Source organism: Eutrema salsugineum, unplaced genomic scaffold, assembly GCF_000478725.1.
Source record: "Eutrema salsugineum unplaced genomic scaffold, Eutsalg1_0 scaffold_2, whole genome shotgun sequence".
Classification (NCBI taxonomy): Eukaryota; Viridiplantae; Streptophyta; class Magnoliopsida; order Brassicales; family Brassicaceae; genus Eutrema; species Eutrema salsugineum.
The window spans coordinates 17,733,899-17,805,987 of record NW_006256829.1 but is presented as its reverse complement, the minus strand read 5'-3'; the positions used below and the strand labels follow the sequence as shown (position 1 = coordinate 17,805,987).

Genomic DNA, 72,089 nt, shown 5'->3' with positions numbered 1-72,089 from the left:
AACACTTAACAAACCCTTCAAAAAGCTTCAAATAAAAAGAAAAATAAGATGAAAAACGAAATATGTACATGGATAAGCTTGGGGTGTCTCCCAAGAGCACTTTGTTTAACGTCGCTAAGTTTGACTTTTCATACCTTTTCAGGCTGATTCCGGTTCAAGTAGAGGAACTGAGGTAGCTCCCTCCCTTGTTTCTGATGCCAAGTAATGCTTTACCCTCTGGTCGTTTACCACAAAGCCTTGTCCATCTTTTCCTTTCAAAACCACGGCTCCATAGGGTCTTACTTCAAGAATCGTGAACGGACCGGACCACCTAGACCTCAGCTTCCCAGGGAACAGCTTGAGTCTTGAGTTAAACAACAGAACTTGGTCCCCTTCTTTGAACTCTCTCTTGTGTATCTTCTTGTCATGGAGCGCCTTGGTTCTTTCTTTGTAGATCTTAGAGCTCTCGAAAGCATCTAACCGGATCTCCTCAAGCTCATGAAGCTGTAAAACCCTCTTCTCTTGTGCGGTCTTGATGTCAAAGTTCAGAAGTTTCACTGCCCACAAGGCTTTGTATTCCAACTCAACCGGTAGATGACAGCTCTTCCCATAGAGCAAGTTAAACGGTGAGGTTCCAATGGGGGTTTTGTAGGCGGTTCTGTAAGCCCACAGAGCATCGTCAAGTTTCTTGCTCCAATCCTTCCTGGATGAGTTCACGGTCCTTTCCAAAATGGCCTTTATCTGACGGTTGGAAACCTCCACTTGGCCGCTGGTTTGCGGATGATAAGGGGTGGCCACCTTGTGCTTTACTCCGTGCTTCTTCAAAAGACTCTCAAGAGTCTTGTTGATGAAATGGCTTCCCCCATCACTAATGACTACTCTTGGTACTCCAAACTGTGGGAAGATGATACTCTTGAAGAGTTTTACCACCACTTTTGAATCGTTGGTCGGAGATGCAACCGCTTCAACCCATTTACTCACATAATCCATTGCTACAAGGATATATTGATTCCCATATGAGCTTACAAAGGGACCCATGAAGTCAATGCCCCAACAGTCGAAGACTTCTACTTCAAAGATTGGGTTTTGGGGCATTTCATTCCTTTTGGATATGTTTCCGTGCCTTTGACAAGCTTCACACCTCGAGACCACTTCCTGGGCGTCTTTGAACATGGTCGGCCACCAGAAACCGCTCTGTAGAACCTTGGCAACTGTCTTGAATGCACCTAAATGACCACCATACGATGAGCCGTGGCATTCTTGTAGCACTGGATGGATCTCTTCTTCGGCCAAGCATCGCCTATAGAGATGGTCCTTGTTAAGCACGTAAAGATACGGCTCATCCCAATGATACCTCATCACATCTCTAAAGAAATTCTTCCTCTGATAAGTATCAAGATCTGGTGGCTCTAATCTGCAAGACAAGTAGTTCACAAGATCCGCGAACCATGGAAGGCTTCTTTCCTTGATCGTATTGGCTTCCTCCACCTCTAAGTAAGACCGGACTAACTTGAGATGTTCCTCGGGTAAAGCATCATCTATAGGGACCTGTTCTTCAATCCTCAGCCTTGAGAGGTGATCTGCGGCTCCGTTTTCAATGCCCTTCTTATCAAGTATCTCCATGTCAAATTCTTGGAGCAATAAGACCCATCTCAAAAGCCTCGGCTTAGCGTCCTTCTTAGACATCAGGTACCTCAAGGCCGCGTGATCTGTGTAAACCGTGACCTTTGATCCCACTAGATAACTTCTGAATTTGTCAAATGCAAACACAATGGCAAGCATTTCCTTCTCGGTGGTGGCATACTTTTCTTGAGCCGAGTCCAAAGTGCGGCTGGCATAGTAGATCACATGGAGCCTCTTATCTTTTTTCTGTCCCAAGACAACTCCTACAGCATAATCAGATGCAACGGTCATCACTTCTAATGGTAAAAACCAATCAAGGGCTTGTACAATCGGTGCACTGATCAAAGCCTCCTTGATTCTCTTGAACGCTTCCTCGCATTCTTCATCAAAGTTGAAATCCACTTCTTTGCACAATAACCTGGTCAAAGGCCTGGCTATCTTGGAGAAATCCTTGATGAACCGTCTATAGAACCCAGCGGGCCAAGGAAGCTTCTTATTCCTTTCACAGAATTCGGGGCTTGTAAGTTCACCATCACCTCGATCTTGGCCTTATTCACCTCGATGCCTTTCTCTGATACCTTGTGTCCCAAGACAATGCCTTCTTGGACCATGAAATGACACTTTTCCCAGTTTAAGACAAGCCTATGCTCCTCACACCGCTTGAGAACCTGAGAAAGATTAGCAAGACATTCAGAGAAAGAGGAGCCGTATACGGAGAAGTCATCCATAAACACCTCAACTTTCTCTTCAATTAGATCAGAGAAAATGTGCATCATACATCTTTGAAAAGTGGCCGGTGCATTACACAAACCGAATGGCATTCTTCTATAAGCATAAGTGCCATAAGGGCAGGTGAATGTCGTTTTCTCTTGATCTCGGGGGTCTATAGGTATTTGAAAGAACCCTGAGTATCCATCGAGAAAACAAAAATAAGGATGATTAGCTAACCGTTCAAGCATTTGATCAATGAATGGTAAAGGAAAATGATCTTTTCTTGATGCAGAATTCAATTTCCTATAGTCAATGCACATGCGATGGCCGGTTATAGTTCTTTGGGCTATGAGTTCATCCTTATCGTTTTTCACCACCGTGATCCCACCTTTCTTGGGCACAACGTGTACAGGAGATACCCACCGAGAGTCAGAGATTGGATATATTATCCCTGCCTTAAGGAGCTTTAGTATCTCCTTCTTAACCACCTCTTTGAGGTTCGGGTTAAGTCGACGTTGGTGCTCAATAGAGGACATGGCTTGGTCCTCTAGGTGGATCCTGTGGGTACATATATCAGGAGAGATTCCTCTAATGTCAGCCAAGGAATACCCTATGGCTCTCCTGAATTTCCTTATTTCACTAAGTAATGCACGTTCCTCATGCTCAAGCAAGTTATCGTTTATGATCACAGGAAAAGTAGTGTTTAGACCTAAGAATGCATACCTGAGCCCTGTTGGTAGAGGCTTGAGCTCAACAGGGGGTGCGTCTGCCTCATTCCAATCGGCATCAAAGCTGCATTGGCCCGGAACAGCTTCCTCGGCCTTTGCTTCATTCTCGCGCGGTTTACCATCGGCCTCGGTATGAGTTGTCACGGCCATGATATCCCGAGGTGTCTCTTCTTTTCCCTTTGACTCCTCGCTTTCTAGAATGTCGAGGCTGCTCGTGTGGAGCTCCAAAAACCTCGCCTCAGCTCCAAGTTCCCTCGGTTGGTCCAAAAGACGCTTGTACACCTCGCTTTCCTCGTTCAAGTACCCGTGCTCGCTTTGTTCCCGCGTTAAAACCACTTGTAACGGATCCTCTGCGTTCAACTCTTCAAGGAGCTCATCAGCCAGCTCCTCCATTACCTCCACATAGAAAACCTGACCTCCAATGGTCGGTTTCTTCATCATTTCCTTCACGTTGAACTTCATAGTCTCGGAACCGATGTGTAGTTCAATCATTCCTCCTCTTACATCTATTATGGCTCCTGCGGTTGCTAAGAACGGTCGGCCCAAGATGATAGGGTCTAATGGTTCCTCGTCCATCTCAAGAACTATGAAGTCCGTGGGGATTTCTATCTCATTGATCCTCAAAGGTAGATCCTCAAGCAACCCCACCGGTAATCTAACCGATCTATCAGCTAATACAAGAGAGATCTTGGCTGGCTTGTAGCTTTTGTATCTCAATCTCTTGGCCACCGTGTAAGGCATTAAGCTCACAGAAGCTCCAAGGTCACATAAACAGTTTGAGAACTTCAGGTGACCTAAAGCACACGGCAAAGTGAAGCTGCCCGGATCGGATAGCTTCCTTGGTATAGATCTTCTTTGTATTATGGCACTGCACTCATGGCTCAGTATCACCATACCCTGGAGCTCCTTTGTCTTGTTGAGGATCGCGTCCTTTAGAAACTTCCCAAGTTGGGGTATAGCTAAGAAAGCATCTATAATGGGTAAGGTGAGTTGCGTGTTCTCCAAGTGTTTCTCAAAGACCGCCTTGGCCTTGTCTAGGATTTTCTTTTTGAAACGCCCTGGGAACGGTATCTTGGGTTGATAAGGTGGTGGTGGAACATAGGGTTTTTCAAGCTCGGTTGTCTTTTCCACCTCTTTTCCTTTGTCCTTGATCGGTTCCTTCTCTAAGACCGCTTCTTTACACGCATCGTCTGAGGCTGCCTCCCCCTCTAATTGCTCATTGGCCTCAATGAGCTTTGTCTTAGGCGTTGGAGTTTGTAATTCCTTACCACTCCTCAATGTGATGGCGCTCACATACTCTTTAGGGTTCGGCTCCGGTTTACCTGGTAAAGCCGGGCCTCTTGATGATGTAGAAGCTTGATTCTGCTTAAGCTCTCTGATATCTTGCTGCATTGTCGCGTGCTGGCTCTCAACCCTTTGCTGGCCCTGTAACAGTTGCTGTAGTATCCCACAGACGTCGTTCCCCATTTGATTCTGACTCGTTCCCTGAATCTGTTGTTGATTACCCATCGGCTGCGGATGGAACCCTGGTGGAAACTTGTGTTGCTGCGGTTGGTTGTTGAAGTTGTTACTCTGAGCCGCTTGATTCTGCTGAGTGTAGCCGTGCTGTTGCCCACTGAACTGTTGCTTGGGCTGGAAGGTATTCTGAAAAGGAGCCTTTTGAGCATAGCTTTGTTGTTGTTGTTGAGCAGGGTACACTTGGTCTTGAGGGTTAGCTACATTCGGGTTTCTGTATGAGAGGTTTGGGTTACTGTTGTAGTTGTTAAACCGCTGATACCTCTGCTGATTCCCTATGTAATTCAGCTCCTCTTGTGTTAGACCATCTTCATTAACATTGTCAAAACTTGGCCCTTGCTCATCAAACTCGCCTACAAAGTGTATTGGCTTTTGAGTCGCCATCAAAACCTTCTCAAGCTTACTCTGAAGCTCTCTTATATCCTTTTTCATGCGCTGTTCATCACTAGATCCCTCTGTACGGTTTGCTTTATCAAAGTCCTCTCCATACGTGTCATTGGACATGGCTAGGTTCTCAACTAGTTCCATTGCCGCAGTGATCTCTTTTCCAAGAAAATTTTCATTTGAAGCTGTATCGAGTTGGTTTCTGATCTTGGGGAGTGCACCTCGGTATAAAGTACTCAAGAGGGATGCCTCTGAGAAGCCGTGGTGTGGGCATTGATTAGTGTAGCTTCTAAACCGTTCCCAAGCTTCACTAAAGCTCTCGTTATTGTGCTGCGTGAAACTTGAGATCTGATTCCTGAGCTTAGCCGTGCGTGATGTGGAAAAGAACTTGGATAAGAACGCCAGTTTACACTGCTCCCAAACAGGTGATTCAGATGATGGTAATGAATGATAAAGGCAGAAGCTTTAGACAGGATATTTGACTCGGGTGCTTCCAAGTTAGACTAAGGGGCTAATGAATCATTTTATCAAGCGATTTCATTTGACTTTGAACTCAAGGCACGTTAATCTTCTCATGAAAGTATTAAACGTCTAAACTGATCCTCTTTCATACCAAAATCCCTTTTGAGAAGCACGAATCAGTCAGCAATAAGAATCGGTTCAAAAATGTCATTTAAGAGAACAAACTATCACTCTCGCGATGAAAGACTCTTAAACCCTTAACCGAGTGGTTCAGACATTTCTACAAACACTTCTGATGTGAGATATGTCTCAGATCTGAACCTCAAGTGATGTGCTTGGATCCAGCTTAGAGATCTCGTCGGTTAAGGAATGAAACATGCAAGACTAGACACCTAAACCCATTAATCCACCTTGAAAGCACCCTAATCTACCTATCTAAAGCCGCTTAAACGACTACTCACTGATCATAACGAGCTCACTAAGTCGTTTGCAAGACGTGTAGCTAGTCATGATAAGGAGTTTGATGTTGGATGATAAAAGAAATAAAGAAAGAACAAGATTCTGATGCAAAAACGAGATATCGGATTAGATTAATCAAGTTTCACAAAAGAGGCAAGTTCTTAGAGCTAAAAACAGATAAGAGATAAGATAACTAGGTTTTTAGTCTCAAAATGTATTTATAGCAAAGGGAAAGTGTCGCGGGTCAGCCCGGAACAAACCGGGTACTGAACCGCCTTCTTGGGTTGATGGGTGAGTGCCACGGTGTGTCGGAAAGTGAAGCCGAGGTCTTCATGCCGAGGCGTGCACGTGAGTCAGGATCCAGATGAAGATCTCGTGAAGAACACGTCAAGAACATGCATGAACCCTAGTCTTTGATCTATCCTCACGTGTATGTTCTTGAGCCATTCTGTTCTTGATTCTGGGTTCGTGACAAGGGACCTCGGGATAAAATGTCGAGGGGTCATGATGTCGAGGTGCTTGGGAGAACACAGTCCGGCATGCACGCCGAGGTCATTACACCGAGGTGTACTTTCAACACTTAGTCGTTTCCAGCTTCAGTTCTTACGTATGCATGCCTCGATCTAACCATGCCAAGGCTTTGGCAGGAGGTCTAGTCCAGAATACTTCCAAGATATGAGCCTCGACTTGAGTGACGCCAAGGTAAAGATACCGAGGCTTGTGAGAATACTTAGCGCGTATCGCAACTTTTTTAGGCTTGTATCGACCATGTCACCTTCCGGAAGCAGTAACTTTCAGCACACGACTCCAATTGCTCTGGGACCAGTTCCACAGTCAAGATGACTCAATAAGCTCGAACTTTGGTGAAGAAACCATCGGAGCTTGGGGAGTGGAAGGCTTCCTGGATTTAACATCTTTGCGCCGCATTGAAATCACCGGAAAATAGACTTATAGACCGATGTGAACTCCGGAGACCCTATCTTCCAAACCTTTGCTCCGAATTGAGCGATTCAAAAATGCTCTGAGAAGATCTTCCATGGATCTCGGAGTTTGGTGAAGACCGGGTAAGCTGGTTCGGTCTGGAGGGGCTCCGTCCGCCATGATCTTTGAAGTTCGCCGTTCAGTTCTCGGGTACGCGCAATACTGGTGAATGCTCCGGAAGCCATATCTTTCTCTCCACTTGTCCGAATTGGATGATTCCAACTGTTCTGGAATCTTTGCTTCATTATCTCCAACTTTGGTGAAGACCCCGCCAACTGATTCGGACCGGAAGGTTCCCCGGATTGCTGATCTCTGAATTGCGCGGGCAAGGACAACTTTTGGTCGTAAAAACCTTCCCGCGGTAAGAAAAATGGCCAAGGGCTGTGTACCGCGGTAAGCTTTTTGGTTGTAAAAATTCTTGCCTCGGTCAAAAACTTGTCCCGTGGTATTTTTGCACTCGATACTCGATTCTGGCCGATCGGTAAGGTTTTTGGCCAGTAATGAGCATCCGGTAAAAATTTTGGCCGAGGTTTCCGACCAGCCGGTACGAGATTTGGCCGAGAAATTCCTCCAAGCGGTTTTCACCATTTTTGACCCTTTTCTTCACCGTTTTCTTTTCTGTTCCTCTTCTTAGGCTCCAATTGGTCTCCAAAGCTCCTGATAAAGACTTCAAAACATGCAAAACTCTTTGGGACCTAATGCAAGCCCTAAGTCCTATTTTAACGCCTAAAGACTCAATTTACATGAGAAAACACATGATGAGGACTCTATAATGCAATCTAAATGATGTAAAATATAGACATATCACCTGCATTGCATTTCTTGTGAATACTAGATTATGTTTAGTTTAGGATCTTAACCAAAAACCCCAAAATATTTTATTGGTTTATGAGTTTGCTTACTTCCCAGTTTGTTGTTTCTTGCAGATTTGCAGATTGGACATCCTCCCTGTGGATCGACACCCTAAGTCCTACAACCTACATCTGTGCACTTGCAGACACTAGGGTTTTATAAATTTAAAACTTTTGGAGGACCAATGGGCTTATTAAAAAATAACCCTAGGCCCGCAAGCCCATCAAGTTTTTGGTGCCGTTGCCGGGGAGGATTTTAGTCTCTGAAGGTCTAAATCTGGGAGGTTGAAGCCGCAGAAGACTATATATATGTCAAGTTTCTGCCAAAGTAAACCAAATTCATAAACACCCTAACTTTTTCTTTTTCTGTTTATTCTTTCTTCTGTTTGCCCTAGTTTCAGAAAACTTTGAAGCATGGATCATTCAAGAAGAAACCCTAACCCCGAGCGAAGGTCCTGCGACCTGTGTGAAGCTCCCTGCGCATGTGAATCACTCTCCAGTCATGATTTTGATCCTCATCTTTGGAACCCTAATCCGAACCACCACCATGGAGACTCGCGACCTCCACACCATCGAGATGAGCCCTATTTGCCACACCTGGTGAACCGTCGACCATCTCATCCTCTTCCTCATCAGATTCTGCACCGAAACACCGAGGCTGATCGATTTAGGCTCCAACTAGATTGATTAGACACTGCACTGAATGAGTTTCTTGATCTACAAGCCATTGCTGAATCTAACCTTTGTGTGAAATTGGAATCAATGTCCTCTGATTTTAGCAGGAAGTTCGAATGTCTCTCTGACCGAATGAAGACTCTAGAAACACAAAAGCTCAAAGATGATGTAGTTCTAGAGAAGAGACTTAAAGACATCGAAGAAGGCAAGGCTAAGAACACCATCGCCCTTCGTCAAGCACTGAAGGAACAGAGAGGCTGTAATGTCCTAATTGAAGATTTGGAGAGAGATTTCACAGATAGCAAGTGGTACTCTGATGGAGACAAGATAGATATGAGTGAAGAGATGGAAAAGATCACAAACAAGACAGAAGAGCTTGATGCTACTGTAGACAAAGTTTTTTATGCTTTAGATGAAGTAGAAGAGAAGGTTGAAAAACTTTCTAAAGATCATAAGGAGTATGATCTGAGCTCTGGAATCAATGATTTGGATACCCAAGACATGCCTGACTACCACTGGAAGCAAGAGAACAACAATGGAGAAGAAGAGATTGAAGAAGCAAGCATGGAGAGCCGGAGGAAGCTGACCGCGGCTGCGAGCTCCTCACCCGCGGTGGAGCACGACTTCTCAGACTGGAAGAGCTTTCAACCTCTTTCTAAAGCCTGTTCATCAGAAAACCGACCTCATGTGACCAGACCTAGTTTGTTTGACCAAACTGTCTTCTCAATCACTGCACAAGTATCAAAGGAAAAGGAAGAATCCAATACTTATGCATCTTGCAACATGGTTTATACTTGTGACAATGAGCTTCAAGAGCAATTCTCAGAAGATGAAGAGTATGGTTTGTTTGTAAAAGATCCAAACTCTGGGGACGATTCATCTGATGACAACACAGAACCAATAACCAAGAGCATATCTAGGGAGAGACTGATCGAATTCAACAAGTTTGTGAAATCCATTCCTCCCTATCTCGGATTCGACGACGTCTGGAAGCAAGGCTGCCTTCAAGTCTACTTCAGATACAACAAGGAATCTAAGGAGAACATCTCTACATATTTCAGAAGAGCCAGTCATCTATCTTTTCCTAGATCATCACCTGATGCAGCTGTTTACAGGATCCACCTCAAATATCCCCAAGAAGCCAGTGACTACACAAACAAGATCAGCAAAGAAGCACTTGAAGAGTTCAACCAAGTAGTTCAGAGCCTACCAGAAGGAATTTCGTTTGCCAAAGCATGTAGAGACTACATGATAGGCCACTTCTTTTGTGACAGCAAAGAGTCAATCCAAGAGATGAAAGACTTGTTCACACACGCCCAAGAAGTTAGACCAGTTCGAACTCTGCACAAAGTTCAAGTCAAAGATCAATTTCTTATCTCTTGTGACATTAGAGGTGAAAGATTCCTCAATATTCTTTGTGATTCTGGAGCTTGCATTAACATGATGTTCAAAGCAACTGCTTTGAGACTTGGCATTAAGCACATCTCAAGTACCAGGACAAAGATTAGCTTAGCAGATGATTCAAGTGCAACACCAAGAGGGATAGCCCGAGACATTCCTCTAAGGATTGGAGATTGCATTGCACCTGTCGATCTATACATAGTGAAGACCAAAGATGACTCTTATCCAGTTATTCTTGGATGGCCTTTCTTGGCAACTGTTAGAGCCATCATGGATTGGCCCAACAAGAGAGTTTCTTTTGCCAATATTGACAAGGACATCTTCTATGAAGTTACACCACTTAAGAGCAAAAGAGGAGAACATAAAGCGTAGGCATTTGAACCAGAAGAACTCTGGAGTGATGAAGAACCTGCAAGACAGAATAGGAGGATTTCGAAGAGGACTTGTCTTAGGACCAGATCCTATTTAAACTAAGTCTTTTTCTTTGCAAAGTCTAGCTAAGGACTATAAACCAAAGCGCTTGATGGGAGGCAACCCATTTTAGGTACTTATTTGTTTTTGTTTAGCTTTCTTTTTCTATTAAAGTTTTGTTTCTTTTATTTTTGACAGGACTTAGTATGCCACACAAAAAAAAAAATGACCTGGCTGCGGCCAAAGGAGGTCCAGCCGCGGCCAGCACGCATCCCACCGCGGCCGCGATGCTTCGACCCGCGGCCAGCACAGCCGGCCACCTTGGCCACCTCCATTTCACCTTGGCCAACTCCATTCCATCCTTGGCCACTTCCACCACCACCTTGACCAAATCTGTTTTGGATCCCTAGCATCCAAGTTTGATCAAGCATCACCACCACAACCACCTCACAATCCATTACCAACACCATGTAAGTTTTATTTTCCTCAATCTTTAAAATTTTTACATACTCTATTTCTCATCCTTGCATGATTTATTTCACACTGGGTGCAGTGTGATTTAAGTCTAGGGGAGGATTTCATCCCTTTCTAACCACCTTTTCTTGCATGAGCCTTTGCATTCTGCATTTTCTTTAAGAAATTTTCAATGTTTTCTTAAAACTTTTCAAAAGTCTTTTGAGTTTCAAAAAATGTTTTCAAAGATCAAATACATTTTGAGGGAACAATGACAAAATCAATATGATAACCAACCTGTTTGCTTCTACACCAATCACTCATGAAAGCTTTTTCAAGGTTTAGTACTAGACTGGCGGTAGCTAGAGTACTTACACTACAAAATCCCACCAGAGAACTTCTATTCATGAAGATCTTTTCTGAGAGGATATACTAGCTCATTTTACTTGGACTTAATCTTGACATCTAATTTTCTCATCAATGGTTTTAAAAAGGCATCATGATATACATCTAGGACATCTTTACCTTATTACTACCACTCTTTGTTTTCCTAGATGGACAGTTCATCTTTAGCTGGTACCACACCCTTAACCCAAACCTTTATGTTTAAACCTCATGCATTCTCTCTTTAGTTTATATCGACAGATATATGCAAAAACGCCAGAGAGGGAGGAACAACATAGTTTTCAGTCACTCAAGAGAAAGACTGAAAGAGACCAGAAGGGAGTGTGCCAGAAATCGTATGATGCCTCAGAAAAGCTCATTCAAAAAGGTAAATTTCGAGCTCCCTAAGACTCTGAGTCAAAAGGCAGTTTTTCCTTTCAAAAAAAAAAAAGGAAAGGAAACTAAGAGCCTAAAAGAGTTTTAGGAGCCAAAATCACTTGAGCCAAGGCAACAGGTATTCACTTAAGGAGTTATGGATTCACAACCTGGACAAAAATCCAAGTATGGGGAAACTATAAGGAGAACCTGAAGAAAGGATATCAGAAATCTTGAAGCAAGAAGAATGTGACTGAAACTGTGGGGGCATTTACAGTTCCATCCTCTCTTGCTGTTTTGCATAATGTCCTGTCTCTCCAGAAAAAGGTAACCCTAAACACATCAGTTTTACCATTAAAAAGTCTTTTTGATACCTAACCTTGAATGCCTTGTTTTATATCCTTTTGATGAGAACCACTAAAACCTTTAATAAATGTTAAGAGCTAGTTGACTGGAAGTTAGTTCTAAGTGTGTGGATTTTCGCATGACGGATTAACGGACTAGTTATGTTTGTATTTTGGTGAGAATTTTCTAGACTTTATCTGATCGATGCATTGTCCATAATTAAGGTCTAGAAGTATGGTTGCTGATATTTTTAAGTTCCCTCTCATTTTTGTTGAATGATATTTTTCCAGATTTGATCTTGTTTTGTTTGAGGACAAACAAAGTCCTAAGTCTGGGGGAGTTGATAACACCTGATTTTGACCACTTTTCACCATTGAATTCAAATGCTTTTTCAAAGGTTTTACTTTGTTTTAGGGAATTTTATTATGATTTCCATGTATTTGTAGTTTCAAAGCTCTTTTCAGGAAACTTAGGGAATATGATGGCAAAATGGAAGAAATCCACATTTTTAGCTCAAAGTCAGACCGTCAGAAGTTCAGCCTCAAATAAAAACTTTCTCACCGTCTGAACCAACTCAAATTTGGAGACAATCAAGAGGCGACAACCAGCTTTCCATATCACTTTACATCACAAATATCCAACGGTGCAATCAAAAGATACATGGAGAATAAGTTGACTCAGTTCACCAGTCCCGGAAGACTCTCACCCGCGGGAAACACATGTTTTACCTGCCCTGGAAGACTCTCACCCCCGGTGGACCTTAGGACGAGCCAAAAGGCCCAACATCAAAGCCCACTTTGCCATTTCTCTTCAGAGAAGCCCTAAATGAGACCTGGGAGACCTTAGGACCTAATACATTGTTTAGCAGCCCTAAACGGGTGTGTGCTCTTGTAATGAGATTTTGAGCCACCAAACTCTGTTTTTCTATGGTTAGGCGATGGAGATGGGGATTCTTCCCCAGATCCATTGTTCTTTCTCTGTTTTATCTTATCAACTTTTCTGTTTCATTCTTTTGTATTCTTCTATGTCTTTTATCATTCATTGCATCATGTAGATTAGTCCCAGAGAGTCAAGTTGTTTGAAGATATCGACAAGCATATATATCGATTAGGATTTCTATTGTTCTTAGCCATATTCTGGATCTCATCTCTGCTCAGTTTTTCATAAAGCATGAGAGTAGATTCCTGACCTATTCTCTGAGCCTATGATCGATCAGAGCCACGAGAGTGCTGTATCAGATCATCCGTACCTAGCTTCAGAAGAACATAGTCGCTATAAGAGTCGATAGCTACCTATAGAGAAGATGTGAACAGACGAATTCAATGTCTAATGCATGATCTTAAGTTTAGCATGAGAGCGAGAGTTAATTGCTAGATCTAAGATATTAGTTGATTAAGGTGACGACAGTTGGTTAATCATACATATGTCTATTCCAGTTCAATGCAGATTCCCAGAAACAGATAAAGATAAATTTCCCGGAAGCTATTGTAAATACCATCATACATCGATTAGAGTAAACCGGAGAAGTCTAAATCGCCACCTATGAGTTTAAGAGTCTTTAGTTTGAGTCGATATGCTTTAGATGTTCTTTTAACAATTCATCCTGCATTGCATTTCTTGTGAATACTATATTAGGTTTAGTTTAGGATCTTAACCAAAAACCCCAAAAAATTTTATTGGTTTATGAGTTTGCTTACTTCCCACTTTGTTGTTTCTCGCAGATTAGACATCCTCCCTGTGGATCGACACCCTAAGTCCTACAACGTACATCTGTGCACTTGCAGACACTAGAGTTTTATACATTTAAAACTTTTGGAGGACCAATAGGCTTGTTAAAAAACAACCCTAGGCCCGCAAGCCCATCATAGCTTTGAAACCGTTCCCAAGCTTCTCCAAAGCTCTCGTTTGTGTGCTGTGTAAAGCTGGAGATTTGGTTCCTTGGCTTTGCGGTCTTGGAAGTAGAGAAGAATTTGGACAGAAAGGCGAGCTTTCACTGCTCCAAGTTTGTATTGTTCCCCTTGGAAGATTTTTCTCCCATTGATGCGCCTTGTCCCCTAAGCTAAGGAAACAATCGGAGTTTAAAGCTGTCATCTGAAACACCGTTGATCTTGATGAGATCACATACACGGTCAAACTGGTCTAAGTGCTCCAAAGGGTCCTCCATTGGCAAACCGTGGAACTTAAAGTTCTGCACCATGTTGAGCAAGGATGCCTTGACTTCGAAATTGTTAATCTGAACCGGTAGTGCTTGGATCCCTGCTCGGTACTGGTGTGCATTAGCTCTATCGTTCTCACGAACAAATATTTGTGGAGGCTGCCTTTGAGCTTGTGGTTGTGGCTGAGGAACGTTCTGAACTTGTTTTTCATTGCGGTTAGCTTATTGTTGATTCTGCTGACCCTGCCTTTCATTCCGCTGTTCGTTTCTCTCAGCCTGCGCCTGGCTTAAGTGAGCCTAATGCTCGGCTTCTTGAGCCTGTTGCTCAATCCTTGCCTGATCCTCCATACCCAACCGTTCCTGATTCACAGCCCTCTCTCTAGCTCTTCTTTCAACCAGGTTTATGTTGTTGTTGTAAGGCTGAGGAGGCTCTGAACTTCTGGAGCGTGTTCGCATGTACCTGATCACTCAAAGACAAAGCTTAAAAACTGTTCAGTAAAACAAGAAAATAAAGACTTGTTCTCAAGAACAAGCAAAAACTAATGTTAAATCCACAAGTTGGCAACGGCGCCAATTGATAACAAGGTTTTTCAGGCCTTTGAAGGGTTATCAATCCCCTGTCATTGTAGAATGAAGAGGTATCAATCCATGCTTGTGGTTCAGACACTAGTTTATGATGCTATGCTTCTTAATTCAAGTCTAACAGGTAGCAGTTTTGGTTTCTAAACTAATTGCAAACAAGATAAGAAAACAAGATTTAAACTAAAGCAAGATGCAAACAAGTTAATAAGATAAGCAAGATAAGCGGTTGATGATATGAAATGATGATGCAAAGGTCTTAGACAGGATAATGAACTAGGGTGCTTCTATACTAAACTTGCGAGTTCATGAACAAACAATCAAGCAAATTCATTTAACATGAACTCATTTACAAGATAAGCCTCACATGAAGGCATTACACTTCTATGCTAATCCTCTTTTATACCAAAATCCCTTTTGAGAAGCATGAATCAGCAAACATTACGAATCAGTTCAATAAGTCATTTAAGAGAAACAAACTATCATTATCATGATGAAAGAATCTTAAACCTCTAACAAACTTGGTTCAGGTATTTCAACAAACACTTTTCAGGCGTGAAAGTACCTCAGATCTAGATCACATGTGATGTTCAAGGATCTAGCATAGAGATCGGTTTGTTAGAGAATGAATGATGAAGATCTAGAACCTAAACTCGCTAATCTAGCATTTCAGCACCCTAATCTACCTATCTAAGACCTTATAATGAAACTACTCACTAATCATGAGCACACTTAATCTTTTGCAAGAAGTGATGCTAGACATGATTAGAAGCTTGATTTGATGAAAAGAAATGAAGAGAACAAGACTTGACTGATGCAAAAACGAGATATCTGATTAAATAGACAAGTTATCACAAAAGAGGCAAGTTTTCAAGGATAAGATAAGATAAGAGATAAGATAAGTAGGGTTTTAGTCCCTAAAACTAGTTATAGTGAAGCTAAGTGATGCGGGTCAGCCCGGAACAAACCAGGTACTGACCCGATCTTCTTTGGAAAATGGGTGAGCTCCTCGGTGTGTGAAGATACTAGGCCGAGGCGCTGATGTCGAGGGCCTGATCCAAACACAAGATAAAATGAAGAACTCACCGAGAACATGCGTGAACCCTAGTCTTTGATCCATCTTCATGTGTAACCATTAAATGAGCTTTGTTCTTGATCTGGGTTCATGACAAGGGATCTCGGTGTAGAAATACTGAGGAGTTAGGTCGAGGCCTTGATGCTTTCATTCGGTAACATAACACCCTGCTGTAGAGAAGCCGTGGAGCTTGCTTAAGGTTTTGAGCATTTTGTCTCGGCAAGAAATTACCTCGGTGATGGCACACCGAGGAGCTTTGGTCGAGGGGGTCAGGAAGAGAGAGTCTGATGTGCTATTTCTAGGTATTGATGCCGAGGTTCAGTTCCACACTTAGCCAGAATTCAAACCAAACCGTATAGATGCTCAGCTTCAACACTTAGTAGTTTTCAGGCTTGTTTCTTCAGCATGCATGCCTCGGTGTTGAATGACCGAGGGATCAGCTCTAGGTTTAGACCAAATAGCTTTGGAAACAGGCCTCGGTGTGTGACAATGCCGAGGGCACAACACCGAGGCTTTGCACCAATCGCAACTCTTAGAACCCTGTATTGATCCGCTTATCTTCTGCTCCTTGTAACTTTCAGCTCGTAACTCCAAAAGATTTGAAACCAGCTCCATACGAAAGATCACTCATTCAGCTCAAACTTTGGTGAAGGACCCATCGGCACTTGGGGAATGGAAGGTCTCCCGAAGGGTTCATCACGTTCTGGAAAGTGGACTCAAATATCTTGAATCTTGATGAAGGCTCTGTAAATCGAATCGGTCTGGAAGGGCATCGTCCTATGCAATCTTTGTAGATCATTGGATCGGTCTAAAACGGTGGCGAGACAGGTACGTCTTCCGGTGAGCTTAACTCGCTGCTCGTAGCTCCAAATCCAATGACTCCACCTGTTCTGGAACCGTGACCTAATCCTCTCCAACTTTGCTGACGACTCCGACAGCTGAATCGGATTGGAAGCTTCCCCGGATTGGTGATATTTAACTCGTATCAGCACAAACAGTTTTTAGCCGAGACTCACGTACCGCGGTTAAAGAAATAGCCGAGAAATGCTACCGCGGTTACGTTCTTAGCCAATAAAAATACTTCCTGCTTGGCGTAAGCTTTTACCCGATAGAGATTTCGCCCGATAGAATTTTAGCCGATGCGCCTCAGGTCCGGTACATGATTTAGCCGAGAAAAATCACCCGACAGCGTTTTTAGCCGAGAGAACACTTCCATCAGTACATGATCTTGCCGATAAACTCCTTTAGGCCATTTTCACCATTTCCGACCCATTTCTCCACCATTTCAACTTCTGGTCACACCTCTCAAGCTCCAAACAGCTCCAAAAGTACCTGATAAAGACTCCAAACCATGCAAAGACTCATTGGGACCTAATGCAACCCTTAAGTCCTAAAACAATGCCTAAGGACCTAAAATGCATGAGATATGACATGATTTGGACCTAAAAATGCAAGCTAAATGATGCAATTTATGAACATATCATTGGCCGCCTTGTCTATCTCACCCATACGAGACCTGAACTAATCTATGTTAACATCTTTGCTCAGTTTATGCAAACTCCTTTTGATGATCACTAGAAGTCAGCTCTATGATTGATTCGTTATTTCAAAGACGCGCTGGGACAAGGTATTGTCCTTTCTTCCAAGTCTCCGCTTCAAATTAATGTCTAATGTGACTTAGATTACAACACTTGTCCAACTACATGTCATTCACTCACTGGGTATATCGTTATGCTTGGATACTCTCCTCTCAATTGGAAGACCAAAAAACAACATTGTGTTTCTCTTCGACTGGTGAGGCGGAATACAGGGCTATGACTATGACTTATAAAGAGTTGCTCTGGCTTAAGGAAGTTCTCACATTTCTTGGTGTTTCTCGTTCTATGCCAATGCATCTTTTTGTGATAGTGAATTTGCACTTAAGATTGCGGCAAATTCGGTCTTTCATGAGCGGACTAAACACATTAAAGTGGATTGTCATTTTATTCGTGATAAAATAACTGCTAGTGTCATTGCTACATCTCGTATTTCTACTCGGGAACAATTGGCAGATATCTTCACTAAAACTCTTAGTCGTTATCAGTTTCAACATCTACGGTCCAAGCTGGGCATTCTTAACTTACACGCTCCATCTTAAGGGAGAGTTTTACAGAAAATAATATTTTTTGATTTCTTAGTTAGAATATCTTTGTGTATATTCTCTATATACTTGCACAGTAAGCTCTTTGTAAATGTATATAGTCTTAACATATCAATAAAAAAACTCAAGGGCATTCTATACAAATTCACAACTCACCCTCCATCTAAAGCAAACTAAACCACCAAATTCAATTCATTTTGCTAATAATTGTGCGTACTATGAAAATGTTATAATTCGATTGAAATCATCAAAAAATGAAAGTTTTGGGATTAAATTTTTTTTTTCAAATTAATTGTCTCAAAATTAAGAATTTTTATATTAAAAAGATTATATATTTTTGAATTATGTATATATTTTTCCAACGACTTTCAGAATATTTTTCATAATTTGACAGAAATCATATTTTTATGACACATAAAAATATGTTACAAGACAATACATATTTGTATGAAATATCCAAGGAAGTTTCTGATTTCCCACAAAACCACTTCGTCAGTAATCTGGCGATATTATGAAAACAATTTTCATAAAATTACCAACAAACCTTAGTCAAGTGTAGACAAATTTCTTTTCATCGAGAAATAATTGGAATTTTCCAATGAACAAAATTTAGAGGAGAAAACTTTGAAATAGGAAAAAAAAAAAAAAAACTTTGAAATAGGAAGGTGTACAGGTGATAAAAGTGTGCAAAGGAGGTAAGGAACAAAGAATGGGTCCCTTGTTACATTTTTGCCGCTTTGAAAGCAATTCATTGTCGAGTCAACTTCACAGTCTCCTTTTCTATCCAAAACGTAATTTTGTAATTCAAAACTCGTAATTTACACGAAAAGTGGAATGCCCGCAAAAGATATCTCCAATAATCACTTCAGTAATTTACATATCACTTTTCATGATTTGCTCGTTAATTACCATTAGTCACACATATTATTTAGGAAGAAAAATGATACGTAGGGAGGTTATTACTTGATTTTGTAAGGGCAGATCCTGTTTTAGCTTTGATTTATGAAAATTCTACTATTTGCTATAAAAAAATACCTGACGTTGAGGTTAGTTAAATGTTGCACAATGAGTGGTTCCCTGTGTTTAAATGGAAGAATGCACGAGTCTCATCATAATTCATACGTTTGCCTCCGTCTGCTTTCTGTCTTTTTTGTTCCGACATTCTTCCAATATTTTCAAGATCGCATTGAGTAAATAATATATCTCCTTTTTCCTCGATTTCACGTGTGGATCACTTCACATTCTCCACTACTTTTGTCTGGCTCTTTGATACTAGCTCTTCCCAAAATTTAGTATTATTATACAATTTGAAGTAAGTTCTTAATCGAATCCTAATCGACTCAACAACTTAATTCAACACGCTTTTCGTCTTACAATAAATCTTTTGATGCAATGCAACGTCATATTATTACCTTTTTATCAGTAATTAGTTGTTAACTTATTAATTTAATTTATATAATTTTATATAAAATATGGTGTTTCGCCGTCTCAGCGTCAAAACATAATTTATTTTTAAATAAGTGCTCGAAATTAGTTCTTAGTATAAACATACACATACAGATAGGTCTACCACGATGTGATATTTTGTGATCCTAATAAACAACAGAGAGCCAAAATCACTGAAAGCTGATTCTTTTTCTTAATTGGAAAATTCAACAGATGTGCGAAAAATGGTAACTGGTAAGAAAGGAGACCCCACATGTTTTACAGTTTTACTTAATTAAATTAGATGTATATCCACATTATTTGTATAATTGAAATTAACTATCGAGAGAGACAAACATCTCACACATAATGGCGGACACAAATTCCCGCAATGGTAGATCTACGCAAGAGTAACAACCCCGTAAAGATGTAAAAAAACTTTTTTTCACATCTAATCACAAACTGAATGATAGATAAACAAAAAGAATATGCTACTATGTGGAGTACTTTTAAGTTTATAATGTCTAAAACAAACATTTTTAATTTTTTATTATAAAAATACACTTTTCTACTATTTGGGCATTGAAAATGACTAAAAAATCTCTTTTATTAACACACAATTACTTATATATATTCTTTATTTATTTAATATTATATTAATATCACACACCTCTGTAATTTTTTGTTGTTATTTATTTATTATTTAAAAAATAATCGAATAATTATTTTAACATTTTAAATTATATAAGTTTTTTCTTAATACTTTGATACCAATTTTATATTTTTTAATCTGAACTTTTTTGTCGTTTAGTGATAAACATATACGTATCTATATAGTATCGTCCACGTAAATACAAATATATAGATATCTATGTAATTATATAAATATATATATATATATCAATATAATAACGTATTCAAACTATTCCCACATCTCGAATAGTTTGAATGCGTTATCGCACGACCTTATCAATGAAATCCATCAAACGGTCAGGAGAGAAAGGATTTTCACCATGGCGACAAAAATTCCTTTTTCTACAGATGCTATGAATTGTTACTTGAAAAGAGAAGCGTATGAGGAACAGAGTTAGCCTGTTAAATATGTATATTATATTAAGAACAACTTAAACATTCAACAAGTTAAGAAGTAATATATGGCACATATGTCTCTATATTTATCATATGTAGTTGTAGTAAAAAGAACGAAAAAGATACAAAAAAAAAGACAAGTAATAATGAAGAGAAAAGACAAAACTGGCGGGTGTTCGTTGTCAAAGAATGCATGCGTGTGGGGGAAGCTGGTCCAATGTTCCCCACCGGAAAAGTGGTTTTCTCCGTCTAACCACTAACTTTGTATTTATATTTTCCGTCAAGCTAAATTATCTAAAGACCATACAAACAACTTTATAAATATACCCTAAAGACTTCAGAAGTAAATAATCAAATTAGATTCCCTAAATATGCATAAGAAATTCGTTATTCCAGAACTATGTAATCAATAAAATTAACTTATACTATATGATAACTTGAATTAAAAAAAAAAGTTTAACAAAAAAAGAAAATGGAATAAAAGTCGTTCTTCGAGAGCTATGTAATCAATAAATTTAACCAATATGGTAACTTGAACTAAAAAAAAACGTTTAACTTTTTTTTAAAAAGTAAATGATATAGAATACATTTTTAATCATTTTTGCATATTATATTTGAAGTTTCTTCGTAAAATGTTAAATGATATACGATTTTGATTCTGACAAAAAATTCAAGGATAACAAAAGACAAAGAAAAATCAAACACTAAGAAATTACAACAACTACTACAATTAAGAACTCAAAACCGAAGAACCATCTGGACAGTAGAAAATTAGTTTTGACGGGGGCAGAAGACAAGATTACATGAACAAGAACTTACACTTGGAAAAAGAAATCACCAATAACCAATCGTTCAAACATTCGACAATGGCCGTCGATGTGTTTCTATAACTATTATATTTTTTTTCTTTCTTATAACTATAATGATTTAACTATTTTCCTCTCATTTTAATTTTCTTTCTATGATCCTCAAATTTCTTTTAGAAAACAAAATTAAATATCAATTACCCCATCAATTGCGTGCACTAGTTTTGACTCTTTTTTTTTTTTTGGTTTAACCAGCCGGTTAGAAAATTTTTAACTATTTTTTATTGTTTCTATATTTCTTAGTTTTGTTACTTCGGATTCTGTTATATGAGACTACGAGTGTGTGTTTCACAAGTACTTATCCGGTATCAGTAAGGATAACGTATTCTCTAAACTTGGATTATAAATATATGATGATATATTTCTGTAAATGATAGGTTAATTAACTGGTCAAATGACCATAAATATAAAAATAATAAAACGATGAAAATTTGTAACTAGCAATGGTAAACAATTCTAAAATACTCCTTGTTAAGAGTCTCTAGGTCTAGTCACATTATTTACTCGTCACATAATTTACTCGTCACATCACTTAATCAAAGGTAAGATAACTCAACTAGAAAGATACCTTAAAATAATTCAAGAAGTCACAGGATCTAGTGGTAACTAAAACAAGTAAATTATTAAAAACTGGTCTGGGTTTAGGGAGATATACTGGCCTTAGCCTTAGTCCAAAACGTCCTAATTATCAATATATATATATATATATATAAAAAAAAACAATTCATCCATCTTCATAGAAGCCTATCTATCTATATACTTATTTGTGTAGTGATTTGTTTACGTGTTGCGCTCATAGCGAGTTTCAAAACTTTTCGCTTACGTGTCAGCTCCAGAATGAGTTTCGACCGTTAAAAGACCGTTTAGCCCTATTTTTCAATTACATGTCAATTTTTGATTGGTTCTCATGTGATGACGTGTAAAAAAAATTAAAACAAACCGAACTAAATTATTGTCGTTTAATGCTTAATTTCACTGTCAAAACAAACCGTTTTTAAAATAAGATTAAACCAAAAAATTTGAAAAAAAAAATTAAAAAAATGAATTTACCATTTCTAATGTCTTCAAAAACGTTTAGATAAAAAAGAAATATTTCTATTTCTAATATCTTCAAAAACGTTTTTATAAAAATAAATTAAAAAGACAAAAAAAATTTCCATTTCTAATATCTTCAAAAACGTTTTTATAAAAATAAATTAAAAAAAAGAAATTTACCATTTCTAATATCTTCGAAATAATTCCATTTCTAATATCTTCAAAAATGTTTTTATAAAAAAAATTTAAAAATAAAAAAATTCCATTTCTAATATCTTCAAAAGCGTTTTTATAAAAATAAATTAAAAAAAAAAAGAAATTTACCTTTTCTAATATCTTCGAAATAATCAAAAAAACCTAACTAAAATGTTAACAAAAATCTAGGCAACTATTTATTATGGTTTAGTATAAATATAAGCCACTTCTCAAGTTTTTAATCACAACTTTTACAGTTGTTTAACCTCTTTTTTATTTTTCATTCTAACCAAAAATTCATGGAGTCATCACGTAAACCTATATCAATATTTTTAGAAACAAGTATTAACATATATTATGTCGATGATTTTTTTTTTTAAAAAAGGTCTTTTTCAAATTCTTATGTTTCTGAAATAACTACTTATTTGTGTAGTGATTTGGTTACATGTCGCGTTCACAGCGAATTTCACCGTCTTTCGCTTACGTGTCAGCTCCAAAATGAGTTTTGGTCGCAAAAAAACCGTTTAGCCCCATTTTCCAATTCATGTCATTTTTAATTTGGTTCTTAACTGATGATGTGTAAGAAAATAATTTAAAACAAACCGGTCTAAATTATAATGGTTTAATGTTTAATTTTTCTGTCAAATTAAACCGTTTGTAAACTTTTATAAACCCGAAATTTAGCAAAAAATAAACAAAACGTTTTTTTAAAAAAAAAGAAAATGAATCTTCTATATATCTTAGGTGTTTACTATTTCTTATGTTTCCAAAATTTAAAAAAAAATTAACAAAAATGTTAAAAAAAGTGGAATCTATTTAAAAAGTAATGAAATGTTGTTTCAAAAAAAAAAACTGAAATTGAAAAAGAAACGCTAACAAAAAAGTTTTTCTAAAAATAAGAAAATATATATATATCTAACTAATGGAATGATGGTATTTGTTTAAAATCAAATAAAATCATAAACTCTAACAAAAATATTTAAAAAAAAATCATTAAATTTTGCATTGAAAAGTGAGAACATCAAATAATTCTGAACAAAAAAGACCTTCTAAAACATCAAATAATTCTGAACAGAGGGAGTATAGAACAGTGATCAAAAGATCTTAAAAATATTTAAACTAAATTATTTGGATACTACTAAGTTTTTACTTACTCTCTTCTATTCTATACTGTTTTTACGATCATGTCTTCCAACATTAAAATGCAAGAAAATCTAACAAACAAATATAATCAAGAATAAAAAAACAAATGAATTCAAACAACTATTAAATTTTCAAACAATCAAATGAAAATTATATTAGTCCGCGCAAGGCCAGAAAAGTTAACTAGTTAAATTTTTTTTTTTTGCGTAAAATTTTTAGTTTATTTTACTTACAACTTCCGATCTAAATCCTTCTTGTCGTATGAGAGGCTACAGAATTCGATAACTACACATAACTTCCATACATGCACTAAATTCTATAATAAGATAATAACTCTTGCGAGATGAAATTTTTTTGGGTAGTAAACTAAAATTCTAATATAAATAAAATTAATTTGTCGATCTAAACTCTTAACATATACAACCTTTTCATTTCATAATTTATTCCAACAATACAAATTACTAATTCTTTTGTTTTGTTTTCAGTAAATAAATAAAAACTCTGTAAAAGTAAAGGTTGGTGATCAAAAGTAATAGAAACATGGACGAGTACTCGTGTGAGGTGTTACCATCGAGCAATCAAGTGTTTGCTTACTTTAATTTCATCTTTTATTTCTTGACAAATGAAACAAACAGACACTAGTATACATATATATATATATATATTATATATAGATACGTGTGTGCATGGGCCTCTTCTATATGAGTGATCAAATTGTATTGTATTTTAGCTACACACAATCTTCTCATTTGATTCTCTCTCTTTCTTTGCCTGTCTCTCTCTCTCTATCTCTCTCTCTCTCTGATCTCTCAGATGAAGGAAACTCTAAAATACTTAGCAGGAATCGCAGGGCCAAATGGGTTTGGTTCAAGATCTACAGCTGAACAAGTTACACAACATTGCTTTTTTCCTTATTTACCTCTCACTGCCATAATCACTGGTTTGTTTCCCTTTCACTTATATTATTAGATAGTATTTCGATCTTTAAAGCGGTTTATATATATATATTGTATGTATAATATAGTATATATATATTGGAATGTTTAATATCTATAAAATATTTTTGTGGATGTGTCCTTCCTTACGCAAGACAAGTTTTACGTACATGTCCTCTACTAAAACAAAAGAATGATTAAAAGATTACATAAAAACTGAATATAGTTGCACTAATGTTTTAAAAACCGAATCCCATCATAAAATATTCTCCCGTAATTCGTCAAATCTAATGTTATGAAGACTGATTTTATATAGAATCTTCTAGTTTTCAGATCTAATAGTTCATTTTAAGTCTGCTGCAAAAATTATTATTATCTTTTAACAAAAAAAAAGATGATAATGTTCCAAATCAGATATTTGTTATAACTTCTCTCTTCCAATAATACTTGGGAAAGAAACTTTGCTGCCAAAAAAACACGATCTGTATATTGATATTATTATATGACATATGTGTTTAATGTATGCCGGCGACAATATATGAATTTTGTCTCCACTGAAATTTGAAACATTAGGTATGGTTGGTTACAGCATATTTTCCATATACAATTGATTTGCCTTTTGACTTTGATCTTTAAAACATGTCTCATCGTTGCAAAACATTACTTTATTTTATTTTTTCTTTTAACGATCAGCCTGCCCAAAACGTACTTTATGCCATCTTTATGTTCCCTAATTTGTCGGTTGAAACTTTATACGATGAGAGTCAATGAATAAGTATTAACATGTTTTCTATTTACTCTTTCTTTTTGTGGCTAAAAATAATTCAAGAAGGCTGCTTTAGAGACATGGATTTTAGATAACTAATTCCACTACCAAATCTGATGAATGTGATTATTGCTTTAGTTTTGGAGAAATGAATCAAAACTTATTGATACGAAATGAAATGGTTCAGGTACTAGTTTTTCTTAAATGATTCATTCCACTATCTAACAGGAGGAACATCTGGGATCGGTGCGGAAACGGCGAGAGTGTTAGCAAAGAGAGGGGTGAGAGTAGTGATGGCTGTAAGAGATATGAAGAAAGCAGAAATGGTTAAGGAAAGAATAGTGAGAGAGAATCCAGAAGCTGATATCAAATTATTCGAGATTGATCTCAGCTCTCTCTCTTCCGTAGCCAGATTCTGCTCTCAGTTTCTTTCCCAAGATATTCCTCTCAATATTCTCATGTACGTAACATTTACTCCACTGCCTACCTCATGCATCCATGCAAATATATATGGTCATTTGTTTTGGTTGCCAATAAGTTCTACACCTTCGGCTTATAGTTCCCGAGGACTGGAGACCACACCATGTTAATAATAAGTTTTTTCCCCAGCAGCCAAACTTGAATTTAAGACCTTAAGACGTATTTAATATTGATCCATAAATTATTTTTATTAGAGTAGTACCATAGAGCATAATTTTACTATTTTTTTATCTCTCCGTTTTTAAAAGAAAGTTTTCTTCAGTCTAATAGTTCTTTCATGTATTTTATAACAACTCTCATAACAACTTTTATGTATTTTTATTTATAAATGGTCATGAAACTTCAAGAAATATTGATTTAAAATATCTGAACTTATTGAATTATTATTGATGTACAGTTATGATAAAATTGTTTAGTATTAAAAAATGATGCATTTAAAAGTAAACATTATTTTTGTTTTTCAATATATGTGAAAACTCTAAAAATCCTTTTGAAAAACAGGAGTAAACATTAGGGAAAACGGTTATAAAAATAACCAATTATCACATTTTTCCCAAAAAAGTGAACTTTCTAATGAATAAAAAAAAAAGTATAGTTGAGTTGACCTATCTAATTTAGGCACCAACGATAGTCAACTTTAACACCTGTTTACAAAACGTTAACTGCCGCTTTTAAATACGTTGTTTTGTTAAACATAAAATAAAATATTCAAAACTAAACTAAAAATGACATTGTGTTTCTCAAAACATTATTATACTTTAAGAAAACTTCAGTATTTATTTCGGTTCATATGAACCCTCTAGACGCACTCTTTTTAAAGCTCATCGACCTCTAGTACACCAATATAATTGGATCGTATTCGTACCGTCCTTTTGTATTCTCATGTAAATATATAGTGAGACAACTTAATCTTAACTTCTAAAAGATAAAATGGAATTTGCAGAAACAATGCAGGAGTTTTCTCTCCAAATCTTGAATTCTCCGAAGACAAGATTGAGCTGACATTTGCTACGAATTTTTTAGGTAACTTTGTGGAGTAATGTGACACATGATCATAATAACAATGTGGAGTGAAAGAGAACTAATGATGGGAATTGTATAAATTTCTCAGGACATTACTTATTAACAGAGATGCTTATAGAGAAAATGATAGAAACGGCAGAGAAGAGTGAAATCGAAGGACGAATCATTAACCTTTCCTCTGTGATTCACAGCTGGGTCAAGCCTGATTGTTTCTCCTTCCCTAAATTACTCCATCCCATTAAGTAATTTGCATTTCATTTCCACTATTTTTTTTTATATAATTGAAACTATAGAAAAAATATACAGAATTTTGCAAAAATCGTCACTTTTACGAAGTTTCATAAGATTTTTGTCTCTTTTTAAGTGTTTGAATAACACTTTATGTACTTTTTGTTCCTCTAATGTGTGGTGTTGTGTACGGTACACAAGCAAAGTTTAGTTTTTGCAAATATATATATATATATATATATATATTTAAGACTAGCTTTTTGTTGTGCTAATAGTTTTGTGTTTGGTGATCGAAGGTATAATGGGACAAAGGCCTATGCTCAGTCGAAGTTGGCCACAATTTTACATGCCAAAGCGTTGAGCAGGCAATTAAAGGTAGATTTGAAAATTACGAAATTCATCATTCTTTTTTTAAAACTTTTTTAACACTTCTCTACGGAAGAAATAATTCCAAATATTCACAACTAAACATGTTTAATTACAGGACAGAACTGCAAACATTACGATAAATGCAGTCCATCCAGGGATTGTTAAAACTGGAATTATCAGAGCACACAAGGGTCTATTGACAGGTGAAATTAAATTTTTTCATATATATTGTGGTTTGATGAGGATTCTCATATAGTAGTGCAAAAGGAATCTAATAAGTAAAAGAATAAAAATAAAAGTAAAATAATGATGTGGTTTGATGCAGATTCTCTGTTTTTGATAGCGTCGAAGCTGCTAAAATCTATAAGCCAGGTAAGTATATATTATATATAGCCTTCCTTTTTGTCTACTTAGTAAAGTAATGGCCTAACAAGTTCATCCACTTTTCTGACACGAAAATTCCTTTTCTTTTGTTTGCATCCCGAATCAAACTTTTGTCATCATCATCAATTTCCATGCATGGATGATGGATCATATGATATATATAATTACATGGCTCTTGCTCTTTCATTTAATAAATTGTTTTAGTGGTTTGTTTCAAAATATAAAATGTTCTTTTATTTATTCTACTTTTACAAATAGCTGTTTTTTTTCATAACTGACTTAGATTAAATTTATTAAAAATATTTTTGAAGAAAGTATTTTAAAAAATTAAAATCTGTGTTCAAATTAGCCGCTTAATCGATCGATTAGGCGCTTGGCGGCCTGCGGCCGCTGCGATTTACCCTAAATTAGATATAAAATCGGAAAAAAGATATGTTGAGTTTTCATGTTTCATGTTTCAAAGTTAGAAATTAGATAAGACATGCTAGATCTATCATATTCATGTAAAAACCAAATAAAATAGAGTTATAAAATGGAGGTTTATTGTCTCAAAAATGAGTGGTCGCCATGTTTAGGGGTTCTGAACCCGTAAAACATTTTTGAAGAAAATGATTAGATATTTATTAATTTACTCTTTATTTATAATAAATGAAAAAGATTCTGTCTATGAGAGATGGGCAGAGGTGTGATGGCCCATGAGTCTAATTTATTTTTTTAAAAAATTCTTATAAATTGGGTTCATATTTAAAAAAAAATTCTAAAAAATCTATATTTTCTAAAAATTTCATCTAGAAAGGCCTATATTCGAAAAAAATTTCGTTTAGATTTTTAATGTTAAATTGATATAAGGGGCTCAATTTTTTTTCCCTAAGATTCTTATAACTTTTGGGTCGGGACTGTAAACAGATAGAGTATAATGTAAATAAAGAACACTTTTATATAAATTTTTTAATATATTAACTCTATTGAATTTTTATTATGGGGGTTAGGGCGCTGCCACAACATGTTATGTGGCATTGAGCAACGAAACAAAAGGGTTTAGTGGAAAGTATCTCGCAGACTGCAACGAGACGAATTGCTCAGATTTGGCGAATGATGTGTCTGTGGCTCTCAATCTCTGCACCAACACTCGTGCATTAATCCATGATTATTTGCATCAATCTCAAATACATCCCGTTCCTAACTTATGTCTTCAGTAGATCTTCTTAATAAATATTACATACTTTGTGAAAGAACATCCATCATTTTATTTTGTAAATTATTGTTTTATAAACGACCGATCTCGTCATGTGTATTTGACTCAAGATACCGAAACATAGAAAAACAATGAGCTCTATTATGTCTGAATTTTTTTGTTAGTTGACACCAGGCTCGATTTTGTAGGACTGAAAATTCTTTCAATAGATATAATAGCAATTTAATTGATATACAATTAAGTAAAAACGAGTTTAAAAACCAATGTAAAAGGACGAATAAAAACCAAACAATAGAAGATAAAAACTCTCTTTCCTTAATTAAAAAAATCACCTATAGTGCAACGGTATTTCACGATTCATGAGTTCCAAGATACAGCCATTAAATTCGTTATCGCAAGTACTCAATAACAGAGCTATAAAACTAAATACTATGATATTCTCAAGTAATAAACTTACTCTTAGTGGTAGAGAACTGAAGGAAATTTTGTTTTGAAATTAGATGTTTTTTTCTCAAGTGGGGCGATCATATAGATTAGAAAGGGAGAGTTAAGGTTCGGCCTTGTTGATCAAGTTTCATCAACTTGAAAAACATGCACAAAAACATACTTGCAAAATATTCTAGAAAAGCAGCAATCTAATTTGGCCCAAAAAAATTGCTCGAAACCCTGTAACCATAAATTTATAGGAGACCAAGAATCCTAAATGCCAATAAAAAAACAACAAGCAATGATATACAAACCACGAGCCCGGTCCAGATAGCAGCAGTGGCGCACATGTGGTCTTTTATCCTCTCTCTCCAACTCCTTTGAATCAAATTACGAGTTGGTCCTATTATATACGCAAGGAAATGTTTTCTAAGTAAGGTTGTGAGACTTCTACACTTCCATTCATTTAAATTTGTCTTTGCAAGGCTTTTTGTAACATCCGTGTTCGGGAAATCCTTACCAAATAGAAAAATTGGTTAAGGAAGATACGGAAAATGGGTTTAGCTGGGTAAAACTGGGTTCAGTCGGGTGATTCCAAACTAAGTCCAGCTTTTGCCGAGCTGAATCAAGTTTTACCGAGCTGAGTCAAATTTTGCCGAGCTGAAATCAGCTGGCCGTGGTTTTCGAGAAGTTTAGCTGGGAAATTCCGACAAGCCGAGTTTTTCGGGACTTGGTCGGACGGACAAGGTTGGTCCGGAACAGACAACCTTTGTCGAGATCGGATGCGCGCGGAAACGGTTATCGGGTAAAAAACGCGCTAAGTCATAAGCGCGGAAACGGTTATGGTTTTTAGCCGAGCTGGCGATAGCGCGGGAACGGTTACTAGTCGTGCGAAAACACGCGGAATCTCTGGGGATCGTGGGAAAGTGTGGATTGTCGCGGGAACGATTTCTGGGCGGTTTTCTGCGGGAAATCGTGTGAGCGCCTATATAATAAAGGCTTCCGGATCATTTCTTTCCTTCGCGCGACCAAAGACCACAGAAAGATTGAGAGAAATCTTTTTAAGAGAAGTTAGCTGAGAGAAAGTCTGTTTAGCCGAGAGCGATCGGATTCTGGCCGAGAGCGAATGCAATTCTGTCGAGCGTGGTCCGGATTCTGCCGAACAATCGTGGGAACGAGTCTGATCGATTGCGATTTCTGTCTTTACCAAATCTGTCTGATAAAAGCTAAGGTGAGTGCATGACCGTGGCCTTGTTTGGTCGTATTCTTGTTTTGACTCTAGTCGGTTGCGTGTTATTCTGTGCTTGTCATGACATTTCTGCTGGCTATGCCGTGGTGATCGATCCGCCTTACCGGCGATCTAGATCAGGCAAGGCGCTCACGGCTGTGATGCTCGTCGAGGCTTGTCTGGTCGCTGGATGATCGGCCGGGTAAGCGCGTATGGTCATGCGCGGGTAGTTTTCTGTTTCTGATGAGCATTGGGCTCGATCTTTGTTTGATACAATTATACTCTGGCTCGGTGAGACGGGATGACCGCTCTCACTAAGCAGTTCTGTTTGCTTATGCCTCCTTTGTGGATGCAGGTAAAGAGGTCTGATCAGCGCGCGGACTATGGCTGGAATGGAATGGATGGTAGGATCGGATAGTTAAAGGTCTTAGTCGATGTAATAGCTTATATGCGAACGATCATTGTACTGAGAACTTCGATTTAATTCAAGTATTCTGTTTTTAATCTACTTATGCACGGCTAAAATTGTCTAAACGAACCAACATGCAAAAAATGCTAAGTAAAAATTTAGATCAAAATTTGACTAAGTGTTAGTTAAAATGGAAATCCGGGTTAGGGTGCTACAAGTTAGTATCAGAGCGCGGTCGGTTCTAGGACAAGTCGTAGCATAAGTGGGTTAGTGGGTAAACCATCCTTCCAATGCCAAAGTTCCGCGGTAAGGCTGATAATGTTATCTGTGGAATGTTAAGTTAGTTTGCCGGCTAACTTAATAGAGTAATGACCCTTTGCAGATGGCAAGAGGTGATCGAAGACGTCATGCTAATGGTGAGTACTCGGCGGCTAGAAACGCTGCGGGTGGGAATCAGGATCTTGTGGATCCGAATGAGGGCATTGCTGGGAATGCCGAGAATGCGGCTGCGGCTGCTGCGGCTGCTGCGGCTGGGGCTGTTCCAAACGTTGCTGCTGCCCTGGTTAGTTTGGAAGCGTTGTTGGGATTGTTAACCCAGGTGTTAGCACGATTTCCGGCTGTTGCGGCTGCCCCAGTGGCACCACCGCCAGTCGTGCAAGTGAATCCGCCTACTTAAGCAGATGAGGGAGTTGCCGGTGTAAGGGTCCCATCTTACCTGAAGGTGATGGACCACATGCAGAAGTTGGGTACGAAATTCTTCAAGGGAGGAACAAAGCCGATTGAGGCTGATGAATGGATCGACCGTCTGGAGAGGAAATTCGAGTCGATCCGATGCCCGGAACAGTACAGAAAAGATATTGCCATGCACTATCTTGAGGGTGATGCGCACACGTGGTGGCGTGGTGCGGTTGGGAGAGAGCGAGTCGGTACATGGACTGATTTTCGTGGATTGTTCAAGGCTAAGTACTTCCCGCCTGAGGCGCATGATCGCTTGGAGAGTGCCTTCTTGGACCTGCGCCAAGGATCAAAGTCGGTTCGGGAGTATGAAGCCGAGTTCAACAGGCTGAAGAAGTTTGCGGGATGGGGTATGACTAATGAGCATACTCAAATTAAGCGATTCATTCGTGGGCTAAGGATTGATCTGAAGAAGCATTGTTAGATGCAAGACTATCGCACATTTCCGGAGTTAGTGGAAAAGGCTGCGCAGTTGGAAGTAACTTCTGCGGAAGATGCTAAGTTGGTCAGTCATGCTGCGACTGGATCAAAGAAAGGTGGTTCATCGAGAAAACCACCAGCGGGTCGTAATGCTGGTTTGACCGCTGGGAAGGAAAAACGTGCGAGCTGGCGTGCGTCGGGTGCATGTCTTCGATGCGGAAGCATGGAGCATAAGGTGAAAGATTGTCCGGAAGAGGACAAGCTTGGAAAGAACCCAGGGAACGGATCAGATGAGAGGGTTTGTTTCCATTGCGGAGAGGTTGGGAACATTAAGCCAAAGTGCCCAGAACTGATGCAAGTCGCGCAGCACACTGGGAAAAGGCCGAGTGAAGGACAGGCGCCTCCAGCAAAGAGGCTGGCCGTGACGCCGCGGGTCTATGCTGTAGCTGAAGAGACCGTGGAGGATCCGAGTTCCTCACATCCGATCACTGGTAAGTCCTATCATTTACCTTAGCAAAAATTTTCTGTGTAAAAATCCTAAGTGTTGCGTGGATAGCTTAGCAATCTAGGTGATTGTGTAGGGACCTTGATCATGGGTGGTGTGGCAACCCATGTTCTGTTCGATTCCGGAGCAACTCATTGCTTCATGAATCCGAACATGGTCAGAAAAGGTGGATTTTGCAGGGAACCGGGGGATAACTATGGCTTAGTCCAGACAGCTGGTGAACAGGTCATGTTTACCCTCAGCAAAGTTAAAGATGTGTCGGTAATGGTTGGCAGCCGGAACATGCTAGCGGATCTGGAAATCTGCGAGGTGAAGTCTTATGACATGATCCTTGGCATGGATTGGCTCGGGAAGTACAAGGCACATCTGTTGCCGTGGCTGAATTCGGTTCGAGACCGCGGAAGAGATTTTGGAGTATCAGGGTATCAGACCGACTAAGGGAAGCTTGATTATTTCGACAATGCAAGCTGACCGGATGATTGAGAAAGGGTGTGAGGCATACCTGGCTACGATCACGATGGCCGAGGTAGGACAGGATGCGGAGCTGGGTAGTATTCCGGTTGTAAGCGAGTTCGAGGATGTGTTTAAGGCGCTAACAAGTTTACCGCCTGCGCGGTCAGATCCGTTTACCATCGAGCTCGAGCCTGGAACGGCGCCGATATCCAAGGCACCGTATCGGATGGCTCCGGCTGAGATGGCCGAACTGAAGAAGCAGTTAAACAATCTGATGGCGAAAGGGTTTGTCCGACCGAGCAGTTCACCGTGGGGTGCACCGGTGCTGTTCGTTAAAAAGAAGATTGGAGCTTTTGGCTATGTATCGACTACCGTGGGCTAAACAAGGGTACTGTGAAGAACAAGTACCCGTTACCGCAGATAGACGAGCTGTTGGACCAATTTCGAGGGCCGACTTGGTTTAGCAAGATCGATTTGGTTTTGGGTTATCATCAGATACCCATAGAAGAGTCGGATGTAAGGAAGACCGCCTTTCGGACAAGGTATGGTCACTTCGAGTTCGTAGTCATGCCCTTCGGGCTGACTAATGCTCCTGTGGCCTTTATGAAGCTGATGAACAACGTGTTCCAAGACTGCCTGGATGAATTTGTAATCATCTTTATCGATGATATACTTGTTTATTCCAAGAGTCGGGAAGAGCACACGATTCATGTAAGGACCGTGATGAATCTGCTAAGGGAGCATAAGCTGTTCGCCAAGCTCAGCAAGTGCAGCTTTTGGCAAAGGAAGATCGGATTCTTGAGTCATGTGATCTGAGACAAGGGGGTGTCTGTTGACCCGGAGAAGATTAAGGCAATCGCGGATTGACCTAGACCTGAGAATGCCTCGGAGATAAGAAGTTTTCTGGGTTTAGCTGGGTATTACCATCGGTTCGTTAAGGGCTTTGCAAGTATGGCCCAGCCAATGACCCGGTTAATGGGTAAGGACGTACTATTCGTGTGGTCGGCCGAGTGTGAGAAGTGTTTTGCCAAGCTTAAGGAGATGTTGACTAGTACGCCCGTTCTGGCTTTGCCCGAGCCGGATCAGCCGTATGTAGTCTACACGGATGCGTCGCGGATGGGATTAGGTTGTGTGCTGATGCAGCAGGTAAGGTAATTGCCTATGCCTCAAGGCAATTAAGGAAACACGAGGTGAATTACCCTACTCACGATCTGCAGATGGCTGCGGTAGTGTTCGCGTTAAAGATTTGGCGATCTTACCTTTACGGTGGAAAAGTTCAAGTCTTTACCAATCACAAGAGCCTAAAGTACATATTCACTCAGTCCAAGCTGAATATGAGACAAAGGCGTTGGATGGAGTTCGTGGCCGACTACGACGTGGATATTGCTTACCATCCCGGTAAAGCAAATCTGGTCGCAGATGCGCTAAGCCGGAAGCGGGTTGCGGCTCTGGCCGAACAGGATGTTGAGGGATTAGTCTGGATGGTTGGGACGCTACGGCTAGCGGCTTTGAGCGATGATGTGGAACCGTTGGGTTTAGGCGCGGCTGATCAAGCGTATCTGCTAAGGCGAGTGAGGATTGCCCAAGAAAAAGATGAAAATCTGATGAAGTGGGCAAAGATGGATCAGACCGAGTACCAGACTTCGAACAATGGGACGATCTTGGTTAAGGGTCGGGTCTGTGTACCAAACGATAAGGAGTTAAGGAAAGAAAATTTAAGGGAAGCTCACCATTCTAAGTTTGCGGTTCACCCAGGATCGACGAAGATGTATCAGGACCTCAAGCGGTATTACCATTGGGTCGGGATGAAACGGGACGTGGCTGAATGGGTGGCCGGGTGTCAAACCTGTCAAATGGTTAAGGCCGAGCATCAAGTGCCATGCGCCTTGTTGCAAAGCTTACCGATTCCCGAGTGGAAGTGGGACATGATCACGATGGATTTTGTGACAGGATTGCCTGTGTGCGGGAAGATGGATTCTATCTGGATCATTGTGGACCGGTTGACTAAGTCCGCACACTTCTTGGCAGTGAACAAACACGATAAAGCGGTGATAGTAGGAATTTTCAATCCTTGATCAATTCCTCAACTACTCATGTCATTGTAGCACTTGAGGTATCAATCCAAATGGAGAGAATCTAGACACTAGAACTATAAGGAGTTATCTTAATTCAAGTCTAATAAACTGATGAGTTGGTAACAAGGTGATCTAAAAACATAAAGCAAACAAGAACAAGCAGTAATTAAGAATTAAACAAGCAAGAGAAACTAAACAAACACTCAAATTCAAATAAAGAGAAAGCTAAACCTTTAGATGTGATCATTGATCAGGGTGCTTTAAATGTGAATTCATGATGCTAAGAAAACAATGCAACACTTGCAATTCTTTAGTCTAGACTTCCAAATCAGATTAATTCATTCTCATGAAAAAAATTCCTTTGTTAATTACCAATTCAAGACTAATTCTCATTAGATGAATAAACAATCAACAAGCATAAGGTTCCAAGTCTAAAATGACCAGACAGCCTCTTTGTGCATCAAAATAAGAGCTAAGAAAGACTGAATCTTATACAGAAAGCTAAAGCAAACATCACATGATCTCAAATTCCAATTAACTTAGAACTCTAATCTAGATTAATCCTCTCATGAAGGCACTAACCTCTACATTAATCCAATTTCAAACCAAATAGTCATTTGTGAAATATGAATCAATGAGTATTAAGAAACAGTTTTAATATGTCATTCATGCATTTAACAATCATTTCCATGATGAAAAAGGCATAAACCCTTAAGTTAGCTCATTCAGGCATTTCATCAAACACCTTGTGGATGGAGAAATGCCTAAGTTCTAGATCAAGCTTATAATGAGAGATCTAGCATTAGGATCAGCTAACTAAGGAAAGGAGAAGAGAATCTAAGCTTAAAAAAATCATTAATCTACATCTAAGCACCCTAATCTACACACCTAGAAGCTTAAAAGAAGACTACTTACTAATCATGATTAACACACTATTTCTTTTGCAAGAGGTGATGTTAATCATGATTAGAAGCAAATATAAGAAGATGAGATGATAAGAAACAGACTTAGATTGATTAAATCTTTGAGATATCTCTTAACAAACTCGTTTTTACACTAAAAAGGAAAGAAAACTAGAGAGAAAACAAAGCTCCTCCCTTGAAAAAAACCCTAAAAAGCATATATAGTGTCTCTTGCGGACCGGGTCAGCCCAGGACAAACTGGGTCCTGACCCGGCTTTGATGGATAGTGGTGTGGTTTGCCACGGTCAGATGATGTTTGGCCAGACCGTGGCAAACTGACAGTGTCAATGTTCTTGGACAGATTCTTCATGATCAAGGTTGCCATGGCTTGATTTATACCATGTCTAGTGGCCACGTCTCTTCTTTTCTGGGTTTGGGTGATGAACTTCTTGGATTGCCACGTTCTTGATCTTGACCGTTTCATGTTGGGCGTGGCAAGGTGTTGATGATTCGGTGATTGCCACGGCCAAACATCAGGCTGTGCTTCAAGACCATGTCAAATCTCGACCATGACATTATGGGCGTGTCAAAGATCTTCATTGCTTGTCGTGGTCAGTCCAAGGCCGTGCTTCAAGACCATGTCAAATCCCGAGAGTTGTCATATTATGCCACGGCCAAGCTCAGGCCGTGGCATTATCACCGTGTCAAATCATGACACTTAGCACCTTATCCACTCTTAGACGTCTGGCTGATATGTATGTCTCTCGCCTTCTTAAACTCTCATCTCACGACTCCAAATCCAATGATTCAACCTGTTATGGGACCGTGACTCTATCATCTCCAACTTTGATGAAGGGTTAGGGTTCAGATGACGTCGGCAAGGACTCCGTTCCACCGGTTCTTTGATGCGCGTTGCTTTGGTCCTTTATCCGCTCCGAGATATGTAGTGCTTCTTATCGCCGTAACTTACAGCTCAAAACTCCAAATAGGATGATATAAAGTGTTCTGGAAACTAGACGTGAGGATCTTGATTCGTTATGAAGACTCCAGAGGCTGAATCCTGGTGAACGCCCTCTTTCTCAGGTGATAAATTTGAGGGATCGTCGGCTCCATAACACTTGTCCGAGTCTGATGCACATAAGGTGATGGTCTCTCCATGTCTTTTGTCCCAATTGCTCCCAATTAGCTCCAAATGACCTGTAAACACTCTAAAAGTGCAAAACTCTCTATGACCTAATGAAATTCCTAACTAAAGACAAAAGCAAAGACAAATATATGTAAAACTACCTAAATGTATGTATGAGACTCAATATTTGGACAAAAATGCAATCCTAAACATGACAAAATGTGAGTATATCAGGCGGATGCCTTAGCCAAGTTGTATGTGGATGAGATGGTCAAGTTGCTCGGCGTACCGGCGAGTATTGTGTCGGATCGGGACTCACGGTTTTGCGTCGGCATTTTGGAGGGCCTTGTAGAAACGGTTCGGGACTAAGGTCCACATGAGTACGGCTTATCATCCTCAGACCGATGGTCAGTCGGAACGAACCATAAGGACTTTGGAGGATCTGTTGCAGGGCTTGTGTGTTGGATTGGGGCGGTAAATGGAAGGATTATCTGTTTTTGGCAGAGTTTTCCCACAACAACAGTAACCAGGCGAGTATTGGAATGTCGCCTTATGAAGCGTTGTATGGTCGGCTTTGCCTTACACCGCTATGCTGGACCCAAGTGGGGGAGTGCAGCATTTTCGGTCGAGACTTTGTGGAAGAGACGACCGAACAGATCAGAGTGCTGAAACGTAAAATGAACGAGGCTCAGAACAGGCAGAAAAGTTATGCGGATAAACGGAGAAAAGAGTTGGAGTTTCAGGTCGGTGTTCAAGTTTTCGTCAGGCTGATCACTTACAAGGGTAAGGACCGGGCTGCTGCCACGGGTAAGCTTCAGCCGAGGTACATGGGACCGTACACGATCCTAGAACGGATCGGGCCGGTTGCGTACAAGCTGGAATTGCCACCAGCCTTGGTTGCATTCCACAATGTGTTCCATGTATCTCAGTTAAGGAAATGCGTAAGGAATGAAGATTCAGTTACATCCGAACCTCCACCGGACTTGCAGGAAAACTTGTCCATAGAGGGAAGGCCAGTTCGGATTGTAAGCCAACGGGTAAAGGTTGTGGGCCGGAAGCAAGTCAGGATGGTTCAGGTTGTTTGGGATTGCGATGGAGAAGAAGAAACTACTTGGGAGCCGGAGTCGAGTATGAAGGAGAAATTTCCTAAGTGGTTTGAGAAGCAACCGAAACAGAAGAAAGAAAAGCCGAGGAAGAGTAGAGACTCGAGGACGAGTCTCACCATAAGTGGGGGAGACTTGTAACACCCGTGTTCGGGAAATCCTTACAAATGGAAAAATTGGTTAAGGAAGATACGGAAAATGGGTTTAGCCGGGTGAAACTGGGTTCAGTCGGGTGATTCCGAGCTAAGTCCAGCTTTTGCCGAGCTGAATCAAATTTTACCGAGCTGAGTCAAGTTTTGCCGAGCTGAAATCAGCTGGCCGTGATTTTCGGGAAGTTTAGCTGGGAAATTCCGACAAGCCGAGTTTTTCGGGACTTGGTCGGAATTCGGACAAGGTTGGTCCGGAACAGACAACCTTTGTCGAGATCGGGTGCGCACGAGAGCGGTTATCGGGTAAAAACGCGCTAAGTCGTAAGCGCGAGAACGGTTATGGATTTTAGCCAAGCTGGCGATAGCGCGGGAGCGGTTACTAGTCGTGCAAAAACACGCGGAATCTCTGGGGATTGTGGGAAAGTGCGGATTGTCGCGGGAACGGTTTCTGGGCGGTTTCCTGCGGGAAATAGTGTGAGCGCCTATATAATAAAGGCTTCCGGATCATTTCTTTCCTTCGCGCGACCAAAGAACACAGAAAGACTGAGAGAAATATTTTTAAGAGAAGTTAGCCGAGAGAAAGTCTGTTTAGCCGAGAGCGATCAGATTCTGGCTGAGAGCGAGTACAATTCTGTCGAACGTGGTCCGGATTCTGCCAAACGATCGTTGGAACGAGTCTGATCGATCGCGATTTCTGTCTTTACCGAATCTGTTCGATAAAAGCTAAGGTGAGTGCGTGACCGTGGCCTTGTTTGATCGTATTCTTGCTTAGACTCTAGTCGGTTGCGTGTTATTCTGTGCTTGTCATGACATTTCTGCTGGCTATGCCGTGGTGATCAATCTGCCTTACCGGCGATCTAGATCAGGCAAGGCGCTCGCGGCTGTGATGCTCGTCGAGGCTTGTCTGGTCGCTGGATGATCGGCCGGGTAAGCGCGTATGGTTATGCGCGGGTAGTTTTTTGTTTCTGATGAGCATTGGGCTCGATCTTTGTTTCATACGATTATAATCTGGCTCGGTGAGACGGGATGACCGTTCTCACTAAGTAGTTATGTTTGCTTATGCCTCCTTTGTGGATGCAGGTAAAGAGGTCTGATCAGCGCGCGAACTACGGCTGGAACAGAATGGATGGTAGGATCGGGTAGTTAAGGTCTTAGTCAATGTAATAGCTTATATGCGAACGATCATTGTACTGAGAACCTCGATTTAATTCAAGTATTCTGTTTTTAATCTACTTATGCACGCCTAAAATTGTCTACGCCTAAAATTGTCTAAACAAACCAAAATGCAAAAAATGCTAAGTAAAAATTCAGATGAAAATTTGACTAAGTATTAGTTAAAATGGAAATCCGGGTTAGTGTGCTACACTTTTCTCATCTGACACATTTCACATACACATTTTGATTAAGCCCACAAAATTTAAAAATTGTTTCAACATGTTCAACCAAAAATTAGACTTTGTGCATAATTAATTATTTTTTAAAGATATATTTTTTGAAATATAATATTAACTTATCAACAACTGAAAAAAAAAATCTTATAAAATGGTCAGAGCCTAAAATAATGGTTCAAAGTTCAAACCGAACATAATATGAAAAAGAGCCTAAAATAATGGTTCAAAGTTCAAACCGAACATAATATGAAAAAAAAACAAAGCATCAACTTAGACAGTTATAGACGAAAAATTCTTCATGCGATTAACCAGTAATGCAAAAACTCATTCTCTTCGTCGTTCTTGCTGGGGAGATTTGAGCAAATACAGTCACAGATGGTTTTGTCAATGCCATATGTGAGTTTCAGCATAGAGTGGGTTGGTTTTGAATTTTGATGACGACGTCCATTCTGCACGTTCCACGCCCCATATATTGCCGCATGAAGAGCCAAACGAAGAAGTAGAGAGTCTATTTTATTCAGCCTGTTGCTTCTCAGATTCGAAAGTGATCATCTAGTCGGGGTTGATGCGGCCACCTAGAAGTCCCGAGCAAAGCTTGTGTCATATGGTGAAGGAGAGAGGACAAGAAAAAAACAGATGTCATGTGTATCGTTTGGCTCTCCGCAGAGAATACAAGGCTGAACCAGTTCCCAATTTTGTATCTGATCTCACGTGCCTAGCTTGTTCCTAATTGTAAACCAAGTGATGAATGCTTGACTAAATGCCTCGGAAAACCAGACTAGCTTCTGCAACCACACAGGTGGACCTGTGTTTCGAATTTTTTCCCATGTTTTCCTAGACGAGAAGTGGTTCTTGAAGTCGTCAGGTCCATGTCTCCATTTAACAGTGTCACGACCTGCCAAATGATTGGGTATTGGGGCAGATTTTAATTTTAGAATCAAGTCAGGGAGATATCTATGACATCCCAAGAATAGGGTTTTGGCCGAATATCTTTTTTTCTTTTCAGCCTGATTTCTCAAAGCCCATTAGAAAAACTCTCAAACTCCACTTTCTTATTTACCTCTCTAAAACCCTAAATCTAGAAATCTCTCCTCTCCACTCTATAATAGAAGAGCCACGCCTTAGAAGAGATCAGAGAGCTATCTTGTGGCAAGCACTTTAAAGGAGAAGCTACTATAGCCATCTAGGAGGCAGATCTGGCCTGTTGAGGCAGATTCGACTTGTTCTGGTATAAGAGAGAAATAGACAGGAAAATCAGATCGGATTAGACTGAAAATTGGTAAGCATTTTTGAGACTTTCTGATATATAGCTATAGCCGCTAGCAGATCTTAGTTTGGAGTTGTAATTTGAAAGTTATGTGCATTTTCCCGAAGCAGATCTGCACAGATCAGATTCATGAGAAGCCAACTTTGGAAGCGTTTTTCCAGCGATCCGAGAAGCTCCAGAAGATAATCTTTATACCGATACAGAGATCTTGAATCCATCCTTTCATATCTACCTTCCGATCTCTTTTCCGAGGTATAATCAGAAAGTTGTGTATGTTTCTTTTTGGCCTGTCCATTCTAAGCCCTAGTTCTATTTTAGAAAAGTTTCATTTTCCACGATTTCCCATTTATAGAAAGTCCTTTTATGGCATGTCTATTTATGGAAACTTCATTTCCAATCGCAGACCTTGGGATGCCTATTCTGTCGCATCGTAACTTCAATCACAAGGCAAAGGTGAGGCGAGACTTGTGGATCTATCGGTTGTTTTAGACATAGTTGTATATGTGTGTACTGAACCTAGATTTAGAAATTGATTGGTAATTAAAACGAACATGAATTATTCTTTGAAAACTGTTGTATGTATTACTGATTGGTGTTAGTCTAGGCACGTTAGAGTGCATGATTGATCCCAGCCTATTCACGGATTGCTTGCTGGTCTTCATGAAGGACGTTTTGTGAAGTAGGACCATGGTTGGACCATACACAGAAAAAGTGTGGCCAGTACAAGGGCTGATGGACCTGTGGGATTTGTGGCAGACGAGTTACCAGATTTATGATTGTTGTTTGTCTAATATTATGTTAAGTTGACAAATGTGGTTATGTTTAATTCTTCTGATAGATCAAGTGAGCAGGTAGGATCGTTCTCATTGAGTATCTCCAAAATGCTCACCCTTTTTTTTTTCTTCAGGTGTTGTTTAAGAGATCATTTTGGCGTAGAGTGCCTTTAGATATATCCCAGAAAGACTTGTGAAGCAGATAATGGTGAGCCTAAGCAACCCATAAAGAGCCTGCGTTTTCAAATAGTCTCCAAATGAGCTTCAATGAGAAGAGGCAAGATCAATCATAGAGTTTTTGGATTTCAAGACCTCCCTCTTTCTTTGGTTTACATACTTCCTCCCAAGAGACTTTAGCTTTTGCGGTAACATGTGGGGAACCAGACTAAAGAATTCCAGAACAAATACTCTCGATGCTGTTGAAGGAGCGCTTTGGAAGATGGTGACTGAGCAGAAAAATTAGTGATGCTAGCAATAACAGATTAAATGAGCTGCAATCGTCCCACAAATGAGAGAGATTTACTCGCCCAAGATAACATACGAGTCCACATTTTGTCAATTAAGGGCTTATAATCCAGGCGTGTCATGTTCTTCGTTCTAAGCGGCAAACCCAAATATCTAATGGAAAACTGTTCGATCAGGAAACCTAGAGACTTTGTACTAAACTAGTAAGTGGTGGCTCAAGCAAACGAGATACTCATCCCCTTTGAAGCCAAACTGATGTGGAATAATATATTGAAACACATAATGCCACACGAGGGATGAAAAATTTGTGATACAACTCCAGAAATCCTGGCTATGAGTTACCAGTCTTGAATAAACTTGATTGGATAAACATGTGACTGTATTATCTAAGATACCTAAGGAGACTTAGGGCGGTTAGAGTTTTATGAATTGTTAGAATTTTTAGATTTTATTGTTTTCAGTTTACAGATTCTCACATATTTGATAAAATCTACTATTACTGGTTTACAGATTCTCACATATTTGATAAAATCTACTATTACAGAATCTGATATTCTTGGTAAAATCTAATGTTATTGGTTTGGTTATTTTTGAATTTCATACAAAAATCCATTAGAATTAAGGGGTTTTTGCTAAAAATAACCTAAAACTTGATTTTGAATACAAAAGTAGACCCCTGAAAAAACATTTGGCAGAAATAACCTAAAGGGGTAGTGAAAAGACCATTTAATCCTGTATGAGTAAACAAAAAACGGATGTCCTAATTACCGTTTACACCCTGACGAAGTTTACTAAAGAGAGAAAGAAGTCTAATAGTAGACTTCTTTTATCGAAATGAAGTCTACTAAGTAATTAAATCTGGAAATTTAATTTTAAAATTTAGAAAATATTATTTTGATATCAAATTTACATTCATAAATTCCGTAATCGTAACCCAAATGTGCAAAAATTATTTTTTCATATTGCTAAATAGAAATTTATGTTTTTAAATTAAGTAGAAGAAAATTTATTATTTAGTTTTTAAAAGTTGTAAACTTCTATATTGAAGTCTGCTAAACCGAATAAATTAACCTAATCGAAATTTAAACCAAAATTAAACCAAAAATAATATCTTAACCAAAATTTTTTTGTCTCATATATATAGTTGTAACCCTAATTTTTTAGTGAAAAACAAAACCCTCCCCTCTTTCCTAAACGGCGCATCGCTCGACGCTCTCGTTCGCTTCTCTCGCCGCTTGTGCTCCCCTCTCTCGCCTCTCTTCTCACCATCCAGCTAGACTTATCTGACTCTTCTCGCACCGTTGGATGTCGCTCTTTCTGTCGAACAGCCTCCAACTTCGCCAGATCCGTTGATGAAAGATCTCTAAGTGTGATTCCACAACTTTCAGGTATCAACTCAGTTTTGATTTCTTCTCTTCTAGCTTTTTTTATTGTTCACTCTTTTTTTATTGGATTTGATGTGAATCACTTTGAATCTCTTGATGATTTGTTATATTCGATAGTTTTTGTTTGAGGTTGAATCTTCATTTCATCTACTGTTCTTAGCAGATGAAGTCTTCGTTAGGGAAAACGACATGCAATTATCTTCTTTCTTTGTATTTTCTTCTTGCAGATCTTTATTTATGAAATGGATTTATGGTTTTTGGGTGTTTCAGATGGAATCTCATTTTGTTTGGTGCGGAATCTAAGGATGGAGAAGCGGTGATTGTGGACCAGGAGTTGTGTATCTAGTTGGGACAGGACCTGGAGATCCTGAGCTTTTGACTCTTAAAATGTAAGTAGCCATCGAAAAGAGACAAAATCTGCAGAGTGTTTCAGTTTATTTTCTGCGACTTTGTAAATGTAAAGCTTCTTCTTTTAGTTTTGTAGGATTGTAATGTCATCCAAACTCGTATTTGCTTAGATTTTGGGCTTAGGTTAAGAGAGTTCAAAGGAAGACGATTGATGGATCCTAGGATATGGCACAAAGTCGCTGCCGTTTCGGGTAAGAAGAAATGTCTCTGATTTGATTGTTGTAAGGAAGGTAAAGAATGATTATGTCTACTGTAGGTATGGCTGCTCTTGGTATAGGAACTTATGGGGCTCATGTCTTTAAGCCAGAGAACCCTTCTTACAAACAGGTCAAAGATTCTGAATTTGGTTGCTTTTTTACATTCAGCTATCTTAGTTTTTCATTTTTTGTTGGATTTAGTTTGGATTTGTCTTAAAAAAGTTATGATCTTTCAGGTGTGGCAAACGGCTTCTCTTTACCATTTGGTACACACTGCTGCTCTTGTCTCTGCTCCTAGCACCAAATATCCAAACATTGTAAGAAGAACCATGTTCTTGCGTTTTTGCCGCATCAGATGGAATTGTTTTGGAGAATTTGGTTGCTAGATTCTTGAATGATGTCCAAGTTCCAGAGGTGAGGATTTCACTTAGCTATATGTTGCTTGAAAAGTGTGAAATATGCTGGGCCATGAAATATCATGAAGCCGACACTCTCTGTTTGGATTTTTTAGGCTCGTGCTTTCTGTGGGTTTCAAAATGCCATGGAGAACATTCAAGTCACCCCCACGTAATGTTTGTTGGGAACTCTTATGAACTGGTTCATAAAGGCTTCTTCAAATAGTTAAATCGTCAAAGTAGTGATTTTGTAATCGGGAATAAACTTTGATATTGGAAGTTTATGTTTTGTCTTTAGGCACCTACTTTATTTGATTCTACGTCTGGTTAGGTTTTGTAACCATGAATTTCAAATCTTCAGTTCTATTTGTTTTGTAAGAATGAATTTCAACAATTTATAGATCCATCGTTGATCTGTAAACCATGCTCATCATGTAATGCAAATTGATGTTATTATATGGAGATCTTCTTAGTTTTTTTTTTAAGGGATATGATAATAAGCCGTAAAAATGATCGAAACTCTTGAATGCACATAACAAAATACTTGCATATATTGTCTCTTACCAAGTGTGTCCACGACAATGTTTTAAAATTAGGGGCTTCTTGCACATATGACCTCAAAATTGAAGTCAAATGCAAATCTAACCTCTATTTTCTCCCTCTTCAACAAATGCCATTTTCTCTCTACTATCTCCTCACAACCACATATATTCACGAAAATGCCATTATGTTTTCAATTTTTATTTTTTCTGAAAAATACCAAAAATACACAACCATCCTAAAATATATCACTTATTTATGAAAATGCCATCTTCTTCAATTTTGCCAACCACCATTACCAACCAATTTTGAAGCTCTAGATGTTTGCCCAACCAATTTTGAAGCTCTAACTGCTCATTGTGTCGCTTATAACTTCATTTTACCTACAAATTTCTCTCCAATTTCATCTAAAAAACTCTTTCATGCTCATTTTCATAATTTTCAATTTCATAAATCATCTATTTTTGGAGATTCTTGCATAACAACGACTTAGCTAGTTTGCTATCGGTGCTATACAAAAGTCTGGGTGTATGTCAAAGTTAATCGAGTTTAAATTTGAAGTATGTAAACATCTATTTCATGTTCTTTAACATTTAGCTCTGTTTCGCGAAAGCAGACTTCTTTTTCAGTCTGCTAGTCAACGTAAAGGTTAGATTTACAATTGACTTTTTTTTTTCATATTTTTGTAAGCAGACTTCAAAAGAAGTCTGCGAATTGTCCTTTGTAAACAAAAAAAATCATGTAGACTTCTATTGCAGTCTGCGAGAAAAAAGGTTAGTTTTGCATTTGACCAAAATAATTGTCGATCTTTGACTTTTATAGCAGACTTCTTTACTAATTTGTAGTTTGAGTCGAAAGGTTATTTTTGCAATTGACCAAGATTTTGACCACTTTTGACTTTTATAGCAGACTTCTTTTGAAGTCTGCTACAAAAAAAAAATAAATAGCACACTTCTTTAGAAGTCTGCTATTAGTTTAATCAAGATTCGGTCAAATGCAAATCTGACCTGCAAGCAGACTTCTTTTAGAAGTCTGCGCGTTTGCTTCGAAAGTCAATATTTTGGTCAATTGCAAAAATAACCTCGAGTAGACTTCTTTTGTAAAGTAGACTTTATAAGCAGACTTCTCTACTATAACAGACTTCTTTTACTCGTTAGCAGAAGTCTGCTCTAAAAGTCAAACTTTTGGTCAATTGCAAAAATAACTTTTTCTTCTTGCAGACTGCAAGAAGAAGTCTACTACGTAAAGTCAAATATTTGGTCAAATGCAAAATAACCTTTTTTTCTAGAAGACTTCAACGTGAAATTTTCCCAGCGGACTTTGAACGGATGTCTGCATTTTTAAAAATTTTTAAAATGCAATTTTATAAAATATTTGTAAGTTTTTTTTTAATTTTTTAAAATTGTAAATGCATTTTAGGTATGATTCTTGCACCTGTATGAGTTTGATGTGTTTATGTGTTATAAATATAAAGTTATGAATTTTCTTGATTTAAAAGGTAATTAGCACATCTAAGCAGACTTCTAAAAGAAGTTTGTAGACGAAATCTGTTGTTACGTATTAGTACATCATAGCAGACTGTATATGAAGTCTGCCTAATTATTCTTCTTAAAATTTCCATTTTGAAATATTTGTTACTTGTAAAAATGATATTCTTGTTTTGACATGTTTATTTGTTTTTTGTGTTGCATCTGTATGAGTTTGACGTGGTTATGTGTTATTTTTATAAAGTTATGAATTTTCTTGATTTGAAAGGTAATTAACACATCTAAGCAGACTTATAAAGAAGTTTGTAGATGAAGTCTACTGTTACCTATTAGCACCTCATAGCAGACTGCATAAAAAGTCTGCCTAATTATTATTTTTTTTTAAATCATTTTTAAATATTTGTTACTTGTAAAAATAATTTTTCTTGTTTTGACATGTTTATTTGTTTTGTATGTTGCATATTTATGAGTTTGACGTGGTTATGTGTTATAATTACAAAATAATGAATTTTCTTGTTTAATTTAGCTTTTAGCGGATTTCTGTAGACTTCTTTAGAAGTCTACTTCGTAATATGTGGTAAACGTCAAGTGATTGCTTGCTTATGCTTGTATCATATTTATGCAGGTTGTTTCAAAGATTGTAAAGTTAGGAATTTATGCAGGTTGCTTACTTATGCTTGTATCAGATTTATGCAGGTTGCTTACTTATGCTTGTATCAGATTTATGCAGGTTGTTTCAAAAATTAGGTTATTAACATAAAGTGTTGTCTTGAACTTACAAACATATCTTTATAACAATGTTTTTTTGTAATAGAATTTTTACTCAGAAAATTATGGACTAACGGATGTGTCGTAGTTCATGGATCAATTTTGAGCATGTTTTGTTTGTATAATGAATGTTGTGCATCATAAGCCAAGAAGATTAGTCCCTTTTTTGTCTGATCAATCCCAAATTCATTTCTTGGGCATCCACCAAAAACCTCACTCTTACACTAGAGAATAACATGTAATTTGCAGGATATTATTATTGACGTATTTCACTACTACAACAGTCTGATGTTAAAAGACATACACAGGTAAATCCAAATCCAGCTACAAGATAAAACAAATGATTAACAAGGATCATATATAGACAATAATTTCCATTGGGAGAGCTTTCATTCAAAGAATGTTCAACTGAAGATCAGAATAGCCTACTCGAGCCTTGTGCCTCTCAAACAGATCCTTAAGCGCTTCCACAAACTGGCCATGTAACTTAGCAATCTGAGATGCACAAAAAAACACCACAAAGCTGATAAATCCTACAACTTTTACGAAGCATTCTACACAGTAACGTCTAATAGCAAAGCCGCAATTCCGTCCTGACTCCACTCTAAGAAGTAGCTAAAAAACAATACAGAAGAACATGACTAACCTCTTCATTACTTGGCTGCAGAGTTTTTGAAACTTCTATTGGTTTACCAACCACCACGTCCATAGGTTGTCGACACGGCAAGGGAGATCTACAAAACGAAATGGGAATAGTTTTACCTCTTTCAAGATTTTTACAGGCAAAATCAAATGTACCTAAGAGAAACCAACCCACTTACCCAAAAACTCCCCAAAAGCAGATCGGGGTAAACCTGATGGCTCTCGATAATTTCAGGTAGAGTTTCCAGTCTGGCTTTCACCATTTGTACACGTGTGACTGCAGAAGAAACAAAAGACATGATGAATCGATAAAAAAAACTGGAAAAGCAGAAACGATACAAGATCTAAATCATGCATCTGACAAACCAAATCAAGTTTTGAGAGTATCAGTTACGTGAAGACAACTACATAGAGCACAACATTTCTGTGAGCAACTCTTTTCTCTACCTGACCAAAGCAAAAAACTGGAACCAGAGGTGTCCCGTGTTCCATGGCTATGCGCACAAATCCTCTTCTCGATGAAAGGAAGACGTTCTGCAAAAACAGAAACAGTCAATCACAGAAATAAGATACATTCAAACTCTTGGGTAACCAAATCCTCGTCGGCCGAATTTTCGGTGTGATTCTGACGACCGTTCAAGCTCCCGTTTGAGTTCAATAACACCTTCGATTCCAACATATTCAACAGATCTGAAATCCCGTTGAAAACCAAAATCAGTCACGAATTTGAACAAAAAACGAGGAGACAGCAAATCTGAAGAAAAAAGAAAACGAACCAGGAAAAGCTAGCAGAGAAGCCATGAAAGAGAGAGCACAGCGCCGTTTTACAGAGAAGGAGTCGAGGGTTTCTAGTTTAGGGTAACAATTAGTATGTTTCATTTATATAATAGGTTAAAAATATCCGGTTAGGTTAATTATTTTCGGTTTATGTACACATTTTAATTTTAATTCGGTTTCGGTTTATGCAGACTTCTTAAATTAGTCTGTAACCCTAAATTAAAACCTATAATAAAGATATTTATCTTTGTTGGTTTAATTTGAATTGGTTATATTACTTTTTAATTTATATACATCAACATTGTTTATATTTATTTTATGAAAAAAAATTTCAGCTTAAATTATTTTTATATAATTTTTAAATTAAAATATAAAGTTTAAAAATAGAGTAGACTTCTTTTGAAGTCTGTAACCCTAAATTAGAATTATTCACTTTTGATGTTTATTTTATATGGTTTAAAATGATTAATTTTTATTAAATTCTAATTTATATAGATCATACTTATTGATATTTGATTTATAGAAACACATTTCATTTTATATTATTTTTACATAATTTTAAAATTTAAATATAAAATTTAATAATATAGCAGACTTCTTTTACGGTCTGCTGAGCAGACTGATAAAGAAGTCTGCAGCCCTAGTTTAAAACTTTTCACTTTTTATGTTTATCTTAGATGGTTAAAAATGATTCATTTTTATTAAATTATAATTTTCATAGATCATACTTGTTGACATTTGATTTATAAAAACAAATTTCAGTTTACATTATTTTTATATAATTTTTAAATTTAAAAATATGATTTAATAGTATAGTAGACTTCTTTATCAGTCTGCTGAGAAGACTTCATTAATATTTGCAGACTTCGAGGTTATAATCGTAATTGAGACATCCGTTTTTTGTTTACTCATGTAGGAGATAATAGTAATTTCTCTACCTCTCTGACCTATTTTTGCAATAGGTTGAATATGGGGTATACTTTTGCATTTGGAATCAAATTGTGGCCTATTTTTAGCAATTCCCCCTAAAATTAGCTTATGTCACTTTAATTGCTTGTGTACTATAACTGTTATCTTGCAAACAAGAATACAAAAGCACTACACAAGTTCTCATCCATCGTTCTCTATAAACCATATTCTGTGATAAAACACAAAAAAATCATATTAGCAAGCAAAATTATGACCACATTATTGCAAATACATAAGTAACAATTTATCTATATAGAAGACTTCGTGTGCAGACTTCATCCGTAGATTGCTGGAAAAGCCTACTTTTACAAGCTAACTAGCTTATAAATCAAAAAATTCGATTCCACAATAAATTTTGACTTAAATCAAATGAAAATCATTGAGTAGTTCAACCACTTACTAACACGCATATCCAAAGCCAAAAATAAAAAAATAACATTATAAATATTTTTGAAAAACGTTTTTGAAATAAATACAAAAAATAGACTTCCCGATTAGACTTCAATAGTAGACTTCCCGATTAGACTTCAATAGCAGACTGCTGGAGAAGTCTACTTTTATAAGCTAACTAGCTTAAAAATCAAAAAATCCGATTCTGCAATAAATATCGACTTAAATAAAATGAAAGTCATTGAGTAGTTCAATCACTTGCTAACAAGCATTTCTAAGCCAAATTTTTTTAAAAAATACTTTATAATTGTGCCTAAAACGCGTTTTAAAAAAAAACTGCAATAAGTAGACTTCTACAGCAGACTTCAAACGTAGACTGGAGGAGAAGTCTACTTTTTCATAGTGAAGTCTACTAAAGAAGTCTACTAAAAAACAGGTTATTTTTGCAATTGACCAATCCATTGACTTTTCCTTCGGTAGACTTCAGAAGTAGACTTCCGGCCAAAAAGGTTATTTTAGCATTTGACCGATGCATTGACTCACAAAGTAGACTTCTAATGTAGACTTCATGTAAGAGTAGACTTCTCTGACAGTCTACTTTTGAAGTCTACTTTTTCAATAGAAGTCTACGGAAAAAAATAGGTTATTTTTGCAATTGAAATTTTTGAGTAGACTTCACTGTGAAGTCTACTCAAAAAAAGATTTTTTCTAAGTTTGACCGAAAAATATAAGTAGACTTCTCAAAGAAGTCTACAGTTTTTAGACTTCTCTGGGAAGTCTATTGCAGCTTTCCGGAGTTTTCTGTATTTTTTATTTTTTAAAAAACTTTAGTCAAACACTAAAATGACCTATACGTTTTTGGTCAACTACAAAAGTAACTTAAAAGTAGACTTCTTGTGCAGACGTAAACAATAGACTTTAGAAAGAAGTCTACATTAAAAAGTCAAAATACGGTCAACTACAAAAATAATCTCTTTTCTTTCGTAGACTTCTTAAGCCTTCAAATAAAGTATACTATGCTTTTTTTTGTTTTCAAAGGATATCGAGTAGACTTCTCGTGAGGTTTAATGAAGTCTACTTTTAAAAAGTCAATTGCAAAAATACCCTTATGTTGACTAGTAAACTTCAGTATACTTCACGAGAAGTCTACTTTCGCGATATGAAAACTGAAATATGGAGAAATTGAAGTGCGACGATTACCTTTAACAAAATTGAGCTCGGCTACAGTTCTTTTAAGCACCCAGAACTCAGGATTTCACCAAAGATAAGCAACCCAGATGTCAATTAACCAGAAATCACCAAAAATGCATGACTTTTGGCATTGTAACTTAGCCCAGATGTTTTGGAGAAGAAATTATGAAAGAATGAGGAAGGTTATGAGTGAATGAGCTCAATATTTACTTATTACAGCTTTAAAATTGGTTGAGAAGCATTTATTCTATTTTCATGGTTGTTCATGGTGGTTGAAGAAATTGAAGAAGATGGCATTCTCGTAATTAAAAGGTCTTTAGAAGGTCTCAGGAGACTTTAGCCAAATTAAAGAAAAATCGAAATAATAGATGTATAATGATATTTTCGTTAATAGTTTAAGTGGAAAGGATAAAATTGTGAGAAAATGGCAAAAATTGGAGAGAGAAAAAAAAACAGTTAGTTTGGTGTTTGACTTTGAAATATGGGTTAAATCTGAAACTCTCTCTAGAATTAAAAATTCTGGTTTTTTTGTTCTATATTTTCAATCTTGTGTTATTAAGATATGAATTTTAACAATTTAACTCCTAAAACGGAACTTTCACAATACTATTGATATCTCTAGAATTTTTAATGTCTTAATAGTAAAATATTTTGATATACTTTTTGAATACAAAACTCTACGATTTTGATAAAAGTCTCGACAAATCTAAAAAAACTCATTGCAAATTTAACAAATTGATGAATTCTTAAAATCAACCAACTATATATAAATCCAACTCATACTAAATGAGCCATTAGCTAAAAAAAAAAAAAAACTGAAGTGTGAACGCTTGAGTAAAAAAGAAATTTGGTCTTCAAATATGGCTTCCATCCATCTGGTTGGTTCTGAGTTGTTTGATGCCCTAATAAAATATTAATAAACCATTGTCCTCAGTCATGAACTCTTGTGCTTTGTCGTCGAGTCTTGAGAGTTCAAATTAATTGGTTTCCTCATTTTGCCGGAAGAATGGCCATGAGATTGTAAGCTATTTAATTTGGTGTCTTGCTTGGTACTATAATGTATATATAGAATGGGTAGATTAGTAAATCAGTAAGCCCTAATATACTCTCTGTAATCTGTAATCTGTATATATATTGTAAATCATTCATCTAATGAATACAATTCAGCCTCATTACTCTATATGGTATCAAATCAGATATCCCTAAAAACCTAAATACAATAAGCCGCCTCCCAATCCATTTTCAAATTTTCCTCGAAATTTTTCTTCCCGATGGCATCACCCACAACCTCCAATGAAACCGTTGTGATCTCTGATTCAACGACAACTCTCCTCAATGTCAATATGACAAACGTAACAAAATTGACTTCAACCAATTGACTGATGTGGAATCGTCAAGTACACGCGTTGCTCGATGGTTACAATCTCGCCGGCTACGTCGACAGATCCGGTGTGGTGCCCCCTTCAACCATCACCACTATTGGTGTAGTCACTGCTAATCGTGAGTACACACTCTAGAAGAGACAGGACAAGCTGATTTACAGAGCTTTGCTGGGTGCAATCTCGGTGTCTGTTCAACCTATTCTCTCCACCACGAAGACATCAGCAGAGATATGGGAGACTCTCTCAAATACGTACCTGAAACCCACCTGTGGTCATCAACAACAATTGCACCAACAAATCAAACAATGGACTAAGGGAACCAATTCCATCAACGAATACTTCCAATGACACACCACGCGCTTCGATCAACTAGCCCTGCTTGGGAAGCCTCTGGATCATGAAGATCAAATCGATTATATTCTTGGTGGCCTGCCAGATGATTACAAACAGGTGGTGGAACAGATTGAGAGTCGCGATGCTCCTCCATCGCTCACTGAAATTCATGAAAAGCTCATTAACTTCCAAGTGAAGCTTCAAACTGCAGCGGTCACCTCGTCTCCTCTTCTGATTTCAGCCAATGTTGCTCAATACAATGGAGATCCTCCCCACAACAACAACACCAATGGTCGCACCAACAACAACAATGGCTCACTGCAAATTTGTAGGGTTGCGACCGTTTCTCACCGCAAATTGTATCTCTCATCTCCCTTCCCCACCGCATACACCGGAACATAATAGAATTTCTGAACGGAAACATCGCCATTTAGTAGAACCGGCCTCACGCTGCTGCATCAAGCTTCTCTACTACCAGAATATTGGACATATGTCTTCGTGATGGCGACCTACCTTATCAAGCGCTTACCAAGCTTGGTCTTCCGTGACGAAATACCATACACCAAACTGTTTGGACAGCCGCCTAATTATCTCAAACTCGGAGTATTTGGAGGCCTGTGCTTTTCTTGGTTAAGACCATACCGGAGTCATAAACTGGAGGACCGAGATGGCGTGTGTCTTTTTGGGGTATTCACACTCCCAGAGTGCCTACCTTTGTCTTGATCCACAATCCGGCCAAATTTATGTATCTCGCCATGTCCGGTTTGTAGAGGAGCAGTTCCTGTTTGCAACCCCATCAGAAAAATGATCTGAAATAAGTGACGAAGGTGACGTTGTGCTTCCCGCAAAAACAACACCGATACCCCTCGTATCAGCTCATCTGCCATCGTCGTCATCACCATCAGCTCAGCCCCCGACCGGAGATCCTCACCAAACGCCACCGGCGACAGAAGAAATTCCAGCTACGGTGTTGGTGAACACAGAGTTGTCTCCATTGGATACCACATTGGTGGGCTCATATACTTTTGTATTGGGCCGAAACAATGTTGGCATTACACAGGCCCAACCCCAAACTAGCCCAATACAAAACTTATTATCAATCCCAAACACAGACCCAAATCCATCATCTTCAACCTCTCCTCGCCACACCAGCTCGACGAATCCTCCACCACCGGCCAATATCCACCCTATGCAAACCCGAGCCAAAGACAAAATCACCAAACCCAAAAAGAAATTCACCCTATCGGTAACCACCACATCCATCAAACCGCAAATTCCCACCACAGTGAACCAAGCTTTGCGAATCCAAATTGGCGAAATACCATGCGAGAGGAGCTCAATGCCCAAGTCTGAAATTATACGTTTGATTTGGTTCCCCCCAAACCAGATCAACATGTCATTGCTACCGAATGGATATTTACGTTGGAATACTTACCTAATGGTCTACTTGACAGGTACAAAGCACGACTTGTAGCCCGTGACTTCAATCAATAATATGGATTGGATTACTCAGAGACATTCAGTCCTGTGGTAAAGTTGATCACGATACGGGTTGTTCTGCAATTAGCGGTCACTCATTCATGGGGTATCAAACAGCTGGATGTCAATAATGCTTTTTTACAAGGCACCCTCACCGACAAAGTCTATGTCTCACAACCGCCGGGTTTTGTTGACCCAGATCAGCCACACCATATCTGTTGCCTCCGGAAAGCATTATATGGTCTTAAGCAGGCGCCGAGAGCATGGTACCCAGAGCTGAATCATTTTCTTTGCTCCATCGGATTTTTGAATTCTCTGGCAGATAATTCTGTGTTCGTATACATCCAAGGTAATCAGAGGGCTTATATCTTGGTGTATGTGGATGATATAATAGTCACAGGGAATAGCCGGACCATTATCATGCGATTCATTGATCAGCTATCCACACGATTCTCTCTCAAAGACCCAACCGACTTGACATATTTCTTGGGTTTAGGGTTTAGGCCTCCATCTTATGCAGAAAATTATATCCAGGATCTTCTAGTAAAGACGAATATGCTCAACGCCAAACCAGTTTCCACACCCATGTCTCTAACACCAAAGCTCTCTCTGATGTCTGGGACAGCACTTGATGATGCGTCTGAGTATAGGACTGTTATTGGGAGCCTTCAATACCTATCGTTTACGAGACCAGATATTGCTTACGCGATGAACCGCCTGTCCCAGTTCATGCATCGGCCAACCGATGTCCACTTGCAAGCAACGAAACGTGTACTACGGTATTTAGCTAGAACAGTTTCTCATGGAATTTTTCTTAAAGTAAGTTCTCCTCTCTCGCTACATGGTTTTCCGACGCAGATTGCGCTGGAGATATGGATGATTTCGTATCAACCAATGCTTACTTTCTCTATCTTGGATCATCTTCGATTGCTTGGTCTTCTAAAAATCAGAAAGGTGTTGCTAGATCATCGACGGAATATCGAGCAGTTGCAAACACAACTGGTGAGATTCGTTGGGTATGTTCGCTCTTATCCGAACTTGGCATTACTCTTCCAGCTCACCAGTTATCTATTGCGATAAAGTTGGGGCAATGTATTTGAGTGCCAATCCAGTGTTTCATTCCTGTATGAAACACCTTGCTTTAGATTACCACTTCATCAGAGGACTAGTTAAGTCTGGAGCACTACGTGTCACACACGTTTCAACAAAAGATCAGCTTGTCGACGCTCTCACAAAACCTTTGCCACGGCCACGGTTCCTTGAACTTTCAGGCAAGATTGGAGTGACACACCTCCCTCCATCTTGAGGGGGCGTATAATGTATATATGGAATGAGTAGATTAGTAAATCATTAAGCCCTAATATACTCTCTGTAATCTGTATATATATTTTAAATCATTCATCTAATGAATACAATTCAGCCTCATTACTCTATAGGTATAGTCTCATTCGAAATGAAGGCGTCCATTTTAACTTTTTTATTTTTAACAGTTAGCTAAGATTCTATACACTGTTTTAGTCTCTTCGATATGCATTTGATTAAGGTTTTTCTTCTTGTTGATAAAAGCCTTTCTATTAAATTGCTAGGAAAGTAAATTACAAGGCTATGACTTTTGTAGTCTACGAGATCAAGAAAGAAGTTTGAGATAGAGATGCATAAGCATACACATAGCTTGAAAGGGATAATGATATGATCATGGATGGAGCTAAGGAGCAAGAGGATGTGATATGTTTATATTTTGCATCATTTAGGCTGCATTTTAGAGGTCAAATCATGTGTTTTCTCATTCATATTAGGTCTTTAGGCGTCAAACTAGGCTTTAGGACTTGCATTAGGTCCCAATGAATTTTGCATGGTTTGAAGTCTTTATCAGGTGCTTTGGAGGACATTTGGAGCTCAAGAGGAGGATCAGAAGTGGAAACGGTGAAGAAAAGGGTCACAAATGGTGAAAACCGCGTTGAGGAATTTCTCGGCTAAAACTCGTACCGGCTGGATCATAACATTGGCCAAAATCGCTATCGGGTGGCATTTACCGGCTAAAAATCAGACCCGGGTGAAAATTCCATTCGGTGAAGTTTTATGCCGAGGCGAGAAGTTTTTATCGACTAAAAAAGCTTACCGCAGTACACGATTCTCGGATATTTTCCTTACCGCGGGAAGCATTTACCGGCTAAAAATCCATTTTCACCCGCGCGCCTCAAAGATCTCAAAGCCGGGAAACTTCCAGTCCGAACCAGTTGACGGGGTCTTCATAAAAGTTGGAAATAATCAAGCCAAGATCCCAGAACAGTTGGAATCAAGTAATTCGGACCTGTGAATAGAGAGATATCGTCTCCGGAAAACACGCCTGTCTCGCATGAATCCAAAAGCCGATCAGATGAGTCTCAAAGATTACGAGGGAAGAAGCCCTTCCAGCTCGAACCAGTCTACAGGGCCTTCATCAATGTTCAAGGTCGATGAATGCTCTTTCCGGAACACCTGAGTTCGCCCAATTTGGAGCAGTGGTTTGGAAGTTATTGCTTCTGGAAGACGAATTGGTCGATACAAGCCCAAAGGTGTTGCAATATGCGCTAAGTGTTTCTACAGACCTCGGCATCGTTGCCTCAACATTGCTTAGGCCGAGGCTCATCCCATGAAAGCTCTCTTGACTAGACCCCGTAATAACTCCTCGGTACATCAAGATCGAAGCATGCAAGAGATGTGAAGCTGAAACTGACTAAGTGTTGAACGTAAACCTCGGTGTAAAGGCCTCGACATTGCATGCCGGATTTCGTCTTCCCGAACCCCTCGCCTACCAGGCTCCTCGGCATTACATGCCGAGGTCCCGTGTCACAAACCCAGATTCAAGAACAAAGTGACTTGGAGGACACTCGTGAAGATGGATTGAAGACTAGGGTTTATGCATGTTCTTGACGTGTTCTTCATGAGATCTTCACCTTGATCTTTGCTCACGTGCACCCCTCGGCATCAAGACCTCGGCTCCACTCTCTCACACACCGTGGTGCTCACCCGAAGACCCAAGAAGAGCGTTCAGTACCCGGTTTGTTCCGGGCTGACCCGCGACACTTACCCTTCACTATAAATAGATTTTAGGACCAGAAACCTAATCATCTTTTATCTTATCTCATTTCCTGCCAGTTTTAGCTTTAAGAACTTGCCTCTTTTGTGAAACTTGATTAATCTAATCCGATATCTCGTTTTCACATAAGAATCTTGTTCTTGTTTATTTTGTTTTATTCACCAGCATTAAACTCCTTATCATGACCAGCTACACGTCTTGCAAAGGACTTAGTGAGCTCGTTATGATCAGTGAGTAGTCCATTTAAGAGGTTTTAGATAGGTAGATTAGGGTACTTTCATGATAGATTAGCGAGTTTAGGGGTCTAGTCTTGCATGTTTCATTCTTTAACCGATGAGAACTCTAAGCTGGATCCAAGCACATCACTTGAGGTTCAGATCTGAGATATATCTCGCATCAAAAGTGTTCGTAGAAATGTCTGAACCAATCGGTTAAAGGTTTAAAAGTCTTTCATCGCGAGAGTGATAGTTTGTTCTTTTAAATGACTTATTGAACTGGAACTTAAAGCTGACTGATTCATGCTTCTCAAAAGAGATTTTGGTATGAAAGAGGATCAGTTTAGATGTTTAATACTTTCATGAGAAGATTATCATATCTTGAGTTCATGTTAAATGAAACCGCTTGATAATATTGATTCATTAACTCGCTAGTTTAGATAGGAAGCACCCGAGTCTTTGATCCTGTCTAAAGCCTCTGCCTTTACCATCTATTATCATCATCTGATCATTTGCTTGTTTATTTATCATCATTTGCATCCTCACTTAGTTTAAATATCATCCTTTGTTTCATTTCCATGTTTACTTGCTTGCTAAGTAGATTAGTTAAAAACCTTTGTTTGATCATCTTGACTTAAGATTACAAGTAACATAGACTAGTGCCTCATACACAAGTTTGGATTGATAACCCCTTGTACTACAAGACAGGGGATTGATAACCTCTACAAAGAGCCTAAAAAACTCTTAGTTATCAATTGGCGCTGTTGCCGACTTGTGGGAGCATTAGTCTCTTATTTGTTCTTGAGCTCAAGACTTTACTTTCTTTTGTTTTACTAACTCTTTTGCAAGTTCTGGCTTTGCTTTCAGGTGCATGAAAACCAGGTCTCGCAGCACAGAACCGCCTATCCCTTACGACAACAACATCAACCGAATCGAACGGCGAGCTCGCGAGAGAGAACGGCACTTTGAAAGGCTTGGTATGGCAGAACAACAGAGGATAGAGCAACAGGCGGATGCCGAACACCAGGCTCAGGCTAATCAAGCGCAGGCAGAAAGGAATGAACAACAAGCCTACGTTAATCAACAACAGTCTCAAAGAAATGAACGGCTTGCTCAGCAGAATCAACATCAAGCAAACAGAAACGAGCAACAAGACCATCACGTTCATCCGCCTCCGCCACCAGCTCAGAGACAACCTCCTCCGGTCTTTGTTGGAGAAAATGACCGAGCTAACGCGCACCAATATAGAGCTGGGATTCAGGCACCACCTGTCCAAAACAACAACTTTGAAGTTAAAGCTTCCCTGCTCAATATGGTGCAGAACACCAAGTTTCACGGTCTACCCGGAGATGACCCTCTAGAGCATCTTGATCAATTTGATCGAGTTTGCGACCTGACAAAGATAAATGGCGTGTCAGAGGATAGTTTCAAGCTATACATGTTCCCATTCAGCCTCGGTGATAAAGCTCACCAATGGGAAAAGAACCTCCGAGGGGTTCATACAAACGTGGGAGCAATGTAAGCTGGCATTCTTATCAAAGTTCTTCTCCACTTCACGCACGGCCAAGCTGAAAAATCAGATTTCAAGTTTCACACAACATAACAACGAGAGCTTTAGTGAAGCTTGGGAACGGTTCAGAAGCTATACCAATGCCCACACCACGGCTTCTCGGAGGCATCCCTCTTGAGTACTTTATACCGAGGTGCCCTTCCCAAGATCAGAAACAAACTAGATACATCCTCAAATGGAAATTTTCTTAGGAAAGAGATTGACGCGGCAATGGAACTAGTGGAGAACCTCGCCATGTCTAATGACACGTATGGAGAAGATTTTGACATGGCAAACCGTTCAGAGAGGTCTAGTAAAGAACAGCGCATGGAGAAAGATATCAGAGAGCTACAGAGCAAGCTTGACAAAGTTCTAATGGCTACACAGAAGCCAATACACTTTGTAGGCGAGTTTGATGAGCAAGGACCGAGCTTTGATAATGTCAATGAAGATGGTCTAACTCAATAGGAGTTAAACTCATTGGGAACCAACAAAGTTACCAGCGGTTTAACAACTTTGGAAACAATCCAAACCTCTCATACCGAAACCCAAATGTGGCTAATCCTCAAGACCAAGTATACCCTGCTCAACAACACCAACAAAGCTATGCTCCTAAAGCTCCATTTCAGAACAGCTTTCAGCCCAATCAACAGTTCAGTGGGCAGCAACAAAGTTACAGTCAGCAGAATCAACCGGCTCAAAGCAACAACTTCAGCAGCCAACCGCAACAGCACCGATTCAATCCGCAGCCGATGGGTAATCAGCAACAGATTCAGGGAACGGCTCAGAATCCGATGGGGCCTGACGTCTGTGGGCTTCTACAGCAGCTGTTACAGGGTCAGCAACGAGTTGAGAACCAGCACGCAACAATGCAACAGGATATCCAGGAGCTGAAGCAGAATCAAGCCTCTACATCGTCACGAGGTCCGGCTTTACCAGGTAAGCCAGAGCCTAACCCCAAGGAGTATGTGAACGCCATCACATTGAGGAGTGGAAAGGAATTACAAGCTTCGGCACCTAAGACAAAGCTCATTGAGGACAATGAGCAAATCGGTGGGGAGGCAGCCTCAGAAGATGCGCAAGAAGAAGAGATCTTGGAGAAAGAACCGATCAAGGACAAAGGTAAAGAGGTAGAGATGACGCCTGAGCTTGAAAAGCCCTACGTTCCACCACCACCTTATCAGCCCAAGATACCATTCCCAGGGCGTTTCAAAAAGAAAATTTTAGACAAAGCCAAGGTGATAACACCGGATTTTGACCATTTTTATGGATCACTTTAATGTCTTTTACATGTGTTTTTACTCCATTTTCAAAGGTTTTCAAAGGATTTCTATGTTTTCGGATTTTAAAAGACTTTTCAGGTAATTTGGGATAACGAGGCACAAATTGGAACAAAAAGACTATTTTGGATAAATGCAGACCGTCAGAATTCTCATGGAGAGTCGAAGACCTTCTCACCGTCTGATAACCCTCAAAATTGGACAACTTATAGAAGAATCAACCAGCTTCCAAATGCACTTGGTTTGGAGACATTCCAACGGTTAGATCTCAAGATATTCCACTAGCCCGGAGCCACTCGAAGACGGCCAGCAAGTCACGTGACCGAGGCCAACAGCCCATTCCCCGCGGTCACAAGCCTCCCGACCACGGCCAGCCACCTATTTCCTGCGGTCACGTCACTTTCGACCGCGGCCAGCTAACTCCGAACTAAAGCCCATATTTCTGAAGCCCAAAGTCATTCTCAGCCTCAATTCTGGAACCCTAGAGACCATGAAGTATTAAAGACTATAAATACTTGTCATTTAGGTCGTTTTTAGACACGACCCTTCATACTTTACGGAAACCCTTTTTCCTTTAGCCGTTTTTATGCGATTTTTGTAGAAGATTGTTCAAGTCTGAGTTCTTCAATAGAGAGGCTTTCTTCATCTCTTTTCTTTACTGTTTTTGATTACTTTTATTTAAACCAATGATGATGTCGACCTCAGCCATGTCTGAGTAGATCCCAAGTTGGGCTTCGGGTTCCCGAAAGGGGCTCTCATAATCGATTAAGACATCTAGGTTTATAGATCTGGGATTTCAACTTTGTTCTCTGTTTATTCTTGTTCTTATTGCATGTATGCTTGATTGATCACCTAGTATCTGATCTAGATAGTTAGTGTTGCGAAAGTTTTCATTAAGTATCAGCCCTAGAATGAAACAGGCAATTTTTCCGTAGGAGTGGAAACCTACCTGCGGCGAGATCGTGAGTATTGAAGAGTCTTGTGCAGCTCTTGCGTTCACTCCCTTCCAGGGCCAGAGTGGAAACCTACTGGTCAGGGTTGCGAGAAACAGTTGGTTATGATCACGACAGTGACGTAGTCATACCGCCGTTTTCTAGCTCTAGAACCCTATATATCGATATCCGTCAATCCCAATCTATCTATCATAGTGTCAAAACCGATTATGATCCCTTAGAGTTTCCAAAAGCTCAGCGTTTATAGCCATAGTTTACAAACCAATCGATTTTTACTTGTTTATTTATATCTGCATTTCAATTGCCTTAGTTCGATATTTTACTTGCTTTACTTGCTTTCCATTCGATTTTTCTACTTGCTTTCTAGGATAGATTTATTTGCTTTCTTTAAGTTTTAGTTTAGTTCGTGATAAACAACCGACCTTTAAAACCAATCTAGTCTAGACATAATGTTAAAAACCGTAGAAGATTACCAGGCACACAAATCTCTGTGGATTCGATCCCTAAATACTACAACTGATTAGCTGTGCACTTGCGGCTTTCATTTGTTTTTGTTAAGGGTAAAACTTGTTCCCTCACGCAGTTGACACGCATCAAGTTTTTGGCGCCGTTGCCAGGGATTTGTTTCGTTGCCTTTTGCTATTTTTCTTGTTTTAACTTCTGTTCTAGACACCTGATCTCTAGTTCTTTGTTAAAGTTTTGCTGAATTATCTTTCCCTTCTTTTGTTTTTCTCTGAATTGCATGAATACCAGGCGCAGACCTGTAGAAAACATTTCAATTCTAGACGAGATAGACAGACACAAAAGAGAACTTCGAAGACTTAGACGAACGCAAGGAATGGCCAACGACGACCAGCCTGGAGATCCTATTAACCGAGCTTTAAATATGGACCAAGACGGGTCCGAACATGGAGAAAATGAAGAGAATGATCACAGAGAAGGTGATCATGCTCGACAAGATGGAGAGGAGGATGAGGTTCCTCCGAGAAACCACCAGAACCGCGAGAGAGAAGAGCGTGAAGACCTTGATGCACCTATCAATGCAGCCGATGGTGACCACCAAGGAATGCAGCCGAATGGACGCGTTAACCGTCCTGTTCCACAAGCAAATCAACACCGAAGACAAGCCAGAAACCACCGCATAGCTGATTTTGATGCACCTACTCAAAATTTTCAGAACCGATCTGCAATTCAAGTTCCATTTCCAAACCGGAATGAGTTTGAAGTCAAGCCTCAAATCATCTCATTGGTGAAGCAAAACCAATTCCATGGAGTTCCTTCTGAACACCCAATGGACCATATCGAGCTCTTTGAAGAAATCTGCAGCATGATGTGAACAAACCAAGTTCCAGCAGACTATTTAAAGTGTAAGTTGTTCCCTTTTTCATTAGCAGACAAAGCTCACCGTTGGTTGAAATCTTTGCCTGCAGGATCGATTACTAATTGGGAAGAGTGTAAAACTGCTTTCCTGAATCACTTCTATACTAAGTCAATGTCGAATTTGTTGAGAACGAAGATCTCAAGCTTTCAACAAGGACCTACTGAATCTTTCTATGAAGTCTGGGAACGTTTTAAGGAGTATGAACGTGATTGCCCTCACCATGGATTTCCTGGATCACGCCTGCTGAGCACATTTTACCGAGGTTTGCAACCAAAATACAAACTTTCACTTGATACAGCTAGCAATGAGGATTTTGGACAAAAAACGATAGCATAAGGAAGAGCCCTCATCGAAAATTTGCTTCAAGCCAATAGCAATGATTGTCCTGAATACGATCGCTCGACGAAGCAAATCGGAACAGACAACAAGGAGATAACCGAATTGAAGAACATGATGAGCCAGCTTTTGAAGAGCAACAATCGCCCAATCCATGCTTGTGATACCAACAATGGTGCAGAAGTTGAAGGACCCAGTGATATCGATCACATTAATCAAGCCTTTCAAGAAGAAGAGGTGAACTATGTAGGAGCACTAGTACCATATCAAAATCGCTTCAACAATGGTTTCAACAACAACTTCCAGAATGCAAATTACAACAATCTCTCTTACCGCAATCCAAATGTGGAGAATCCTCAAGATCAGTACTACCCACCTCAGGAAAAATCTTTCCAAAACAAGTTCCAAGGTGGAAACTTCGGAGGGACATGAGCTTATCAACCGCGACAGCCATATAACTACCAAGGTACGGGTTTTAACAATCAATTTGTACAACAGCAAGGAGTCACGACGAACCAGCTAGCTTCAGAAATCGGTAGAGTTGAGCAGTCCATCCAACAGCTCGTTATGACGAACGAAAAAGCATCTAAAGACGTGAACGTGAAAGTTGACTGCATGTACAATGATCTGAACGGGAAGTTTGAAGCTTTATCTTCGCACGTCAAGTTGCCCAAACAGCCGATTCTATGAAGAGGCAAAGTGGAGTTCTTCCAGGAAGAGTTGAAGATAACCCTAAGAGGTTTTGCAATGCCATAACCACATTGCCCAAAGAAGAGGCCAGAACCGATGGAGAGAAAGAAGAAACCCCAATCTTTGTACCACTTTACAAGGATGTCGATGACAAGCAGCCACCATTTAAGGTACCTCAACGATCACCGTTTCAAAGGCTTACAAAAGTCGACGATCCGGGACGTTTTGTTTTCCAATGTTTCATTTCAGGAATCAAGTTCACAGACTGCCTGTGCGATTCCGGAGCCAATGTCAACATCATGTCAAAGACGTTTGCCAAAAAATTGGGCATAAAAACCTTAAGGACATCGACGATTAAGGTTATCTTTGGAGATTCATCTCAAAAAGATACTGAAGGGGCGATTCATGATCTACAAGTTCTAGTGGGAGACAAGATTGTTCCAGCAGATTTCCAAGTCCTGGAGATGGATAAAGACAAGGAGAGGCCACTCATTTTCGGGAGACCATTCCTAGCTACCGTAGGAGCAGTAATTGATCACGCAAATCGGCATGCTGTTTTCCTCAATGTAGATCGCAGAAGGTTTTACCCGACTATCCTAGATGATTTTCCAAGCAAAGGAAACCGGCCAAAAGAGAAAGAAAAGGAGAAGCCGAAAGCTTTTGCAAAGATCAAGATCATCATTCCACCGGATCCAGGAGCTGATCGAAAACACAAAAAGGGTTTTAAACAATGTTAAAGTCCGAAAGAAGAGTAAAGGAAAGAAGTCAGCTGCTCAAGGAGAAGAAGTAAAACCTCCAGCGATTGGAAGTGATAAGGGCACATCAAGTGGAGTGCCATTCAAATCAGCCTGATTCTTCATGCCTACGTCGAGCTAAACGACTTAAAACAAAAGCGCTTAATGGAAGACAACCCATTTAGGTACTCTTTCTTTTAATTTTCTTTTCCTTTTTACACATTATGTTTTCTTCTCATTTTAAGTTTCAGATATTTTATAAAACAAAAACACAAAAAAATCAGAAAATTAGAAAAACCAAGAAGAAAAGGATAGGTTTTTAGCTGCTCGGCCCGGCAAAGACCAGAAAGTTGGACAAAGGCCGCAGGGGAAAGAGCCGCGTTCTCGACCAACCGACCCGCAGCCAAGGGAGCATCGACTTCGGCACCATGAATGTGACCGTGGCCGAGCCCTCAATCTCCGCGGTCGCGCGTCTCCTGATCGCGGCCGTTAGTCGTTGAGACGAGAATGCGGATTTCCACCGCTTTTTGAAAGTTCCCGGAGTTTCCCGGTGACTTCTGGAGTATTCCCGGTAAAGCCCGTTAAGATTTTCCGTAAGTTTTAAACCTCCGTTGCGTGCAAGACATGAAAGGTAAGTTCCCGTAAACTTATGAATTCCCGAAAATTTTCCGTTTTTGCTACAAAAACGCTTTTTAAAAAAAGGAAATGCACTTTTTGGATCAAAACTCCTTTTTCTCTTCTCTTCCAAAAGACTTGGAGATTTAGGAGATAGAACACCTTTTTCAATTCTTAAGCTTTTTAAGAGATTCTTGGCTCAACCCTCACTCTTTTTCAAAGCTGATTTCAATTCTGCAATCAAATCTCTCTTTCCAGCAAGGTATGAAGCTCAAACTCGCTATTTTTAATTGATTTTAGAACTTAGGGTTTTCTTAAAAAGCCCAAATCTTGGTTTATTGATGGTGGAAATAGCTTAAGAACAATAGATTATCCTTTTAGGTTATCTAAAAATCGATTTTAACACCTAGCTTAAGAGGAATTGAGATTTTTGAAATTTGGATTCTACATGCTTTATAAAAATTGAATTTGGAACAGCAAAAATTAATGAATCTGATTAAGTCTTGTGTGATTAGTGATTAGTATTGGGTAACCTATAGATTTGACATTAAAATTGCTCATTAAAACCGATTTTTAGAAGATTTCTATGTTGAGAACATAAAAAATCCGAATCTAGTCATGAACTAGTCGATTTCTTTGATTTAATGTCAATTCTGCTTGCTCATGGTTTTAATTAATCTCTTTGTACTAGTGTTAGTACAACTGATCTTAATGTGTTAAAATCAGCATCCATATTCACTCTTTTTCCAAGAATCATTTCGTTTTGCAGAAAAACGAACAAACCAGATCCCAAAGAAGCCGTCGCACTGGTGACAGCTCTGAGGACATTCCTGATGATGCTACTCTAGGAGAGTACATGCTGAACCAAGCCAGACCGAGAAGAAGAAACTATGTGATGAGATTGCTCCAGCACTCAAGAGAAACACGAGCAGCTCCTGAGCCACCAAAGATTCGATACATTGGCAAGGAGATAAACCCGAGAGTGGACTATGCAAGACGTTTTAAGAAGCTGAACATCAAACCCACGCCTTGCATTGATTATCATACACTTGAGATGCTTGGAATCAGAGAAGATGTAATCTGGTACATCGATGCACTTAAGCTGAGACCCTACATGGAGCTGAACCTTCCAACCTATCCTGAGCTAGTCCGCGAGTTCTTAGCAACTATTACACTCCACCACACGAAGAGGAGGAACCCCAGAGCATCAGATGGCATCTTGTCATTCTCTATCCGCTGACATTCCTACTCGCTCACCATTTCTGAACTTTGTGAGGCTCTTAAGCTTCCATACACCGATGGCGTTTACCTTGAAGATGAACCCGATTTTAACTTGTGGAGAGAGATGGGTCATGGAATCTATGATAGCGGGAGATCCAAGTCAGCCCTTCTTACTCATCCTGCAGTGAGAGTTGTGCACAAACTCTTAGCACACACGATTTTATCTAGAGCCAACATGGGATGTGTTTTGAAGACCGAGCTCATTACACTTCAGATGCCATTTATGGACGACCCACGACTTGCTTGCTTTGCCTGGATCATAGCACAGAACATGGTAAAGGTGAAGCATGATTTACATGGTTGCGAGGATGCTACTCCAGCTTACGGGAGTGTTTTACAGCGATACTACAGGCTGTAGGATTCGATTTCTCATCTGATGATCCACTCCCCGATGTCTGGTATGACCTACTTTATCTCTCTCGCGATCACACTATGTCTGGTATGACCCCGCTTTTGATCCAGACAGGTTTCGTTACAAGTATTGCACTAGCACTGAGGAGCACCGAGTCAGCTTGCCTTCACCATCAGTCCCGAGATTGTGTAACGGAGGACGTCCGCGATGGACTCCAGAACCCGATGATTTTCTGTCATCTGTACCTCGTCTACTATTCACCATCAGCCAATACATAGTGGCCAAGGCAAAGCGTGATGCAGCTGCGGCCCGTGCTCACTTTCAGCCATCTGTTTTGACCGGCCACACCTCATCATCTACATCATCGCACACACATTCTGATCTGCGCAGAGTTGAGAGACAGGGATGACGCTTTGGGCGCGTTGTCACTTTCCTATAGGAGCAGCACCAGTTCGCAGCAGACACATTGGAGGATGAGTTATTGATCAGCACTTCACTACTATCACGGTTCTATCATCATTTTCTTTTCTTTTATCTTATTTTATTTCGCTTTTATTCACCATCTTCTCACCAGCTTTTTTTTTCACACTGGGGACAGTGTGATTTAAGTCTGGGGGAGGATGTCTATCCGTACTAATCATTTTCTTGCTTTTGCTTTCAAATTTCAAGCACTTTTTAAATTTCAATATGTAACCTATTCGACATTAAGTATTTTTCAGGAATGTTTGACACAAAACTATGATGATTAGACCTGCACGCTTCTACACTATGCATGATAGCTCATTTGTGGTTAGCACTAGACTAGGCCGTAGCTAGAGTACTTTCACTACGAACTCCCACCAGAGGACTTCTATTCATGGAGATTCTTTCTGACAGGATATACTAGCTCATTTTATTTGACCTTAATATTGATATCTTATTTTCTCATCATTGATTTTAGGCAGGCATCAACATACACATCTAGGACGTCTTTTACCTTCGCTTTTACCACTTTTTGTCGTCCTAGATGACCAGTTTATCTTTATCTGGTACCATACCCTAAACCCAAAACACTTGTTTTTTTAATCCTCATGCATTCTCTCTTTAGTTTATATCAGCAGATATGTGCAAAAACGTCGGAGAGAAAAGGAGCGACGCAGTTTTCAGTCACTCACAAATGAGACTGATTGGAATTGGGAAGGAAGAGTATCAGAAACCTTATGAAGCTACAAGACAGATCTTAACTGGTAATTTCGTGCTCTCTATGACTCTATATCTGAAGGTGTTCCCTCTCTTAAAAAAAAAAAAAAACGAACGAAAGAAAAGAGAGAGGGAAACAAAAAGCCTAATGAGTCCTAGATTGTCGAAATTTGTGGAGCAATAAGCAACCACTATTCGTTTAAGGAGCTATGGTTTTGAAAGATTTACAAAAATCTAAGTCTGGGGGAGTTAGGAGAGAACCTGAGGAAGAAGACCAGTAATCTATGGCAAGAAGAAAGTGACTGAAAACTGTGGATACCAAGATCTTCACTCTCTCTTGCGGTTTTGCATAATATCCTGCATCTTCCAGACCTTCAGGTAACCCATAAACACTTTAAGCCTTACCCCTAGAATAACCCTTTTTGACACCTAGCCTAGATTTCCTTGCCTAGATTTTCTTTGATGAGAACCACCGAGATTTTTAATGAATGTTAAGAGCTAGTTGACTGGAAGTTAGATCTTAGTGCATAGACTTCTGCATGACGGATTAACGGACTAGGTATGCCTGTATTGCTAGTGAGAATTTTCTAGGCTATTCCCGATTGATGCATACTGATTGATATTGGTCTAGAAGTTTGGTCTCTGAGATTTTGTTTAGTTCCTGCGTTTTCAAACCTCTCGCCGAGATTTAGCCTTTTTTTTGTTTAAGGACAAACAAAAGACTAAGTCTAGGGGAGTTGATAACACCGGATTTTGACAATTTTTATGGATCACTTTAATGTCTTTTACAGGTGTTTTTACTCCACTTTCAAAGGTTCAAAGGATTTCTATGTTTTCGGATTTTAAAAGACTTTTCAGGTAATTTGGGATAAAGAGGCACAAATTGGAACAAAAAAACTATTTTGGATAAATCCAGACCGTCAGAACTCTCATGGAGAGACGAAGACATTCTCACCGTCTGATCACCATCAAAATTGGACAACTTATAGAAGAATCAACCAGCTTCCAAATGCACTTGGTTTGGAGACATTCCAACGGTTGGATCTCAAGATATTTCATTAGCCCCGGAGCCACTCGAAGACGGCCAGCAAGTCACGCGACCGCAGGGAATGGGCTGTTGGCCGCGGTCACGTCACTCCCGACCGCGGCCAGCCACCTATTTCCCGCGGTCATGTCACTCCCGACCACGGCCGGCTAACTCCAAACTAAAGCCCATATTTCTGAAGCCCAAAGTCATTCTCAGCCTCAATTCCGGAACCCTAGAGACCATGGAGTATTGAAGACTATAAATACTTGTCATTTAGGTCGTTTGTAGTCACGAACCTTCATACAGAAACCCTTTTTCCTTTAGCCGTTTTTATGCGATTTTTGTAGAAGATTGTTCAAGTCTGAGTTCTTCAATAGAGAAGCTTTCTTCATCTCTTTTCTTTATTGTTTTTGATTACTTTTATTAAAACCAATGATGATGTCGGCCTCAGCCATGTCTGAGTAGATCCCGAGTTGGGCTTAGGGTTCCCGAAAGGGGCTCTCATAATCGATTAAGACATCTAGGTTTATAGATCTGGGATTTCAACTTTGTTCTCTGTTTATTCTTGTTCTGATTGCATGTATGCTTGATTGATCACCTAGTATCTGATCTAGATAGTTAGTGTTGCGAAATTTTTCATTAAGTATCAGCCCTAGAATGAAACAGGCGATTTTTCCGTAGGAGTGAAAACCTACCTGCGGCGAGATCGTGAGTATTGACGAGTCTTGTGCAGCTCTTGCGTTCTCTCCCTTCCAAGGCCAGAGTGGAAACCTACTGGTCAGGGTTGCGAGAAACAGTTGGTTATGATCACGACAGTGACGTAGTCATACCGCCGTACTCTAGCTCTAGAACCCTATATATCGATATCCGTCAATCCCAATCTATCTACCCCAGTGTCAAAACCGATTATGATCCCTTAGATTTCCCAAAAGCTCAACGTTTTTAGCCATAGTTTACAAATCAATCGATTTTTACTTGTTTATTTAGATCTGCATTTCAATTGCCTTAGTTCGATATTTTACTTGCTTTACTTGCTTTCCATTCGATTTTTCTACTTGCTTTCTAGGATAGATTTATTTGCTTTCTTTAAGTGTTAGTTTAGTTCGTGATAAATAACCAACCTTTAAAACCAATCTAGTCTAGACATAAAGTTAAAAACCGTAGAAGAATACCAGGCACACAAATCTCTGTGGATTCGATCCCTAAATACTACAACTGATTAGCTGTGCACTTGCGGCTTTCATTTGTTTTTGTTAAGGGTAAAACTTGTTCCCTCACACAGTTGACACGCATCACAAGGCGGTCTTTGAGAAACACTTGGAGAACACGCAACTGACTTTGCCTATCATAGACGCTTTCTTGGCTATACCCCAGCTTGGAAAGTTTCTAAAGGATGCCATTCTCAACAAGACAAAGGAGCTCCAGGGTATGGTAATACTGAGTCACGAGTGCAGCGCTATCATTCAAAGGAGGTCTATACCAAGAAAGCTATCCGATCTGGGAAGTTTTACTTTGCCGTGTGCCATAGGTCACTTGAAGTTCTCAAATTGTTTATGTGATCTAGGAGCTTCGGTGAGCTTAATGATTTCATAGTTCTGTAGATGGACGAGGAGCCTCTTGACCCCATCATCTTGGGAAGACCGTTCTTAGCAACAGCAGGAGCGATCATTGACGTTAGAGGGGGCATGATCGAGATACACCTCGGTTCCGAGACTATGAAGTTCGACGTGAAAGAGATAATGAAGAAACTGACCATTGGAGGTCAAGTTTTCTATGTGAAAACTATGGAGGAGCTAGCAGAGGAGCTCCTAGAAGAGTTGAACGCAGAGGACCCATTACAAGTGGTTCTAACTCGGGAACACAGCGAGCACAGGTACTTGAACGAAGAAAGCGAGGTGTACAAGCGTCTTCTGGACCAACCGAAGGAACTTGAAGCTGGGACGAGGTTTCTGGAGCTCAGGAAGAGTGGCCTTGACATTTTAGACACCGGGGAGTCCAAGACAGTTGGGGAGACACCTCAGGGTATCATGGCCGCGACGTCTTATGCCAAGGTCAGTGGTAAACCGCGCGAGAAAGAAAAGGCCGAGCTGAGCCAATGCAGCTTCGATGCTGATTGGAATGAGGCCGATGCACCCCCTGTTGAGCTCAAGCCTCTACCAACAGGGCTGAGGTACGCTTTCTTAGGCCTAAACTCTACATATCCCGTGATCATCAACGATAGCTTGTTAGAGCACGAAGAGAGTGCGTTGCTTAGCGAGATAAGAAAGTTCAGGAGAGCCATAGGGTATTCTTTGGCTGATATTAGAGGGATCTCTCCTGACATATGCACCCACAGGATACATCTAGAAGACCATGCTATGTCTTCTATTGAGCATCAACGATGTCTTAACCCGAACCTCAAAGAGGTGGTTAAGAAGGAGATACTCAAACACCTTGAGGCAGGGATAATTTACCCAATCTCTGACTCAAGGTGGGTATCTCCTGTTCACGTTGTGCTCAAGAAAAGTGGTATCACGGTGGTTAAAAACGAAAAGGATGAGCTCATAGCCCAAAGAACCATAACTGGTCATCGCATGTGCATAGACTATAGAAAACTGAATTCTGCTTCTAGAAAAGATCATTTTCCTTTGCCATTCATTGATCAAATGCTTGAGAGGCTAGCTAACCATCCTTATTTTTTTTTTCTTGATGGGTACTCAGGGTTCTTTCAAATCCCCATAGATCCCCGAGATCAAGAGAAAACAACATTTACATGCCCTTATGGCACTTATGCTTATAGGAGAATGCCTTTTGGTCTTTGTAATGCACCGGCTACTTTTCAAAGGTGTA

At 39.3% G+C, this 72,089-nt stretch overlaps 2 protein-coding genes and 4 non-coding genes across 6 annotated transcripts; 4 read left to right on the top strand and 2 right to left on the bottom strand.

Annotated features, from left to right (window-relative positions):
* Positions 1–5,196: 5,196 nt before the first annotated feature.
* LOC112087014 lies at positions 5,197–5,303 on the top strand. Its single transcript, XR_002899862.1, has one exon. It is a non-coding gene; the product is annotated as a small nucleolar RNA R71 (small nucleolar RNA).
* An 18,861-nt stretch (positions 5,304–24,164) lies between these two features.
* Positions 24,165–28,950, top strand: LOC18018432 (short-chain dehydrogenase TIC 32, chloroplastic). The gene is made up of 8 exons (XM_006402119.2): positions 24,165–24,379; positions 25,369–25,600; positions 26,564–26,643; positions 26,732–26,885; positions 27,168–27,246; positions 27,356–27,443; positions 27,566–27,612; positions 28,614–28,950. Exons 1-8 carry the CDS (start codon positions 24,253–24,255, stop codon positions 28,821–28,823), a joined length of 1,017 nt encoding a protein of 338 aa, XP_006402182.1. The 5' UTR covers positions 24,165–24,252; the 3' UTR covers positions 28,824–28,950.
* A 15,219-nt stretch (positions 28,951–44,169) lies between these two features.
* On the top strand, positions 44,170–44,807 carry LOC18018431 (transmembrane protein 256 homolog). The gene is made up of 4 exons (XM_006402118.2): positions 44,170–44,230; positions 44,296–44,366; positions 44,473–44,553; positions 44,748–44,807. The coding sequence occupies exons 1-4, from the start codon at positions 44,191–44,193 to the stop codon at positions 44,805–44,807; spliced, it is 252 nt and encodes an 83-aa protein (XP_006402181.2). The 5' UTR covers positions 44,170–44,190.
* An 8,357-nt stretch (positions 44,808–53,164) lies between these two features.
* On the top strand, positions 53,165–53,303 carry LOC112086985. Its single transcript, XR_002899834.1, has one exon. It is a non-coding gene; the product is annotated as a small nucleolar RNA Z247 (small nucleolar RNA).
* Positions 53,304–59,448: 6,145 nt separating this feature from the next.
* On the bottom strand, positions 59,449–59,551 carry LOC112086888. Its single transcript, XR_002899742.1, has one exon. It is a non-coding gene; the product is annotated as a small nucleolar RNA R71 (small nucleolar RNA).
* Positions 59,552–63,164: 3,613 nt separating this feature from the next.
* LOC112086932 lies at positions 63,165–63,273 on the bottom strand. Its single transcript, XR_002899786.1, has one exon. It is a non-coding gene; the product is annotated as a small nucleolar RNA R71 (small nucleolar RNA).
* Between the last annotated feature and the right edge of the window lie 8,816 nt (positions 63,274–72,089).

Excerpts from the sequence above, each read along its gene's own strand:
- LOC18018431 (XM_006402118.2), top strand. The coding sequence starts at position 44,191 with ATGGATCCTAGGATATGGCACAAAGTCGCTGCCGTTTCGG. Across the intron at positions 44,231-44,295 it reads CAAAGTCGCTGCCGTTTCGG|GTATGGCTGCTCTTGGTATA; the intron begins GTAAGAAGAAAT and ends TGTCTACTGTAG. Across the intron at positions 44,554-44,747 it reads GCACCAAATATCCAAACATT|GCTCGTGCTTTCTGTGGGTT; the intron begins GTAAGAAGAACC and ends TGGATTTTTTAG.
- LOC18018432 (XM_006402119.2), top strand. The coding sequence starts at position 24,253 with ATGAAGGAAACTCTAAAATACTTAGCAGGAATCGCAGGGCCAAATGGG. Across the intron at positions 24,380-25,368 it reads TCTCACTGCCATAATCACTG|GAGGAACATCTGGGATCGGT; the intron begins GTTTGTTTCCCT and ends ACTATCTAACAG. Across the intron at positions 26,886-27,167 it reads AAATTACTCCATCCCATTAA|GTATAATGGGACAAAGGCCT; the intron begins GTAATTTGCATT and ends TGGTGATCGAAG.